This window comes from Myotis nattereri (assembly GCF_964212035.1).
Source record: "Myotis nattereri genome assembly, chromosome: X".
Taxonomy (NCBI): Eukaryota; Metazoa; Chordata; class Mammalia; order Chiroptera; family Vespertilionidae; genus Myotis; species Myotis nattereri.
In genome coordinates this window covers 134,488,406-134,560,494 of record NC_138078.1, presented here as the reverse complement: position 1 = coordinate 134,560,494, position 72,089 = coordinate 134,488,406, and the positions used below count along the sequence as shown (strand labels likewise).

Sequence of the window (72,089 nt, the reverse complement as noted above, 5' to 3'; positions counted from 1 at the left end):
ATGTATCACGTTTATTGATTTGCGGATATTGTACCATCCTTGCATCCCTGTGATATATCCTACTTGGTCATGGTGTATGATCTTTCTGATGTACTGCTGGATCCGATTTGCTAAGATTTTGTTGAGGATTTTGGCGTCTATGTTCATGAGGGATATTGGCCTATAATTCTCTTTCATTTTGTTGCCTTTACCTGGTTTTGGTATTAGGGTGATGCTGGATTCATAGAATGAGCTTGGAAGTGTTCCTTCCTCTTGAATTTTTTGTAGTAGTCTGAGGAGGATAGGTTTTAGTTCTTCCTTGAATGTTTGGTAAAACTTCCCTGTGAAGCCATCTGGTCCTGGGCTTTTGTTTGCTGGAATCTTTTTGAGGACTGCTTCAATTTCTTCCATAGTTATTGGCCTATTGAGATTTTTGGATTCTTCCTGATTGAGTTTTGGAATCTTGTATTTTTCCAGGAATTTGTCCATTTCCTCCAGGTTGTCTAGTTTGTTGGAGTAGAGCTGTCCATAGTATTTTTTAACAATCCTTTGTATTTCTGTGGGGTCTGTTGTTATTTCACCTCTATCATTTCTGATTTTGTTTATTTGGGTCCTCTCTCTTTGCTTCTTGGTGAGTCTGGCTAGAGGTTTGTCAATTTTGTTTATCCTTTCAAAGAACCAACTCTTGGTTTCATTTATTTTCTGTATTGTTTTTTTTTGGTCTCTATGTCATTTATTTCTGCTCTAATCTTTATTATCTCCTTCCTTCTGCTCACTCTGGGGTTTTCTTGTTGCTCTCTTTCTAATTCTTTGAGTTGTAGAGTTAGATGATTTACTACCATTTTTTCATGTTTTTTGAGATAGGCCTGTAGAGCTAGCTATAAACTTCCCTCTCAGGACTGCTTTCATTGTGTCCCATAGGTTTTGGATTGTTGTGTTTTCATTGTCATTAGTTTCCAGGATGGTTTTGATTTCTTCTTTGATCTCATTGTTAACCCAATCAATATTTAATAACATGCTATTCAGCTTCCAAGTGTTTGAGTATTTGGGGTTGTTTTAATTGTAGTTTATTTCTTATATTATGCCATCGTGGTCTGTGAAGATGCTTTTTATGATTTCAATCTTCTTGAATTTGGGGAGACTTTGCTTGTGACCCAATATGTGGTCTATTTTTGCATATGTCCCATGAGCATCAGAGTGGAATGTATATTCCATGGATTTGGGGTGAAGTGTTCTGAAGATGTCTATTAAGTCCATCTGATCTAGTGAGTCACTTAGGAATGCTGTTTCTTTGCTGATTGTTTGTCTAGAGGACTTATCCAGTGATGTCAGGGGTGTATTAAAGTCCCCTACTATGATTGTATTGTTGTCAATCTCTCCTTTGATATCTTCCAGAAGTTTTTTTATGAATTTGGGTGCTCCTGCATTGGGTGCATATATGTTTACCAGAGTTATATATTCTTGTTGTATTGATCCCTTTAGTATTATGAAGTGGCCTTCCTTATCTCTTGTTATGGCCTTCACTTTGAGGTCTATTTTGTCCGATATAAGTATTGCTACCCCGGCTTTCTTTTCCTTTTCATTTGCCTGAAAGATATTTTTCCATGCCTTCACTTTCAGTCTGTGTGAGTCCCTTCTAATGAGGTGGGTCTCTTGTAGACAGCAGATGTATGGGTCATGTTTTTTTTATCCATTCAGCTACTCGATGTCTTTTGGTTGGAGCATTTAGTCCGATTACATTTAAAGTTATTTTTGAAAGGTACTTGTTTGTAGCCATTTCTTTTTGTGTGTGGCTGTTTTCTTTCTGAGCTTTTTATTTCTTCTTTTTACACAAGTCCCTTTAGCATTTCTTGTATTGATGGCTTGGCGATGATGAACTCCCTTAGCCTTTTTTTTTGTCTGTGAAGCTCCTTATTTCCCCTTCAATTTTGAATGATAGCCTTGCTGGATAGAGTATTCTTGGATTCAGTCCTTTGCTTTGCATCACTTTGTAAATTTCCGTCCATTCTTTTCTGGCCTGATGTGTTTCTGTTGAGAAATCATTTGATAATCTAATGGGAGATCCCTTGTATGTAACTTTCCATCTCTCTCTTGCAGCCTGTAAGATTCTCTCTTTGTCCTGAACATTTGCCATGGTAATTATGATGTGTCTTGGTGTGGGACTTTTTGGTTTCACCTTGTTTGGGACTCTCTGGGCTTGTGTGACTTTTTTCTTCTCCTCCTCCGGGAAGTTTTCTGATATTATTTCTTCGAGTAGGTTTTCTAATCTGTGTTCATCTTTCTGTTGTTCTTGCACCCCTAATATTCGTATGTTGTTTCGTTTCATGTTGTCCCAAAGCTCCCTTAGGCTCTCTTCCTGTCTTTTAATTTTTTTCTCAAATTTCAGTTCAGTTTGGGTGTGTTTTGCTTCCTTGTCTTCTAATTCACTAATTCGGCCCTCCACTTCTCCTAGTCTACTATTGATACTTTCAATGGTGTTTTTTATTGCAGCTATATCACTCATCATTTCTTCTTGGGTCTTACTTAAGTTGTTGATTTTTTCATCTGTTTCTTCTAGCTTCTTCCATATGTTATTGATTTTGTCATCTCTTTCTTCTTGCTTCTTGCATAGGTAGTTGACTTTTTCCTCCATCCGGTTTTTGCACTCTAGGACCCTTATTCTGAATTCTTTTTCTGTCATGTTGCATGCCTCTGTATCATTTAGCTGCTTTTCTGGCGAGTCCTCTTTTTCTTTTCTTTGGGGGTTTCTTTGTCTACCCATGTTTGATCTCATTGACATATCTAGACGTTGAGTTGTTCAGTGGCTGCTCCCTGGGTTTCAGTGGCTCCTTGGGTTGTGGTTGCTCCTTGGGCCGTTGCGGTAGCAGCTTCTCCTCAGTTGGCAGCATCTCCTCTGGTGGGTGCTGTTCACAGCTGTAGTGTCTCTTCTGGCTGGTGGGGGGAGGTTTCACGTACAGCTGCTGTTCCTCAGACAGAGGGTGTGGTGCTCAGGAGGCTGCTGTTGTTTGGATCTGCTGCGTTGATTTAAAGGCACAAAATACAACCCAACAAGGCACCACGTACCAGGCACTAAACACAAATATATTCACGATATTAACAACCCCAAATAAAGGTGACCACCCAAATTAAGAGAATTAGGGGATAAGGAAGAAAGAAGAGAAAAAGATAAAATAGAATAAAGAAAAGAAAAGTAGGGACCAAAAAAAGGAGTGCAAAAATGAAATTGGGAAAAAGGACAGGGGAAAATAAAAATGAGAAAAGAAAAGAAAAAAAAAAGAGCAAAAAGAGAGAATGAAGTGGAAGAGGGGAAGAGACTATTTATATGAGGAGAAAACTCCTATAGAACCGCCAGTAAACCCAACAAATTCCAGCAACAGTTCCCTGGAGATGAATGCAAACTAGAAACAACCAATAATATCAAGAGAGGCAAGGGAAAACAGAAGCACAAAAATAACCGGGGGTGATGGGTGGAGGGAGGGGAAAAACCAGCAGAAAAAAAATAAAAATAAAAAGCAAAACTGCCTCAGAACCAGTCCTAAAACACACACACACACACACACACACACACAAACACACACAAAAAAACAAGCAACAACAAAAAAAAAAACAGTATACTCAACAATCAAGCAAACAGCAACAGAACAATAGAAAGATAAAAGAAGAAAAAAGAAACAAATTTTTGGATAGTGAAGAAAGATAAGGGGTATGTGTATAAAGATTTAGAGCAGTGGATTGAAAATAGGATATATAAGTAGGGTGAAGTTTTGACAGGAGGTAAGCAGAAGGAATAGGGAAAATCTAAAGCAGGAATAGGGTAAGAGAAACAGGACAACAAAAGGGGAAAAGTGAGGGAGAGGGTTTTAGCATAGAGGTAAAATTGAGGTCGGGAAAATTGTTGCTAAAGGAACGATGAAAATAGAATGTAGAACACTAATCCCAAAATAAAATAAAGAGAAAATAAAATGGCACTTTAAAAAATGGTAAAATGGTAGCAGTAATAATACTGGTTAAAAATAAGAATGTGGTAATTAAAAGGGTAAAATCAGGTGATGGAAAAAGAAGAAAAAAAATTGGTTTCTTAATTAAAAGGTGAAAAAAGAAAAAAGAAAAAAAAATTGCAGTAGTGAAGGTCCTTCGGTTCTTCTACTCGTCAGTCTGGCTTGCCTTAGTCATGCCAGGTATTCAGGAGAGTGTTGAATTTCCCTGTGATACCCTGTTTCTCTGTGTTGTAAACCACAGTCCTTATTTTAAAGCAGGCCGTATTTGTTTCCCAGACTGCCTTATTTTGTATTTAGCAAAGAGTCAGTTTGTGGCTCAGCCTCTGGGTGGCAGTGTTCTGGGGTTGGCCTCTGAGGCTATAAGGCTTCATTATCGCACTTAAAACTGGTTTGGGGAGGTCAACTATCCAGAGCTGTTTCTTTAATTGTTACCTTGCTCTGTGTTTCATCACTTCTAAAGTCATGTTTTCATCCAGGAATCCTACTTGCCAATTCATTATTATGGATTAGTAATGCATATAAATTTTTTCAGGCATATATATTCTTTATTCAGTTTACATTAAGACTTTATTAAGAACTTTGATCTTTGTGGAAATAGCCCCTTTTAGCAGAAAATCTGTCTAACATTAGAGCCAATTAATTGATAATAATTTGATAACCAGAAGTTAGGAAGTTCATTCAAAGTGGGAAGCTAATTTTCATCCTAATATTTTCTACTTTCCAGTTTCAAATTTTAGTTTAGACAATGTTCATTAGTGCTGTGCTTTTTTGCGTTGTTAATCCTCACCCAAGGATGTTTTTTCCATTGATTTTTTTAGAGATATTAAAAGGGAAGGAGGGCGGGAGAGAGAAACACATCAACTAGTTTCCTCCTGCACCCACTTGGGCTGGGGCGGGGATAGAACCTAGGTAAATGCTCTTTGCCAGAAATAGAGCCCATGACCCTTCAGTGCATGGGTCAATACTCTAACCACTGACACACACTGGCCAGGGCTGTACCATACTGTTATATATATTAGAGAGGAAGGGAGAGGGAGAGAGAGATTGAAACATCAATGAGGAGACAGAATCATTGATTGGCTGCCTCCTGCAGGCCCCAAACTGGGGATTGAGCCCACAACCTGGGTATATACCCTGACAGGGAATGGAAACATGACCTCCACAGACACATACTGGCCAGGGCAGTACCATACTGTTTTGATAACTATCTATATATATAAAAGCCTTGTATGCTAAGTATCCAATCGATCAGTGGACCGTGAAGTCAACTGCTCCTGAGTCAAAATGTGAGGGATTGTTATGATGTGCACTGACCATCAGGGGGCAGATGATCCGACCTGTAGGTTAGCTTGTTGCTGGGGTCCAGCTGATCAGGATTGGATGAGATCGGCCAGCCACACCCTGGAGCCCTCCTGATCCTGTGGTCCCTCCCCAGTTGGCCGGCCACCATTGGCCCTGATTGGGACTGGGCAAGATGGCCACCATTGGCCCATATTGCTAGCCAGGCTGAGGTACCCCATCCATGCATGAATTCATGCACCAGGCCTCTAGTAGTTTTATAATATAACTAGTGCCCCAGTGAACACATTTATGCACATTGAAAGAAAATCAATTAGAAGGTGGCCAGCAGGGCAGGACTGGGCGAGAAAGGTTGGACATGCCCTGGAACCAACCTCCTGCGGTCCCTCCCTCGCTGGCCATAACTGGGGTGGTGTCACGGTTCCATGGACATCTATGGAGTGAGAGGGTTTCCTCCAGCAGGTGGAGTCCCTTGGCCTGGCCTGTGGGGCTCAGACTGAAACCGGCTCTCCAACAACCCTTGAGGGGTCCCAGATTGTGAGAGTGTGGTTCTCCGGTGATGCACCCTGGAATCGGGCTCCCTCCTCTCTGGTTCCAGGGTGCGTCACCAAGAATCACTGCTGCCAAGTCATTGCAGCTCGGCAACTCCTGCATTGGGTGTCTGTCCCCTGGTGGTCAGTGTGTGTCATACCTACCAGCTGGTCAGATGGTTGGATGGTCACTTAGCCTTTTATATATATACTAGAGGCCAGGTGCATGAAATTCGTGCACGGGGGGTGGGTGTTGGGGGTCCCTCAGTCTGGCCTGCACCCTCTCCAATCTGGGACCCCTTGGGGGATGTCCGTCTGCTGGTTTGGACCCAATCCCTCTCGCAATCCGGGACTGCTGGCTCCTAACTACTCACCTGCTTTCCCGCCTGATCCCCCTAACTGCTCTTTCCTGCTGGCCTGATTGCCCCTAACTACCTCTGCCTCGGCCCCACTACCATGGCTTTGTCCGGAAGGACATCTGGAAGGTCGCCCGGAAGATATCCAGTCTAATTAGCATATTATCCTTTTATTAGTAGAGATAGATTGGAAATCAGGAAGTGTAATGACTTCAGCTTTGTTTTTATTTAAGGTTTCTCTGGCTACTTAGGTATTTGTAGTTCATGGGAATTTTAGAATTGATTTTTCTATTTTTCTGAAAATGCTAGTGGAATTTCATTAAAGATTGCATGGAATCTTTATATTGCTTTTGAAAGTATAGACATTTTAACAGACTTTACAGACTTGTTTTGATGAGAAAAGATATTCACTTGTAGGTGGGTGTAAGTAGTCTGCTCAGTGGTATGTGGCAGTTGTGATTCTAGGGAAGGGATAGCAGCATAGTTACCATGCAGCTTCATCAGCTGAGGTCAGCATGGTGAGGATTGCACAGAGCCTCTGCCACCAAGGTTGTTGGTGCCCGCAGGGGCAATGTGGGCTGTTGTGATTTTCTATAGTGAAGGCTGCTATTGTTCTGTTATCTTTTTTCCCCTGTGGGAGAAGTTGTGGCTGAGGAGATCTTTCTTGGCACCTGGTCTAGCTCATGTTTATATTCTTGGTGGCAATCGCACCAGTATCTTATATGTAGGTGCTCATGGAAGGCAGATGGAACCAGGGTCTGGTGCACTAGCATGCATAGAGGGACTGTGACTCCAGAGTTCAGGGTGCCAACAGTTCTAGTGCATAGGGCTCAGGTCCCCTCACTATAGCATTGTTAATGGTATGTGAGACACATGTCCCTCTGGAGTGGTCATAGTTCCCAGGTTCAGCATGTAGGCATTCATGGAGTGACAGTGACTTCATTTGTGATACTGGTGATCATGCTGTGTTGGTGACTCAGGCACCTAAGCCAAGTGCTTATGGAGTGGCGATGGAGGTGGAGTCTGAAGAGTAAGCACATGAGATGTCACCACAATTCAAGGGTACAGAGCATAGACATGTCCATTATGACAGTAGCTCCAGTGTGAAAGCATAGACATTCACAGAGTGGTTGTGGAGCTAGGGTGTCCATACATGTATATGATTAAAAGTCTATTCATCCCTAGCCAGTGTTGCTCAATTGGTTGGGCATTGTCCCATGCACCTAAAGGTCACTGGTTCAATTCCCAGTCAAGTACATATGCCCAAGTTGCAGGCTCCATCCCTGGTAAGGGGCATGCAGGAGGCAACTGATAGATGCTATGTAGTCACATCAATATTTCTCTCCCTCTCCCTCTATCCTTCCTTTCTCTCTTAAAATCAATAGTATTCTTTAAAAAAAGTATATTCAAATTTTCTATCAATTTCCTCAGGTTTGCTACTTTGCAACTTTATAGGAATTTGTCCATTTCACTTACATTATGTATTTTTTTTGTATAAAAGTGTTCTTGGTGTTCATTTATTTAACATATATGTGTATTTACTGTAATTATAAAGGAAAACACTGGAATAAGTGTGGGATGGGGGGGTTATGTGTGTGTACGTGTGTATAATTCCCACTCTATACCACACTTACCAGAGTGTTTTCCTTTATAAGTCCTAAAATGTTTCAGACTACTTTGTGCCTTTGTGTTTTTGCTCTTGCTATTCCATCTACCTGGAATCGCATTGCACCTGGATAAGGTTTCTTCATCTCTGAAGATGTAGTATGCACAACACCACATCTACTAGTAAGAAGCCTCTTTGTACACATTTAGTGATAGTCACCTCTGCTCTCATAGCACAGCTATTTTTGTACACATATATCTTGTATCAAAATAATCTGTTTCATATGACCAACTTTCCCAATTGACTGGGACTTACTTTGGAACAAGAAGTAATTTTTCTTTTAATGCCAAGTTGTTGGAAGAGTGGTTATCACACAGTTTACAATCAGTAACTGCTGAATTGAGCTGAACTTTAGCTGCATCAATGTGAAGGATACACAAGATGCTAGTAAACCCAGAAATCATATAAATAATTTTCCATTTTGAATAATGTCTGCCTGATTATGTTCAAATAATAATAAAACCATCAACAGTAAAAACAAATTTATTTCCTTGAGCTGCTAAAGTGAGCTAAGTGTGGTATCTGTGCTTTATGCATGTTCTTGTTTCATCTGCACAATTGCAAGAAATATCAACATTTTAATCTTTTTTATTTGTGATAAAGGGTATCTTAATGTGAAATTTAAGCAGCATGCATTTTATACTTACTAATATGACTTTCATTTATTTTTTCTCATTTCTATTTAAATTATGGCTTGGGAGACTTTCCAAACATATGTCCTTCCAAATGCCTGCATAAATCTTCTATATTTGCTGTCATCTACAGGTATAATGAGGTAGGTAGATTTTTTGCTCTAATTAGTATAAGAGAAAGTGGGAAAAATTGTTTATACTTACATGTTTTAGACAGGAAATATGTTTTATAAAAATTCTTTTTTTAAAATATATTTTATTGATTTTTTACAGAGAGGAAAGGAGAGGGATAGAGTGTTAGAAACATCGATGAGAGAGAAACATCAATCTGCTGCCTCCTACATGCCTCCTACTGGGGATGTGCCTGCAACCAAGGTACATGCCCTTGACCGGAATCAAACCCAGGACCCTTCAGTCCACAGGCCGATGCTCTATCCACTGAGTCAAACCAGTCAGCGCTATAAAAATTCTTTAGTGCTAATAATTGGTATAAAACAGAGGAGCAAGTAGATAAAGCTTCTTGTGACCACACCCAGAGCCTAGATGGGCCACTTTAAATATTAAGTAGATTGCATCATTAACCCATTCACATAGTAGCCCAGTGTAATGTAAAGTACTGGTAAACTAGGTTAAATGTACATACTTATAGCAGAGCTGCCCTTGACAGACAACATTCAGGTTACTTTAAGAGAGTGTGTCATTGATTTACTGTAGAAAAAACCATACACTCATGAAGAATACAGTATAGTGACAGAGAAAGACTTTCAAGTAAATATTGAATCAAGAAAAAAATAAGAGTTGCTTTAGTTGCTAAAAAGTAAAAGAAAACTGCAGGGGAAGAGCACTTGATTTATATGAATGTGTTAGTCAAGAAAAAATGAAGAGAAAGAGTCTTCCAGACTCCAGTGAACAGCATTTGTGAAGAACATGGGAGAAAAAGAATATGGTACTTTCAGTTTTCTTTATCTCTGTAAATGTAACCAATGTCTTAAGACAAAAATCTAAGGATCTTCCTTGAATTCTCCCAATTTATATTTGCAAGTCATGTTGATACTAGGTACTGTTTTGGGAATAGAAAGATATATAAAAATTGGGCCCTCCTCTCAGGAAATTCAAAATTGAGAGGTACAGATATGTAATTTCAGTATAACTCAGTAAATGCTATCCATAGTCTAGCATTACCTTCTTCTTTCTCATTAAATAGAACACCCATTCATCCAGTTGCCGAGGATTAAAAAAACTTGTGTCATCCTAAATTTAATTCCTCTATTTTCCTCACTTCCACATACAATTCATTAGCAAATTCTGTCCATTCTGTCACCAAAACTCATTCAGGACCCTTTCATTTCTCCAATCCCAATGCCACTATTGTCATTCAGTTGTTGTCACGTGGGGCAATTTTGCCTCTTATAGAAAACACTAGAGGCCTGATGCACAGAGATTCATGCAAGAATAGGCCTTCCTTCCCCTGGCTGCCTGCACCACCTTTGTTCTGGCCAGAGCTGCCTTTCTGCCTTAGCTCCAGCCCAGAGCCACCTTTCTGCCTTCACTTTGGCCCGGAGCCACCTTTCCACCTTCATGCGCTGCCCAGAAGCCCTGAGCAGCCAGGGCAGGGCGGAACTCTGTGTCCTGGCCCAGCCACTGCCATCTTTATTGTGTCAATTTGCATATTCCCTCCTTATTGGCTGTGGGCACTGCCATCTTTGACATGAAGTGACAGTCAATTTGCATATTCCATATTTATTAGATAGGATTTGGCAGTGTCTGGGGACATTTTGGTTTGTCACAACCCAAAATCTGGGAGGATTTATTAGCATCTAGTGTCTTCTAGTAGAGGCTGAGGTTGCTGCTGAACACAGCAATGGACAGTACAGCCTCCCACAGGAAAATAATATCTGGCCGAAATACCCATAGTGCTTAGGTTAGAAACCCTGTTCTAATGCAATACTGGATTATCTATTATTTGTACTACTATGACTGCCTCCTAATCAGTTTCCCCATATACATTCTCCCTCTACTACCCACTTAGGCACCCATCAACTCATCCACCCCATAACAGACAGAATGGTCTTAACACAATTCTGACATGTCAACACCCTGCTTCAATTATCAGTGCTTCCAGTTTACAAACACAAACAGAGTTATTCACCATGCTTAGCTCCATGTTTTGTATATGGCAGTAAAAATGCTCAATAGTGTCAAGATGTTCTCTTTAGTCTGCCAGAGGTCTGAACCATTAGTCAGGCTATTGCCTTCTGCCTCAGGGGTTGCTGATTATGGGATGGGAGGGGAGAAGAGAGGGGGAGGGAGAGAGAGAGAGAGAGAGAGAGAGAGAGAGAGAGAGAGAGAGAGAGAGGTGATTCTAAAAACTAGAGCTTAAAGCTGAATTTAATCAGTAGTCCTGGGGATCCTCAGTTTTCATCTTTATGAATTTACTATTTCATAAACATGACACCTTTAAGAAATACATCATTATAAAACATACTATCTTCTTTGGATGTTAACACTAGTGGCATACCATCCAATCTTAAAAATAGGGTGTTTATCTTTTAATTTTGAATTCTCTGAAAATAATGTACTTCACATTCTCATTTTTCAATTGCTTTTAAATGACTAACTTCCTACCCAATAATGTTGTCTTCCTCTTTTAAAATTTATTTCTTTATATCAATAAACATATTATCACTCAAGTTCAAAATGTATGGATAAGCAAGTTAACTGTGTGTTAGAAAAAAATAGTGATCAGATGCCTTTGAATCTTAAATAAAAAACCTAGCATAAATAGCTTATCAGCACATAATGTAATTTTTTTACACCACTGTATATTTTCTATATTTCTTGGAGTTCTGATTCTGTAAACTAAGGTTTAAAAACTGCAGCACAAAATATAAAAATGAGAAGGGAAATATTATTACACAATTGGTGAAGTCCATATGATAAGTTCATAATCCTGGATGGGAGAAAGAAGAAGGGTGATCTGTTAAATGAATACTGCCAGTGAAGTCACACATCTCTTGTGTAGAAAGTTCTATTCATTTATGACAAATAACTATATTATATAATTTAAGGATAACCATCCCTTATTTTCCATATGAGTGGAATAGCTGAATATTCTTACAAACTTTCATAACAAACAATTACAACCCATTTTGCTCTTTTTAAAAATTAGAAATTAATTATTTTAATTTCTCTCCCTCTAGTCTCTTTCTCACCTATTTTTTTCTATCTCTCCTGTCTTTGTCATTTTATCTCTATCTCCCTCTGTCTTTCTGTTTGTCCATGTCTCACTCACTCACCCTAAATACAACTCAATCCCTCAGATAGATATATAGATGATAGATAGGTAATCAGATATTTTGGGGCTAAAAAGATAACTTTTCCTCCCACCTCCTAAGTTCTTCTAACTGGTCTAATAATTGAATTAACAGATACAAATTATAGAAGAAAATGGAAAAAATAATAGATATGGATGGGTAATATAGATAAGCATGAAAATTCCAAATACAGTGAGGAAAATTGGAGATATATATATATATATATATATATATATATATATATATATAACAAAGGACACACACACATACATAATCATGTGTGTATAATTACACACCTGCATAGTAATTCTTTTTACATTGAAGTAACAACTGTACAGTTTTGCTGTTTTTGCAAATATACATAGGTCTTCAGAGATATAGCTGCAGAAAAGCAGACAGGAGTATCTGTACACTTTTCACACACATCAACAGAAGTGTATATTTCTTTTTCTTTAATCTTTATCCGAGGACATGTTTTAATTCATTTTTAGAGAGAGAAACATCGATGTGAAACAAAAACATTAATTGGTTGATTCCCCTATGCATCCTGACCAGGAAACAAACTCAAAAACTTTTTGGTTTATGGATAGTGCTCCAACCAACTGAGCAATCCAGCCAGAGCAAAAAAGGTGTATATTTCTGCATACATACATAACAAAAATAATGACCATATAGTCCCTCCTCCTTCTCCCTCTAAAAATCAATAAAAACATATCCTTGGTTGAGGATTAATTTAAAAAAAGAAAATACTGTTTTCAATCAGTAGTTGTTTGGATCCATAGATGCAAAACCCAGGGATAGGAAGGGCCAATTATATATAGAGTGTCCTTAAAAATGTATATACACACTATGAATAATTATAAAGGCAATGTTTATTAAAGTACATTTCATTTTCAAAATTGAGTTATTAGTTGTTAAAGTGTATACTGTTTTGGGGGATTTTTTAATAGAAAAAAATCCATGTATAAGTGAACCACCACAGTTCAAACCCATGTTGTTTAAGGGTCAACTGCAATGCTGAAATTAATCTTAAACATGTAACATGTGCCAGAGAATATATATGTGACAGAATATCCAGGAGATACAATTGAAAGAGGAATAGCTGACTCAAACTCTTGTTTCTGGATCCTTGCTTCCCTGTGTGTATGCATGTATGTATGTATATGTGTTTGTATTTTCTTTATGGATAAATATGAAAAATACATGTATGCAGAGAGAGCTATTTTACTGCAATAAACTGGCCTCATGTGGATAAAAACGTAAGTAAAATTCCTGCCAAATGTGTTGTAAAAGCTTTCTTTTTGCATTCAAATGTCTCTGTGCCTTTGTTGAACATTGACTGCATACACATGAGTTTCTTTCTGGGCTATCTCTCCAGTTCCATTGATGCATATTTATTTCCTCATCCCAATACCACACTAGCATAGCTTTATAGTAAATCTACAAACCAGAGAGCATAAGTTTACCAATTTCATTCTTTTTAAGATTGTTTAGCTATTCTTGGTCTTTTACCTGTACACATAAATTTTAAAATCAGTGTATCAGTTTCTTCAAGACATTCTGTTAGTATTGCGATTGAGCTTTCATGGAATCAATAGATCAAGTTGGGTAGAATTGTCATCTTACCAAGTCATCATTATATGGTATGGAAAACAGAATGGAAGTTCCTCAAAAAATTAAAAATAGATCTACTATATGATCCAGCAATTCCACATCTGCGTATATTCAAAGGAAATGAAAACAGGATATCAAAGAGACATGTGCACTCCTATGTTCATTGCAGCATTATTCACAATATCCAAGATATGGAAAAAGCCAAAATGTCCACCTACAATAAAATATTGTTCAGCAGTGAGAAATAAGAAAATCCCACTATTTGTGACAACATAGGTGGACCTAGTGGGCTAAGGGTAATAACTTAGCAAGATAAAAATATACTGTAAGGTGTCACTTACATGTGCAGACTAAAATGGCCAAATTCATAGAAACAGAGAGTGTAATAGTGGTTGCTCAGGGATGGGGGAGTTGGGGAATGTTGGTCAAGGGTACAAATTTTCAGTTGTAAGATGAGTAAGTTCTAGGGATGTAATATACAGCATGTGACTCTAGTTAACAGTACTGCATTATGTACTTGAAGTTACTATGAGAATAAATTTTAAATGTTCTCACCACACACACAAAAATGGTAACTATGTGAGGTGATGGAAGTGTTGACTAAACCTTACTGTGGTAATCATTTTGCAGTATATAAGTGTATCAAATCACTACATTGTACAACTTAAACTTACACAATATTAGCTTTTAATTATATCTCACTTGAGTGGGGAAAGAGAAATATTTGAGATTTTGAAGTAAATAACATTTTGAAAATGAGGGAGAACACGCTAATGTAGACAAAAAAGTTAGTTATCCAAGGATATTTTTCCATTGATTTTTAGAGAGAGTGGAAGAGAGAGGGAAAGACAGACAGAAATATCAATGTGAGAGAAACACATCAATTGGTTGTCTACTGCACTCTCTCTGACCAGGGCCAGGGCAGGGAAGGAGCCTGCAACCAAGGTATATGCCTTTGACCTGAATCAAACCCAGGACCCTTAGATCAGCACGCTGATGCTCTATCCATTGAGCAAAACTGGCTAGAGATAGACCTTGACATTTCCACAAAAAGTTGTTCCTTATACCATTATCTAACAAAACTAAAGTTCTTTTCCTTAATTAGGAATATAGGTCCAAATCTGGTCCCTTGCACTGTGCTCTCCTCAAACCACCTGCTTTATACATTGAAAAAGAAAAGAAGATCCGGGTTCACTGAGAATTGGCAATACATCCTAGATCTGGATTTGTTGCAAGTGTTTCCTTTTGACTTTAAACTATTAGGAAAGAAAAATAAATAATGTGCCTTTTGTCAGCCTTAAATTAATCCAAGCTCAAGTTATGATTCCCATCTTTGTTCTATAGCTTTTGGTGAAATCTTATAAAAATGTCAAGATAATTACTTTTAGTGCTGTTCCCTAAAGCCTGTTTATTTCCCAATATCCATTCTGAAATCATGATTCATGATGTACTGAAGAGGCCTCACAGGTAACCTTTTCTCTGATAGATTTCCCATCACCTACCAAGCAGACATGTCTGTCATCACAATTTCTCTCTGTATTCATATTTATACAAGTTAACTTCTGGCAGCTGATAAAATACTGCTTGTCATTTTACATTTTTCACAAATGGCATTGTATCTAATGTTGAGAAATCGTCCTTTAATGGTTTAATGGTTTGGAGGGTTTTCAAACCATATTTTCCCCAAAGTCAATCAGAAAACTTACCCAAGTTTGGTGTGTGTGTGTGTGTGTGTGTGTGTGTGTGTGTGTGTAAAATTAGGATGTCTATTATTTTGCTCTGCAAATCATTCTTATTCTTCTTAAAGGTTTATAAAATATATTAAACTTCTCTAAGAATCAGTTTTTTATTTCATTGATTGTCTCTACTGGTTTTCTGATATATATTTCATTTTTTTTTTTTTGTTGTTGTTGTTGTTGTTGTTGTTGTTGTTTTGATTGTTACTGTTTTCTTTCATCTGCTCACTTTGGGTTCAATTTGCTCCTCATTTTTATTTTTGAAGGTGGGAGTTCTGGTCCTTAATTTGAAGCCGTGCACTTCTAATATCAGAATTTAGTGCTATAAATTTTGTTCTAACTACTGCTTTAGCAGCATTCTACAAACTGAAAAAAGTTGGGTGTATTTTTCCTGAATATATATATATTTTTTACTCAGCATTTATTTCAGGCCGATTTTACTCCCAGGCCATAAGTTTTTGTTTCTTCAGTTTCTTCTGGGGTATCTTTTTCTCCTGTGCAACTACCTTTTCTGGTTTAGGAACAATCGCTCTTTTTCACTGAGTCATCTCCATGTGGCAGGGAGAGCTCATGTATGAGTCAATCTTCCCATAAGCTCCATAAATTCTGTGTCACATCTCTGGAACTACCGCACAACGACCGGATCACGGATCAGTAGGAGGGTGGGGCAGCAAGCTACAAGTGGGCGGCAGAAAGCTACAGGAGGGGACAGGGCAGCAAGTTATGGGGGGGGCAGGTGGAGGGGGGTAGGGGGAGCTACAGGAGGGCTGGGCAGCGAGCAGGAGGAGAGCTACTGGAGGGCAGCAGTGAGCTACTGGTGAGCTACTGGTGCACATATTTATGCACAGGGCTACTAGTATTTTAGTATTCAGTGATTTCTCTAGCCATATTTCTTTTATGATTTCTTATTTAATTACATTGTGAGGATACAACATGAAAAGAGTGTATATTCTCTCTGTGGACACTTTCTGATGTTTCCATATATTGGCAATTGTGAATAATGGTGTATTGAAATGGGGGTGCATCTATCTCTTCAAGATAGTAATTTAAACTGGATGAAAAAGGTGAAGGGATTAAGAAGTACAGATTGGTAATTACAAAAAAAAAGGCATGTATAGCACAGGAAATATAGTCCACAATCCTATATAATAAAAGCCTAATATGCAAATCAACTGAATGGTGGAATGACCAGTGGAACGACTGGTCACGATGATGTGCACTGACCACCAGAGGGCAGATGCTCAATGCAGGAACTGCTCCCAGCCCGCTGACCCCAGGCCAGCCAAGGAGGGTGCCAGGAGGGGGCCCCCCATTGCCCCACCGGTTGCCCTGCAGAGGGAGGCTACCAGCGGCAGTAATGGTGTCAGGGCTGGCTGGCAAGCAGGTGGCAGTGGGGGCAGGGGCAGGGGTGGTGAGAAGGCAGAAGCAGGCCAGCCAAGGCGGGTGCCAGTGGGGGCCCCCTCATCATTCTGTCAGTTGCCCCACAGATTGGCCCTGATCACTGGCCAGGCTTAGGGACCCTACCTGTGCATGAATTTCATGCACCAGGCCTCTAGTATTGTAATAACTATGTATGCTATCAGGTGGGTACTGGAAATATTGGGGGAACATTTTATAAAGTATAGAGTTGTCTGGCCACTGTGCTGTATGCCTGAAACTAATACAAAATAATATTGAATGTAAACTGTAATGAAAAAATTTAAAGAGATATCAAAATTTCAGCACATATCTCCCAAGAACAATAACATTCTTCAAAATAACCACAATGATATTATCACACACAAAGCACTTAATGTTGGTTTAAATGTATCATACAATTGTCTATATATTGTGAAGTCTAGATGAAGGGTATGCAGGTGTTCATTGTAAACTATCATTTTTTAATGTTTAAATTTTTTTAATTAAGTGCCATGTATGACTTTAAATGTTTAAAATGATTCTAAGTTTATAAAAAAAAGTTAAAGTCCTCTGACTCTCCTATCCTTCCAATCTAATTCCTGCAAGTAACCACTGTTAACAGTTTCAAATGCACTTTTAACACTTTCAAACACACTCAAAAACATAATTTTAGCTTACCAGGAAAGGATCATGCTTTTTATTGTTCTCCCTCTTGATTTTTTCACTTAACATATCATGTAATTATTACTAGGTTAGTAAATATAGATATGCAACACTACTTTCCTACCTTCATAGTAGTGCATTGCATAGCATTATCACCATTAATAAATTCAATATTCTATTGATGGATATTTAGATTCCTGTTGTTGCCAAAAGGACAACACTAATAGATATGTAAGTTTTTGCTATGAAAACCTTGCAAACAGAAATATCCAGTGTTGGGGAGGAGAAGTCCCCCACCCTTCTTTAGTTCTTATAGCTGGAGTAGTAATCCTATATAATAAAATGTTAATATGCAAATAGACCAAATGGCCGAACAACCAAACAACTGTTCACTATGACATGCGCTGACCACCAGGGGGTATGTGAGGAACATGGCAGGTGTTGGCTGTGGCAGGATGGTAGAGAAGGTGAGCCGGGGTGCCAGACCAAGGCAGGGCACTGGTCACTGTCATCAGGGTGAGCCTCTATTGTTTACTGAAAATTCTTTGTTCCTGTGTGCCATGGTCCTGCCCAGCGCTCGCACCTGCTGCTGGCACTGGAGCCGCCGCTTGCACCCACTGTCAGTGCCAGCCTTGCTTGCACCCACAGCCGGCACTGGAGCTGCCAATTGCACCTGCTGCCAGTGCCTGGTGCCAGTCCCAATCACTCAGCACTATCAGTGGGTGTGAGTGGCGGCTGCTGGCCCTGATCTCCCCTGAGGGCTTCTCCACCTCCCCCTGCTCCTGAGGGGTGATCAGGGGCAGCAGCCACCACTCGCACCCCCTGACAGTGCCAGCTCCACTCACACCTGCTGCTGGCACTGGCCCCAATCTCTCCATGCCATCAGTGAGTGCGAGCAGGGCTGGTGCTGTCAGCACGTGGGAACTGCAGCAACAGGAGTGGGGCTGCCAGCAGACAAGGGACTGGAGTTCGTGGCAGGAGGGACCAGGCAGGGGCATGGAGAATAGGCTGAGACCTTCCCCTGTGCCTGCCACAACCTTGTGGCCCACAGTTCCTCTCAAGGTGCAAGAATTTGTGCACTGGGCCCCTAATAAAATAGACACAAGACTAGGTTAAGGAGAAAATCCAACTTAATACATGTACACAGGATGTCATAATCTGATGCTCAGATCATTAAATAAGACTCAGAAAAATGATCTAACCAGGCTTATTTTTATGCTCTGTGGACAAAGAAACAATAAATTTGTGAGAAATTGATAGGACAAAAAAGGGTGAGTACTTATTTGAAAGGAATCTAATCAAGGTTTGGGTTTCATGAGTGACCATTTTAAACAAAATGGTAAATTAGAAGCGGCAACAAAATTTGTTTATCCAGACTTTTCATGTCTGAAGTCTTTAACTCTAACAATAGGGTGTCTTATAGCAGTGGGGAAGGCACGTTTCACATGGGAGATTTATTTCCTGCATCCAAGGAAACGAGGGTCAAAGTGTCCTTTTGGTACTAGCTGCTTGTCAAGTAACTTTGATTGAAAGTAATCAATACCCAATTGTGGGATATTTTGGAGTGGCCTGTCTTGTGCCTGGACACCTGATAAATACAGGGTGAGTAAGCAAAACACAGAATTTATTCTTATATTATTATTTATTAACTAGAGCCCCAGTGCACAAATTCATGCACAGGTGGGGTTCGGGGGGGGGGGAATGGGCGGGGACGGGATGCGATCAGCCCACCCAGCAAGAGGTAGGATGCCCTTGCTGGCCAGAGATCTGGATCCATCCTGCTGACATTCGGTCCAGTTGTCGGGAGCCACCTAGTGACCACTTTTATATGATTTCTTCCTCGTGAAGTGTCTAGGAAGGTGGAGCGGCCATGGTGTCCAAGGCTGACTTCCAGGAGTCAGCAGCACTGTCAGGATCATGTGGGTGGCATCGATCCATCAGAATCACCCATTCTCTGGAGATTGGACCTGCACTACTACTGAGTGAGTGAGTGGCTGTTGCCAGGCTGGTAGGCATCCAGGACCAGGTCAGCTGAACACTGCTCTTGCTGTGGAAGCACACTGACCTTCAGGGGGCAGCCCCTGCATTAAGTATCTGCCCCCTGGTGGTCAGTGCATCACAGCAACCGGGGTCATTCAGTTCATTCTGGTGATTTGGTCATTCCGTCGCTTAGCCTTTTATATATATAAATCTTTGTATCATTTTCCATATGAACAACTGCAAACCTACTTTTGCTATACCCTGTGTATCTTAACATATATATGAATATTTACTTTGTATAAATCCTCTTTGGATAAATTGATGAGTCAAAGGATATGAATATTCTTAAGTTTAGTATTGCCAAATTTCCCTATATGTTTCTTCAATTTATATCTTATCAAGCATGAATGTGATTGCTTGGATTCCTGCATCACCAAGAATTTGTAAGGTAAAAACGATTACTCATTTTAATTTGCTCCTTAGATTTGTTAAGTGTGATTGCTCTAAACATGGTCTTGATCATTTGCTTTTTGTTCTGCTGGACTTCTTATATAATTTTAATATTAATGCAATGCATCTAACTTCATTTTAAATTTCGTTCCTGGTCTGCACTCTATTTTTAATTCAGTTTTTGGTATCTTTACTTGAATAGGAGAATTTTTTTCTAAATTAAATAAATTGTATCCATTGATTTCTTAATAATTTATACTTTTTTTAGTTCTGATTAATAAATACTTCCCTATTATGCAGTCAGAAATTATTTTTCTGTACTTTTTCCTATAGCTTTAAAATTATGTTCTTCATCCTTAGATACTAGACTGCCTGTCATGCATTTTCACAAAAGGTGCTATGTATTCATTCATTTAAACTATTTTTACATCTGGTTAACTGCCTCAGCACTGGTTTGTAATGACAACTTTTTCATATATCAAATGTTCAGTTATTCACTTATGCATCAATCCTTTCCTGGTTTTCCTTTTCATTCCACTAGTCTTTTTGTCTATAACTGATCCAATACATATTAACTTACATAGTATAGTTCCACCAAAATCTGAAAATTTGATAGGCAAGTCAGCCTGCCATATTTGTTTTCTTTATAAGTGTCTTAGCTATTATTGGCATATACATCTTTTCTTCTTTTTTTTAAAATCTTCACCTGAGGATGTTTATTGATTTTAGAGATAGGGAGAGAGGGGAGAGAGAGAGAGAGAGAGAGAGAGAGAGAGAGAGAGAGAGAGAGAGAGAAACCGATTGGTTGCCTCTCATAAACACCCCAACAGGGGACCAAACCCACAAGCGCAACCTAGGTATGTGCCTTGACCAGGAATTGACCCTGCAACTCTTAGGTGTACATGTTCGGGAGAATGCTCCAAATAACTGAGCAACACTGGCCAGAGCAGCTCCTTAATCTTTTTTTTTTAACATTTTTTTAAAATTTATTGCTTAAAGTATTACAAAGGGTATTACATATGTGTCCATTTTATCCTCCCGCCCTAGACAGTCCCCTAGCCTCCCCTATCCCCCAATGTATTATGTCCACTGGTTATGCTTATATGCATGCATACAAGCCCTTCAGTTGATCTCTTACCCCCCTACCTCCTGCCCCCCAACCCTCCCTGGCCTTCCCGCTGCAGTTTGACAATCTGTTTGAGGCAGCTCTGCCTCTGTATCTATTATTGTTCAAAAGTTTATAATGGTCTCTATTATCCATGAATGAGTGAGATCATGTGGTATTTTTCCTTCATTGACTGGCTTATTTCACTTAGCATAATGCTCTCCAGTTCCATCCATGACGTGGCAAATGGTAAGAGTTTCTTCCTTTTTAGAGCAGCATAGTATTCCATCCTGTAGATGTACCACAGTTTTCTAATCCATTCATCTACTGATGGGCACTTAGGCTGTTTCCAGATCTTAGCTATGGTGAACTGTGATGCTATGAACATAGGGGTGCATATATCCTTTCTGATTGGTGTTTCTGGTTTTGTGGGATATATTCCTAGAATTGGGATCACAGGGTCAAATGGGAGTTCCATTTGTAGTTTTTTGAGGAAACTCCATACTGTCTTCCATAGTGGCTGCACCAGTCTGCATTCCCACCAGCAGTGCACAAGTGTTCCTTTTTCTCCACACCCTCTCCAGCACTTGTCCTTTGTTGATTTGTTGATGATAGCCAGTCTGACAGGTGTGAGATGGTACCTCATTGTTGTTTTGATCTGCATCTCTCGGATGATTAGTGACTTTGAGCATGTTTTCATATGTCTCTTGGCTTTCTGAATGTCCTCTTTTGAAAGGTGTCTATTTAGGTCCTTTGCCCATATTTGATTGGATTGTTTATCTTCCTTTTGTTGAGGTGGATGAGTTCCCTATAAATTTTGGAGATTAAACCCTTATCAGATATGACATTGGCAAATATGTTTTCCCACACAGGGGGTTTTCTCATTGTTTTGTTGATGGTTTCTTTTGCTGTGCAGAAGCTTTTTATTTTGATGTAGTCCCATTTGTTCATTTTCTCTTTAGTTTCAAGTGCCCTAGGAGCTGTATCAGTGAAGAAATTGCTTCGGCATATGTCTGAGATTTTGTTGCCTTTGGATTCTTCTAGAATTTTTATGGTTTCCTGTCGTACATTGAAGTCCTTTATCCATTTTGAGTTTATTTTTGTGTATGGTGTAAGTTGGTGGTCTAGTTTCATTTTCTTGCATATATCTGTCCAATTTTCCCAACACCATTTATTGAAGAGACTACCTTGGCTCCATTGTATGTTCTTGCCTCCTTTGTCAAATATTAATTGAGCATATTGGTTCGGACCGATTTCTGGGCTCTCTATTCTATTCCATTGATCCTTATGCCTATTCTTGTGCCAGTACCAGGCAGTTTTGAGAACAGTGGCTTTGTAATACAACTTGATATCTGGTATTGAGATCCCACCTACTTTGTTCTTTTTCAGGATTGCTGTAGCTATTCGGGGTCTTTTTTTATTCCAGATGAATTTTTGGAGAGTTCGTTCTAGATCTGTGAAGTATGCCGTTGGTATTTTAATGGGACGTGCGTTGAATTTATAGATTGCTTTGGGTAGTATGGACATTTTAATGATGTTGATTCTACCAATCCATGAACACGGTATGTTCTTCCATCTGTTTATGTCTTCCTCGATATCTTTTTTCAACGTCCTGTAGTTTTCTGAGTAGAGGTCTTTTACCTCTTTAGTTAAGTTTATTCCTAGGTAGCTTAATTTTTTTGGTGCGATGGTAAACGGGGTTGTTTTTATAATCTGTCTTTCTGAAAGTTCACTATTGGTGTATAGAAATGCCGCAGATTTCTTGGGGTTAATTTTGTATCCTGCTACATTGCCAAATTCATGTATTAAGTCTAGTAGCTTTTTGATGGAGTCTCTATGGTTTTGTATGTATAATATCATGTCGTCTGCAAATAAGGACAGTTTTACTTCCTCTTTTCCAATTTGGATGCCTTTTATTTCTTCTTTTTGCCGAATTGCAATGGCTAACACTTCCAGTACTATGTTGAACAGGAGTGGTGAGAGGGGGCATCCCTGTCTTGTTCCTGTTCTTAGGGGAAATGGTGTTAGTTTTTGTCTATTGAGTATGATGTTGGCTGTGGGCCTGTCATATATGGCTTTTATTATGTTGAGGTATGATCCTTCTACTCCCGCCTTGCTGAGAGTTTTTATCAAAAATGGGTGTTGGATTTTGTCAAATGCTTTTTCTGAATCAATTGATATGACCATGTGGTTTTTTTGGTGTGTTTTGCTTCCTTGTCTTCTAATTCACTAATTCGGTCCTCCGCTTCTCCTAGTCTACTGTTGATACTTTCAATGGAGTTTTTCATTGCAGCTATATCACTCTTCATTTCTTCTTGGGTCTTACTTAAGTTGTTGATTTTTTCATCTGTTTCTTCTAGCTTCTTGCAGAGGTTGTCGATGTTTTCCTCCATCCGGTTTATGCACTCTAGGACCCTTATTCTGAGTTCTTTTTCTGTCATGCTGCATGCCTCTGTATTACTTAGCTGCTTTTCTGGAGAGTCCTCCTTCTCTTTCCTATGGGGGTTTCTTTGTCTGCCCATGTTTGATCTCACTGACATATCTAGACGTTGAGTCATTCAGTGGTTGCTCCCTTGGTGGCAGTGACTCCTTGGTCTGTGGTTGCTCTTCGGGCAGTTGCGGTAGCAGCTGCTCTTCAGTTGGCAGCAGCTCCTCTGGTGGGTGCTGGTCACAGCTGTGGTGGCTCTTCTGGCTGGTGGGACGAGGTTTCACATACAGCTGCTGTTCCTCAGCAGAGGGTGTGGTGCTCAGGAGGTTGCTGTTGTTTGGATCTGCTGCGTTGATTTAAAAGCATAAAATACAACACAACAAGGCACCACGTACCAGGCACTATATACAAATATATTCACGATATTAATAACCCCAAATAAAGGTGACCACCTGAATTAAGACAATTAGGGGATAAGGATGAAGGAAGAGAAAAAGATAAAAGAGAAAAAAGAAAAGAAAAGTAGGGACCAAAAAAAGGAGTGCAAAAATGAAATTGGGAAAAAGGAGGGGGGGAAATAAAAGTGAGAAAAGAAAAGAAAAGAAAAAAAAAGAGCGAAAAGAGAGAATGAAGTGGAAGAGGGGAAGAGACTTTTTTATATGATGAGAATACTCCTATAGAACAACCATTAATCCCAACAAATTCCAGCAACAGCTCCCTGGAGATGAATGCAAACTAGAAACAACCAATAATATAACGATGAAAATAGAATGGAGAACACTAATCCCAAAATAAAATAAAGAGAAAATAAAATGGCACTTCAAAAAAAATGGTAAAATGGTAGCAGTAATAATACTGGTTAAAAATAAGAATGTGGTAATTAAAAGGGTAAAATCAGGTGATGGAAAAAGAAGAAAAAAAAGAAAAAAAAAGAAGAAAAGAAAAAGAAAAAAAAAGAAAAGAAAAAAAAGAAAAGAAAAAAAAGAAAAAAAAAATTGGTTTCTTAGTTAAAAGGTGAAAAAAGAAAAAAAAAGAAAAAAAAATTGCAGTAGTGAAGGTCCTTTGGTTCTTCTATTCTTCAGTGTGGCTCGCCTTAGACCTGCCAGGTATTCAGGAGAGTGTTGGGTTTCCCTGTGATACACTGTTCCTCTGTGTTGTAAACCACAGTCCTTATTTTAAAGCAAGCCGCATTTGTTTCCCAGACTGCCTTATTTTGTGTTTAGCAAAGAGTCAGTTTGTGGGTCAGCCTCTGGGTGGCAGTGTTCTGGGGTTGGCCTCTGAGGCTATACGGCCTCTCTGTCCAGTGGAAGTTCACTGCCCAGAGCTGGCTGCGGAAGAGTTAGTTACCGGCGCTGTGTTGTTGCTGGGATTGAACTCTTCCTCTTTTATTTTATTAAATTTCCTTCCCCTTTTCTTCTTATATTCTTACTTTCATCTCTTCCCTTCCATATTCCCTTTTCTTCCCTTTTTTTATCCTCATGTTTTCTTTTCTTCTATTATTGTATTTTTTCATACCTAATACTCTTTTTTCTTTTGTGGTTGCTCTTGTTGTTGTAGGGGTCTTGTGTTTGCTTTTGTTTTGTTACCTGTTTTGTTTTGTTGTATTTTGTTTTATTCTGCCAGTACCTACTCAACAGCTTGCATGATGAGGTCAGGGTTGAGCCTCATAAGCTGCCAGCCTGAGAGGAGATTCCTCTCATGAATAGGACTATGACATTCAAGACCCAAGTACAATAGAGAGCCCATGGAGCATAGACAAGGATCATTCATAGAGTACCTAGCTCAAGAGATCTAAAAGACTGCCCCACCGGGTCCCACAAAGCGCTTACTACATAAGGCAAACACAGCAATACTGAGAGGCATAACAAAATGCTCTAATACATAGAAACAAATACAAAGGGATGCCAAAAAACAGCAGACAAAGAAATAACCCCCAAATGAAAGAAAAGGAGGAAAGTCCAGAAAGAGAGCTAGCTGAAATGGAGGCAAGCAAGTTATCAGAGATAGAATTTGAAGTAATAGTTATAAAGCTGCTCAAGGATCTTCATGGAAATATCAAGAAACTTAGTGGGAACCACAGCAACATGAAATAAGAAATAGAAATCATAAATAATAATCAGTTGGAAATGAAGAATAACATATATGACATTAAGAATACACTGAGCTTGGAGAAACTAAGATGGCGGCATAGATAAACACCGGGAAATAGTCGCCTCCCACAACAATTGAGAAATATCCCAAAGGACGGAGCAAACACCGCCCAACAGGAAGGCTGGCTGAGTGTAATTTCTACAACTAGAAGAAAAGAAAAGCACGCTGAGAGCCAGAGGAGCTGCAGAGGCTGAGTGCAGAGGTACGGCGGCGGCTCTCGCGCGTGCGTGGAAAGGGGGTGGCACCTGAGGACACGGCTGTCTTTTTGAATCACAAGCTCCCGACTGCTCTGAACTCCGGTTCCGGGAAGTCTCTGGGGACCCAGGTCTCATACGGGGAGAGGCTGGTCTGTCAGGCGGCAGCAGGCGAACTTGAGGGCAGATTTCCCTCAGAGGTGCTTGCAGCCGTTACCGGGACACTGAGACGCGCGACTCCGGGCGCAGAGAATCAGCCATAGCTTCTTTCTCCGCCCTTTTGACTCCCTGAGACCCCGCCCCACCCAGGCTGCTGCAGAGGCTTTTGCATATGAATGTACCTAACTACAGCCCAGCCAAGCAGACCCGGAACTTCCAAGAGAAGGACCAAGGCCCCGCAGTGGCTTGCATTGCTTCACAGCTGAGCCTCTTTGTGGCGGCTCCGGCTGTGTGGCCTCAGGCAGGGGCTGAATTAGCACCTCCTTAGATCCAGGAGCCACTGTACCCAGTGGTCAGAGGGGGACCATTCTCCCACTTCAGACACAGCTGCTTCCCACAGCCAATTGTCCTGGAGGTCAATTCCTCCCAGTGATCCTACAACAACCAAGGCACCAAGAGTGCACCAAGAGTGTCCACCCCAGGTAACTGGGGAGGCTGAGCCACTGGGCCCTACAGGACACCTGGCGCGCAGGGCCACTCTATCAACACAGGGAAGCAGCCAAAATGCGGAGACAAAGAAACAGGTCAAAATTGGCAGAAACGGAGGAGGGCAGACGACTGGATATAGAGTTCAAGGCCACGTTTATAAGGTTTGTCAAGAATTTTATGGAAACCGCCGATAAATTTAATGAATCCTTCAAGGAGTATAGTGAGACCATGGAGGACATGAAAAAGGACCAACTAGAAATTAAGCATACACTGACTGAAATAAAGAATAATTTACAGAGATCCAACAGCAGACAAGAGGATCCCAAGAATCAAGTCAAAGATTTGAAATACAAAGAAACAAAAAATACCCAACCGAAAAAGAAAAAAGAAAAGAGATTCAAAAAATATGAAGATAGTGTAAGGAACCTCTGGGACAACTTCAAGCGTACCAACATCAGAATTATAGGGGTACCAGAAGGAGAGAGAGGGAAAGATATTGAAAACCTTTTTGAAGAAATAATGACAGAAAACTTCCCCCACCTGGTGAAAGAAATGGACTTACAAGTCCAGGAAGCGCAGAGAACCCCAAACAAAAGGAATCCAAAGAGAAACACACCAAGACACATCATAATTAAAATGCCAAGAGCAAAAGATAAAGAGAGAATCTTAAAAGCAGCAAGAGAAAGACAGTCAGTTATCTACAAGGGAGTACCCATCCGACTGTCAGCTGATTTCTCAACAGAAACCATGCAGGCCAGAAGAGAGTGGCAAGAAATATTCAAAGAGATGAATAGCAAGAACCTGCAACCAAGATTACTTTATCCAGCAAAGCTATCATTCAGAATGGAAGGTCAGATAAAGAGCTTCACGGATAAGAAAAAGCTAAAGGAGTTCATCACCACCAAACCAGCATTATATGAAATGCTGAAAGGTATTCTTTAAGAAGAGGAAGAAGAAAAAGGAACTCTTACCATTTGCCACAGCATCGATGAAACTGGAGAGCGGATAAATACCACAAGATCTCACTTATTTGTGGAATATAATGAACAACATAAACTGATGAACAAGGACTGATCCAGAGACGGAGAGGCTTTGATTGGACTGTCGGGCCTTGGAGGGAAGGTAGGGGAGGGTGGGGGCAAGGGAAGGATCAACCAAAGGACTTATATGCAAGCATATAGGCCTAACCAATGGACACGGACAACGGGGGGGTGAGGGGATGAGCGGGGGGGGGGGGGTAGAGGGTACACATATGTAATATCTTAATCAATAAAAAAATATTAAAAAAAAAGAATACACTGAGCTTGACCATCATGGCTCAGAGGTTGAGTGTCAACCTATGTACCAGGAGGTCACTGTTTGATTACTGGTCAGGGCAATTGCCAAGGTTGTGGGCTCAATCCCCAGTAGAGGGCATGCAGGAGGAAGCGATCAATGATTCTTGTCACTACTGATGTTTCTATCTCTTTCCCTCTCTCCATTACTCTCTGAAATCAATAAAAATATATTTCAAAAAATGAATACACTGGAAGTAATCAAAATTAGATTATATGAGGTAGAAGATTGAATCAGTGACTTGGAAGACAAGGTAGAGAAAACATCCAATTAAAGCAGCATAAAGAAAAAACAATTTAATATATTTTATTGATTTTTTTATAGAAACATCGATGAGAGAGAAACATCAATCAGCTGCCTCCTGCACACACCCTACTGGGAATGTGCCCGCAAGCAAGGTACATGCCCTTGACCAGAATCAAACCTGGGACCCTTGAGTCCGCAGGCAGATGCTCTATCCACTGAGCCAAACCGGTTAGGGCAAGAAAAAACAATTTAAAAGCAGGACAGTTTAAGGGAAATTTGGGACGTGAAACATAATGACTTCCACATCATGGGAGTACTAGAAGGAGAAGAAACTGAGCAAGGAGTAAGGAACCTGTTTAAAGAAATAATGATAGAAAACTCCCCTAACCTTGCGAATTAAAAAGTCACACAAGTTCAGGAAGCACAGAGTGTTCCAATAAAGTTAAACCCAAAGAGACCCATTCCAAGGCACATCACAATCAAAATGATAAACATTAAAGACCAAGAAAGAATATTAAAGGCAGCAAGAGAGAGACAGAAAGTTACCTACAAGGGAATACCCATTAGAATGTCAGCTGATTTCTCAATAGAAACACTTTAGGGTGGAAGGGATTGGCATGAAGAATTTAAAGTAATGAAAAACAAGGACCTGAGCCCAAGTCTACTCTATCTAGCAAGGCTGTGATTTAAAATTGAAGGGGGAAATAGTATCCTAGCCAAGAAATGGCTAAAGGAATACATTATCACCAAAACTTTATATGGAAGCAAAAAAGAGGCTAAATAGCTACAACAATCTTGAGATAAAAGAACCAAGTTGAAGGGATCACAATAACAGATATCAAGTTATACTACAAAGCCACTGAATCAAAACAGCCTGATAATGGCATAAAAACAGGTATATAGATGAATGAAATAGAACAGAGAACCCAGAAATCAACCCAAACGATTATGCTCAATGAGTATTTGACATTGGGGCAACGGCATACAATGAACTAAAGACATTCTCTTCAATAAATGGTGTTGGGATATTTGGGCAGGTACAGGCAAAAAAAAAAAAAAACTGGAGGTAGGCCACCAACTTAACCATACACAAAAATAAACTGAAAATGGATAAAAGATATAAATGTAAGTCATGAAACCATAAAAACTCTAGAAGAAAACGCAGGTAGCAAAATATCAGACATGTCATGTAGCAGAATTTTCCCAAATACATAACCAAGGGCAAGATACATAAAGGAAAGATTAAACAAATAAACAAATGGGGCCCCATCAAATTAAAATATTCTACACAGCAAAGGACACTTCTCCAAAGAGGACATACGAATGGCCAAAGATATATGAAAAAAATGCTCAATGTCACTAATCATTGGAGAGATGCAAATTAAAACAACAATGAGGTAACACCTCACATCCTGTCAGAATGACCACCGTGAATAAATTAAACAACAAGTGCTGGTGAGGATGTGGAGAAAAAGGAATCCTTAAACAATGTTGGTAGGAATACAGACTGGTACAACCAGTATGGAAAACAGTGTGGACATTCCTCAAAAAATTAAAAATGGAACAGCCATTTGACCCAGTGACCCCACTTCTAGAAATATATCCTAAGAAGCCTGAACCACCAATCCGAAAGATTTTATGCACTCCTGTGTTCATAGCAGCGTTATTTTTTTAAATTTTGTTTTATTGCTTAAAGTATTACGAAGAGTATTACATATGTCTCCTTTTTTCCCCCTTGACCTTCCCCCAGCCTCCCCCTACCCCCCAGTGTCTTGTGTCCATTGGTTATGCTTATATGCATGCATACAAGTCCTTCAGTTGATCTCTTACAACCACCACCACCATCCCCTCTCAACCCTCCCCAGCCTTCCCAATGTAGTTTGACAGTCTGTTTGATGCTGTTCTGCCTCTGTATCTATTTTTGTTCATCAGTTTATAATGGTCTTTATTATCCATAAATGAGTGTGATCATGTGGTATTTTTCTTTCATTGACTGGCTTATTTCACTTAGCATAATGCTCTCCAGGTCCATCCATGCTGTTACAAATGGTAAGAATTCCTTTTTTTACAGCAGTATAGTATTTCATTCTGTAGATGTTCCACAGTTTTCTAATCCATTCACCTGCTTAGGCATAGCAGCATTGTTCACAATAGCTAAGTTCTGGGAAAAGCCAAAGTGCCCATCAGTAGAAAAGTGGATAAAAAAAAATAGTGGTAAATTTACACAACAGAATACAAGGTAGTGGTCAAAAAGAAGGAAATCTTACCTTTTCAGACAGCATAGATGGATCTGGAGTCTATTATGCTCAGTGAAATGAGGCAGTCAGCGAAAGGCAAATACAATATGATTTCACTTATATGTGGAAACTAATGAACAACATAAAGTGATGAACAAAATAGAAACATAGGCATGAAGACATGGAACAATCTGAGAGCTGTCATAGTTGAGGGAGGAAGTGAAGGGATTAGCCAACAAAATCCATGGACAAAGAGAACCATATGGTGATGGCCAGATGGAAGGGGGAGGGGTACGGATGCTGGGTGGAATGGAGCAAAGGAAGGGAAATAAGGGATCTCTGTATTAGTGTCAACAATAAAACTAAGAAATTTAAGAAGTAAATTGCTATTCACAGTTATATCTTCATAGAAATTAAATAAAGGGCTGTTACTCTCAGACAGGGTGGAGGATGAGCAAGGGACTTCAGCAGGGAGTAAGTAGCTTCTATGTCAGGATGAGGACAGGAGATTCTGTGACCTTCAGAGGAGGCAGCAGTGATGAGCAGGTCAGCAGACCATAATCCAGGGATGGACAGGAGAGCACCCAAGGGAAGGCTGTCGTCATGGGGGAAAATGCTGGGACTACACAGAAATGCTGGCACCAGGAAGAGTCAGATCTCAACAAACCTCAGACAGCTCCCAAATTATGATTGGTTCTCAATGTTACCTTCCTTCCTTAGGCCTGCTCTTACTGCCTGTGCCTCAGAGTCCTACTACTTGTCATCTGAAAGAGTTCATTCATTGTAGTGAGAAATGAATTATGGGGTAGAAGGTGGGCCATGGACTGGGGGGGGGGGGGTGGAAATACTATGGACTCTAGATGAATTTGGCAAGGGATGGAGTCTCTATCCTGCCACTTACTAGTCATGTGATCCTGGGAAAATATCAGGCCCTATGAGCATCAGGTTCTTCACGTGTGAAGTGATTTTATTAATTCCTGTCTTGCAAGACTGCAGGAATGTGTGGATTGTCTGTAAAGCATCTCATACAGTGCCTGGTGGCAATTGGAATGTGATGAATGGCAATTATTTCAAACAAGAGGCTGGCTGCACAGAATTCGTGCATGGCAGGGGGGGGGGGGGTTCCCTCAGCCCAGTCTGCGCCCTCTCTCAATCCGGGACCCCTCCAGTAGGGTCCCTAGGCCTGGCCGGTGACCAGGGCCTATCGGGCTTTCCTTCCCCAGGCTGCTGGCAGCTGGCCCAGCCCCTGCTTCTGCCACTGCTTGCCATCTGTGTGGCGCTGCCCCCCTCCTCCCCACACCACCAATCACCTCCCTCTTCTGGCAACAGGCATGGGGTGCAATCGCTTGGCTGGCCTGGGCCTCCTTCTGCAGGATGATCGTGGGGCGATGTCAGGGACCCCCCAACTAATTGAATCACACCCACCTTGGCTGGCCTGGTGCCAGTGCATGTCACAGTATGATCATCTGGAAGGTCATCAGGATGGTCGTTCTGCTGTTCAGTTGTTCGCTCGATTTGCATATTATGCTTTTATTATTATAGATATCATTTTTATCCCAGATACTTCCACTCTCTCTGTTGGCACTGGGATTACTTGTTATCAAGGTCATGTTAGAGAATATGCAGCTCAGTAGGGCATAGAACACACAATCGGCCAAACAGGATGTTCCACAGATAAAACTCAGCAAATTTTTCCAATTCATGGATGTATGCTCAAATTCATGTGTGTGGAGCCTTCCCAGCTGGACACAACACAAAGCTTCTAGAAAGAGAGTCTAGGAACAACTCTTTCCCTCCGTCCAAGCTGCTCTTTGATCCAAACAAATGTTTTCATTCATTTCACCCCCACCCAAAATCTATCCCTTGATAATGATTGGCCAGATCACACTCAAGATTATTATCATTCAAACCTAATTATGCTGTGGGTTGTGGCTCTCCCAAGCTATCATGTTACTCATGGTCTCGTATCTGTATTTCTGTAGAAATCTGTGCAGATGATGGGTATAACACACCTAGTGCTCTTGCTGTCCAATGACACTGAGACTGCGTGCAGGAAACCACCCTTCTAACCAGGTGGAGATTTCCCTCTGTGCCAGGAGCTGGTCCATGCTTGCTGTTTCAAGGGACCTGGCATATATGGCATACTGTTCTTAATATGTTTGCTCACCTTCTAGGCACTATGTGTTTTAACCAAGGTCTCTGAGAAAGGTTGTTTCCCCAGGTAGGGATTTTCCCCTGAAGTTAGGGCGGGAATAAAACCTCTTAACTAAGTGCCAGGTGGGTAATTAATCACTTTAACTACGAACAATCATGCTTAAGCTACATAATCTTTACTTCCTGGAATGGAGATAAGAAACGCCCTAACCTTTGAAATAGAGATTGATAGGATTGGAATCAACTGGTATAAATACAGATGTAAGAAGACAGAAGGAAGAGAGACAGAAATTGGCACAGAACCTACACAGAACGTTCTCTAGAGACAGAACTTCGCTGGAGAGAACATGGCAAAAGATCCTGGACAGAAACTGGCCTCAGAACCTAGAGACAGAACCTAGTGAGAGAACATGGCAAAAGATCCTGGACTGAACCTGACTACAGACATTGGCAAGAGAACCTGACTAGAACCTGGTGACTGAACCTGGCTGGAGAACCTGGCTGGAGATCCTAAACAGAACTTCGCTGGAGATCCAGACCCGAACTTGGCTGGAGATCCTGGCTAGGCTGCTGATCAACTGAACGCTGTCTCCGTGTCATTCCTTCTTCGCCGACTCTGTCCACACCTTTGGGGACCCCTGGGCCCGCTGGGGTTGGACCCCAGCACCTCTGGTTTATTCATGATTCAAAAGGAACTTGTTAGGACAATTTTCCATTTCAGACTTTTCTCTCACACCCAAGACAGACAATGTGCCACTGCCACCCACAGCTTCCTTACAATCAACCCCCGCAGAGGGAATCACAGATTCCTAAAGCTCCAAATACCCTGGCTTAGGCCATGCACATTTGACTGCTGTCTCCTGGAGGCTAACAGAAGGGGCTCTGTTACTTGTTCTGTAGGATTTAGGGGACACCTCACCACCTTCCTTATGTGACTTGGGCTACTACACTATCATCCTGTGGGTGGGTGTGCCCTGCTTATGTTGGTGTCCCCACTACTAACACAGGGCCTTCCAGAAGACATAGGCTCTGTGAATGTCTGGGGATTAAATGAACCATGGAGGAGAGGTTGTCTTTATTCAGATGAAATCCATCCACTTCCTTGACTGAAGCAAGCAAATACAAGGATCCTTATATAGTTTACTTCAGAGAAAGACAGAGGAGAAGGGATAAGAAGCAAGAATTAACAACCTTTTGCTTTTATTTTTCTATTTCTTGACTCCATCAATTGTACTGCTGTGTTCTTTCACGTTTCCAAGAAAATCCTGCTCTAAAGACATGTTATGTAGTTTGGGATCTAAAACTAGGATGGGAAATATCCCAATTTGTGTAACACAGTAACAAATCTTACTCTTGAATTAGACAAGTACAAATACATATGTGCCCGATGTCATTCACAAACTTAGATGCTAAAGCCTATGAAACATTCTATGAAAAGAAACAACATTGGAAAGTTCCCTTAAAAAATTCCCAAATGAGTCAAGGATACATTTCTCAATCATTATAGGAACTCAAAGATGCTACAGCCCTTATTCCCCCAACTCGCCCTGGGCCTCACTATGTAGAATATTGTCTGCTCTTTCCTCAAACACAGAGTGGAAAATGGGCCTCATTTTATGCCAAGAAAAAAGGAAGAAGAAAAAAAAGCTGATGCATATGGGCCTGAAACTTGCCTGGATGCAACTGTGGCTCAGGCATAGTGGTCCTCATTGCACTCAGGCCCTTCAGGCAGGGATGGGAGGGAACGGGGATCCCTGTCATTACCACTGTCAAGAATCTTGAGGGCTTTCGATATGGTGGTCTCAGCATGGGCCCTGAGACCCCACAGGAACTCATAGCGTGCAGGATCACTATTGGGCACCTGGTGGTACACCAGGTACTGTTTCTGCACCCAAACTTTGGTGAGGAGCTCCCTGGGCTCCCCATAGAGCCAATGCTCCTTCCCATCATGCAGCCCTAAAGTATTCAGTGCTTCCCAGACTTTCTCCTCAGGGACACAATCATCATGCACAGCAATCACTCTCAGAACTGTGACCAGGAGACCAGTATTGGGATATCTGTGCCCATCGCTCACCATCCCATCATAGGTGAGCCCCAAGGTAGTGACCAGCATATAGGTGTGGGTACTGTGGTCCACTTCCTTCACATCAATGCCAAAGATCACCTGCATGTACTCAGTGGCCTTGCTGAAGATCTCAGGGAAGTGATCCTCGTGCTCTTTGATGACACTACTCAGCATTTCTGCCTTTGTGGTTAGCTCCTTTGTACGATACTTCAGAAGCAGGAACTCCACCATTTCCATCGTCATCAAATGCAGTGCTTTCTGGAGCAAGGAATCGGCATCATCTTCAGGGCTCCCCCTCAGTGTTTGGACCCTCCTCATCTTGGCTGCTGGACCTTCCATCTTCAGATTGGCTCCCTGAAAAGGCTGCCATGGCATGGGGGAGGGGAAGGCACCCTGAGGACTCTGGGGAGGATTGATTTCTCAGCAGCAGACACCTCCTCTAGGCTTTCTAAAAGCAGGACTGAGTGGGAGGAAGATAGAGAGGAGGAGAGAGAGAGGGCCAACTCCTCCTCCCCCTCCCCCCTCCCCACCCCCTCCTCCTCCTGCATAGCCCAGAACAGCTGCACCTCCACCAGGTTCTGATTCTCCCTTCAGTCCTGATGGTCTTCCTCAGGCTTGCAGGGCTCACTCATATGATGACCAGGCATGATGACTCATGCTGGGAAAGTGACCGAGTGTGGATAGAAGGTGGACAATGAGGACCCATGTGGCTGGGGGAGAGGGAGAGTGTGAGGGGCCTCAGCAGAGAAAAGCACCCTAGGCAGTTCTGACAAAAGTGACTTATGGGTCTCCCCTTTAGGTGTGCTCATAGGCCTCACAGAGATCACTCCTGATTAGCCTGTCCAGTAAGAACCTGAAGTCAGAAGTGACGACTGCTCAGGGTACAGAAGGCACAGCCCAAGATTATGTAGTTGATGGTGGGGTGTGGTAATATCTGACCTGGGTTGGGGAGCTCCTGGGGACATAATGGTGAGCACCTCACTTTAACTCCTGGCACTGACTGGCTTTCTGCTACTCTGAGACCTGAGAATATGTAGTGTACACCAAGGCCTTCACATCCTGAAACCCAGAGGCCCTGGTAGAGGGTATGAAGGGGCACTTCACCATGCACATGACAAGCACAGCCCTGGAACCCCAATGCTGACAGGAGGGGCAGCAGGACTCTGTGAGGTCCCCTCTGTTGTGGGTGGGAGGTTCCTCCTTGCACATGTAGGATCCTCACCTTTCCCTTGCCAGGGCCTGGCCCCTCACTGCCTTCTGCTGGCCTGAGGTCAAACTCTCAGAACAAGACCACACACACCTGACACTTCAGTGAAGAAACTAAGGGGGCCCCACATGTGGTCCCTCTCCCAGAGGATCAAGAAGGGGTGACTGAAGATTAGGGTCCATCTACCCTGGGTTAAGGCTCTGATCACTTCTCACCATGATGCACTTCAGGGTTTCAGACCACTCTCTCTGCTGACTGAGCGCAATCTACTTAGACTTAGGCCTCACCTCCCTGAGGTACAGGAGTAGGAAGTGAGCTGAGGTAATCCAGGCCCTATTCCGAGTTTCCCCATTGCTGACAGAGGAGGCAGGGTAGGTCTGGGTTCACATGTGCTCTGCTTCCCCTCAGTGCTCACCTTGATTCCTGGCAGGATCTGGGACTCGTCTCTCTGTTGACTAAATGTGGTTCCGGTGGATGATAGGACGTGTGGTCTCACACCAAGGTCCTCACCTTGCTGATACCTCTGAGACAAAAGTGAACAGGAGCTCCATCTGCCTCCACCCCTACCCAGATTCCCACACAACTGACACCAGGGCCTGGCCCATCTGGTCCTGGTGTAGAGTTCCCTTAGTCTGGCCTGAGGATACTTGCCTTTCTTCCTGACCTGGCCTGGATCTGAATCCAGCTGAACCGATTTCACCCTGAATAACTGTCCTCGGTGACAAAAGCTCAGGAGGAGCAGGCATGTGGAAAGGGAGAGCATGTCACACCCAGGTACCCCTGCCTGGGGAATCTGGATGCTGAACACAGGACACTCTCTGATGCTGAGGGCTCTCTTCTTTTCTCAGGGAGCACATAGCTGCAGTTTCCCACAAGAAAGCATTCACACCTTTATGACCCTTCCACAACCTCAGCTCATCTGTGCATGAACTGAAGCCATTCCCTCTGACCAAGGCCCTGTCCTTCCCGAGTGCCCTCAGACAAACGTGAGGAGGAACCACCTCTGTCGACCCATGCCAGGCCTTTCCCAGGGCTGACAGCAGCACAGGCTGGGTTCAGGGCACCCATTGTCTGGAGTGTGGTATCCTCCGACCTCCCCGAGCTACCCAGGTTTACTCAGAGAGTGCCTGGGACCTTTCCCTTCTGCTGAACTGAGAATTATTACTGCAGGCCATGTCCACCATCTCTCAGAGACCTCCAAGGTGGACTTCAAGACACGCCACATTGCCCTAGCTCAGTGGTCGGCAAACTGCGGCTCGCAAGCCACATGCGGCCCTTTGGCCCCTTGAGTGTGGCTCTTCCTAAGCCTTAGGAGTCCCTAATTAAGTTAATAACAATGTACCTATCTATATAGTTTAAGTTTAAAAAATTTGGCTCTCAAAAGAAATTTCAATCGTTGTACTGTTGATATTTGGCTCTTTTGACTAATGAGTTTGCCGACCACTTCCCTAGCTGGTTTTTCTCAGTGGATAGACCATCAGCCTGCTGACTAAAGGGTTCTGGGTTTGATTCCATTCAAGTGCACATGCCTGGGTTGCGGGCTTGATCCCCAGGAGGGAGTGTACAAAAGGCAGCTGATACAATGATTCTCTCATCATTGATGTTTCTATCCCTCTCTCCCTCTCCCTTCCTCTCTACAATAAAAATGTTTGTGTTTTTTTTTTAAAAAAAAAGACACACCACATTGCATATCATGCCCCAGTGACCCAGTTGCACAAGCAGGGCCCAAGCCAGTTGGTCCCTGTTTTTGTTGGGGTGGGAGGAAGCCTTATCCTGCCTCAAGACCCACACTTTAATTTCCAGCATTGCCTGGCACACCTCCCATGTTGCCCTGAATCCAGCACCTTCAGGAAAATGCCCTCCCCTCCCTTTGCCACTCCCAAGGTAGAAGTCTGGAAGCAACCCAAATCCACAGGCCTACCATGAGGCTTGCAGGTGCTGCTGGCAGGAACAGGCACACTGCGGACACTTATGGCCCTGGCCAAGCCTCAGGCATACATATTTCAAGGTGTGCTAGGGGCTTCCTGAGTCCTAACTCGGGTCCTTACCTGGTATCCTGGCAGAGCCCTGCAGCCCTTCTTTGCCTACCTGGAGCCTGACCCCTCAGCCCTCAGGGGGTGGAGTCCGCTTGTCTTCCTGAAGGATCCTCACCGTGACTCCTGGCTGGAGCTGGAACCTTCTCTCTGTCAACATGAGATGCCCAAGTCAGGAAGAGAGCATGTGGTCATGGGCCGGGGGCCTCCCAGGGTTCACAGTAGGGGTAATGTGGGGCATCTCTGTTGTGGGGTCCCGGGTCCCTCAGTCTTCCCTTTGCATGTTCACCTTGACTCCGGGCAAGACCCAGTCCTGCCCTCTGCCACATATGTCATTCCCCTGAATTCCAAGGCCTGACATCAGGTCTGGGCTTCTGCGGTTCCTCTCTGCATGGTCATCCACCATAGGGCCTCCCAACACTGAGCAGGGCAGACTTCTGTGGACTCCCCTCTAGTTAGGGTTCCTGGATTCCCTCAGTCCTCCCTGGGGGTCCTCACCTTAACTCTTCCCTCTGCCCATCTGAGACCCTGCTCCTTACACTGAACCCCAGAGCCTATCACACCCGGATGCAAAAGTCAGGAAAAGCACCTTGACTCTGGGCAGTGCTTCTGCATCCCTTCGTTGGACCTGAGGGAGGCCCTACAGTTCTTATCAAGTTTCCAGTCTCCCTGAGACCTGAATGCTGAAGTCAGGAGACACCCCATGCGGTCACCAGCCCTGTGGCCTTCCAAGGTCAAGAGCAAGGTGCGGTCTTGTGCAGCAAGACTGGGAGTCCTAGGTCCCCATCATGAACCTTGCAGGTCCTGGGTTCTTCCTCTGCCTCCCTGGGGCCGGTTTGTGGTACTAAACTCCACAGTGTCACAGACCCTGATTTGAAGGCATTAAATGCCACTTGAGTCGGGCAGTACTTCTGCTCCTCCCCCACCCGCCCCCTGTGGACTTGATTCACTATGTGGCTTTATTTTTATTTTTTAAATTTTATAATAATTCTTTATTATTGAAAGAACTAGAGGCTCGATGCACAAAATTTATGCAAGAGTAGGCCTTCCTTCCTCTGGCTGCCGGCACCAGCTTCCCTCTGGCACCTGACACCTGGGCTTCCCTCACAGCCCTGGCTGCCTACGGAAGGACGTCCAGAAGGGTGTCCAGTTTAATTAGCATATAATGCTTTTATTATTATAGATTACATATGATCCCCTCCACCCCACCTGTGTCCCCTTCCCTTGCCCTCACCACCCAATCACTGTGTCCATGGGCCATGCATATACGCATACAAGGTTCATGGTTGATTACTTCCCACCCTCCCCACCTTCTGTCTGAGATTCCCCAATCTGTCCCATGCTTGCATGTGTCTGTATCTATGTGGTTGATCAGTTTACTTTGTATCTTCAATTCCACATATGAGTGTGATCATGTGATATTTATCTTCCTCTGACTGGCTTATTTCACTTAGCACAATACTCTCCAGGTCCCTCCATGCTGTCTCAAAGGGTAAGAGACCCTTCCCTTTATACAGCTGCATAGTATTCCATGGCATACATGTACCACTGCTTTTTCATCAGGTCATTGATGGGCACCTGGGCTGTTTCCACATCTTAGCTATCTTAAATTGTGCTGCTATGAACATAGGGGTGCATACATTCTTTCTCATTGGTATTTCCGGTTTCTTAGGGAAATATTCCTAGAAGTGTGATTCCCTACACTTTTCACCAAGTCCTGAGTCTCACTCAGTCCTGGATACAGAAGTCAGGAAACTCGGCACTTGGTCTTTCACCAGGGAACATCCCAAGGCTGATAGCAGGGTAGGGTTTATGGGGTCCCCTGGTTGTGGGGTTCAGGGTGCCCTCCTTCATCCTGTGGCTGTGCTCCTTACAGTGAGCCCCAGCGTATCTCAGACCTGCATGGGAAAGTCAGGACACACCTCACAGGGTCATCTGACATGGGGTCTCCCAGGGCTTGTAGCAGGGGAGGCCCTTTATGGGGTGCCCTGTATTGTGGGGTCCTGGGTCCCGTCTGTTCTCCCTCAGACGACTTGTGGCTCTGCTCCTTACACCAAACCCCAGAGTCTCTCACACCTGATGCAGGAGTCACCCCACCCCTCCCTGTAGTACCCCGCCCACTGGTCTTCCCAAGACTGAGGATTCTGGGGTCCTGGCCCGCCAATCTCCCTCAGGGTCCTCAACTTGACAGCGGCAGGACCTGAGGTCCCCCCACCCCCCCACCGGTGCTGCCTGAAGCCCTGCTCCTTCTAGCAAACCCCCTTGTCTCTCAGACCCTATGCAGAAATCACAAAGCACAATGCATGAGCTCACCCCTCCCCCACACCAGGAGGCCTGCCCCATGGACACTGTTCTGGGGTCCAGGCCCCCAGTCTCCCCCACACTGACTCCTGGCAGGTCCCGGACCCCCTCTGCCGACCTGAGACTCTGCCGTGACACGGAGCCGCCCGAGGGTCTCAGACCAGGAGGACCCGGACGTCAGGCCTGGCCGCTCGTGGTCACCCCGCGCCTTGGGGTTCCCGGGACTGACTGGTCTGGCCCAAAGTCACCTTGTCCCCCCACGGCCTCACCGTGAGGCCTGCAGGCCCTGGGACCCTCCCTCTGTGAACCGGTTCGCTGGACCCCCACAAGGAGGCCTTCCCCGCCCTCATACCCCAAGGGAGGCCTGTGAGCCTCACTCTCCAGGGCTCCCGGCAGGGGCTGAACTAGCTCCCAAGGACCTCCGTCTGGTGCTCACCCTGATCCCAGGCAGAGCCTGGGCCCGGAGGTGCTGACCTGAGGCGGCTCCCCTCAGCGCCTGTACCGTCTAGCGGCCCGAAGCCGGCCTCCCAAAGATGGCGCTCAGCTCCCCCAGGCTTCACAGGTGGAAGTCAATGAGTCAGTGACATCACTTCCGGAAACCAATTGTGGGGTCATCCAGGCCTGCTGACCCGGGCGGAGTTCCGCTCCTTTGTACCCAGCCCCCCCTTCTGGTCCCTACCTGGGCTGGATGGCCTGGGCCCCCACCCTGTGCTGACCTGGGTCTGTGCCCCTCAGGCCAAGTGTTGGCCTAACCAGGTCCCTCTGGGTCCTAGAGTCCGGGAGGTGGGCGGGAATGCGCAGCCGGAAAGCCCTGCCTGAGGTACCGGGATCTCACAGGAGCACCAGCCTTCATTCCGGGGTGGGCCCTCTGCGTGGGCGGCTGGAGCCCTCAGTCCTTATTGGAGGGTCCTCACAGCCCTGGCTTGGACACCATGGTCACATCACGGTTCCCAGAGGGGGCGCTGCAGAGCCGTGGTTCCTGGGGAGCATCAGACCCTAACTGCCTCCCTTGCCCCCACTTCCCATGGTGCCTCTTCCCCAGACCGCCCGGCTCTATGGAAACATTGTGTTCTACATGTTTCCTTTCAGTAAAATCGCTGAGCTACAGCAGGGATTTGGAGCGGGCCTCCAATCTCCCTGTGTCCTCAACTTCACAGCAGCATGGCCTGCCCCACCCCCACTCCGCCTGAAGCCCAGCTCCTTCTACCAACCCCCGCCCCCATGTCTCTCACACCCAATGCTGAAGTCACCCCACCCCGCCCTGTAGAACCCTGCCCACTGGTCCTTCCCGGGACTGAGGATTCTGGGGTCCAGGCCCCCGGTCCCCCTTAGGGTCCCCACACTGACTCCGGGCAGGTCCCGGACCCCCTCTGCCGACCTGAGACGCTGCAGTGACAGGGAGCCGCCCGAGGGTCTCAGACCAGGAGGACCTGGACGTCAGGCCTGGCCGCTCGTGGTCACCCCGCGCCTTGGGGCTCCCGGGACTGACTGGTCTGGCCCAGAGTCACCTTGTCCCCCCACGGCCTCACCATGAGGCCTGAAGGTCCTGGGACCCACCCTCTGTGACCCGGTTCGCTGGACCCCCACACGGAGGCCTTTCCCGCCCCCATACCCCAGGGGAGGCCTGTGGGCCTCACTCCACAGGGCTCCCGGCAGGGGCTGAACTAGCTCCCAGGGACCTCCGTCTGGTCCTCACCCTGATACCAGGGAGAGCCTGGGCCCGGCGGTGGTGACCTGAGGTGGCTCCCCTCAGCGCCTGTACCGTCTACGGACCCGAAGCCAGCCTCCCAAAAATGGCGCTCAGCTCCCCCAGGCTTCACAGGCGGAAGTCAATGAGTCAGTGACATCACTTCCGGAAACCAATTGTGGGGTCATCCAGGCTGCTGACCCGGGCGGAGTTCCGCTCCTTTGTACCCAGCCCCCCCCTCTGGTCCCTACCTGGTCTGGATGGCCTGGGCCCGCACCCTGTGTTGACCTGGGTCTGTGCCCCTCAGGCCAAGTGTAGGCCCCAGGTCCCTCTGGTTCCTAGAGTCCGGGAGGTGGGCGGGAGTGCGCAGCTGGACAGCCCTGCCTGAGGTACCCGGATCTCACAGGAGCACCAGCCTTCGTCCCAGAGTGGGCCCTCTGCGTGGGCGGCTGGCACCCGCAGTCCTTACTTGGAGGGTCCTCACAGCCCTGGCTTGGACACCATGGTCACATCACGGTTCCCAGAGGGGGCGCTGCAGAGCCGTGGTTCCTGGGGAGCATCAGACCCTAACTGCCTCCCTTGCCCCCACTTCCCATGGTGCCTCTTCCCCAGACCGCCCGGCACTATGGCAACATTGTGTTGTACATGTTTCCTTTCAGTAAAATCTCTGAGCTGTAGCAGGGATTTGGAGCGGGCCTCCAATCTCCCTGTGTCCTCAACTTCACAGCAGCATGGCCTGCCCCACCCCCACTCCGCCTGAAGCCCAGCTCCTTCTACCACCCCCCGCCCCCATGTCTCTCACACCCGATGCAGAAGTCACCCCACCCCGCCCTGTAGAACCCTGCCCACTGGTCCTTCCCGGGACTGAGGATTCTGGGGTCCAGGCCCCCGGTCCCCCTTAGGGTCCCCACACTGACTCCAGGCAGGTCCCGGACCCCCTCTGCCGACCTGAGACGCTGCAGTGACAGGGAGCCGCCCGAGGGTCTCAGACCAGGAGGACCCGGAAGTCAGTCCTGACCACTAGTGGTCACCCCACGCCTTGGGGCCCCGGGACTGTCTGCTCTGGGCCCAGAGTCACCTAGTCCCCACCATGGCCTCACCGTGAGGCCTGCAGGTCCTGGGACCCTCCCTCTGTGAACCGCGAGGCCAGACCCCCACACAGAGGCCGTCACCCCAAGACTCCAGGGGAGGCCTGTGGGCCTCACTCACCAGGGCTTCCGGCAGGGGCTGAACTAGCTCCCGGGGACCTCCGTCTGGTCCTCACCCTGATTCCAGGCAGAGCCTGGGCCAGCTGGTGCTGACCTGAGGTGCTCCCCTCAGCGCCTGTCCTGCCGCCCCTCCCCCGTTCTCTGAGGAGGTGGGCGAGGGGGCAGGAAGTAGTTCCCAATAAGACGCCCCACCGAGGACTCTCAGTGCTGACAGGAGGGCCTCAGTGGTCCTGGCGCCTCTGTCGTCTGTCACGGTCATACCTGGACTCTGCAGCACTGGGCTCCTGCCCTCTACTGACTGAAGCTGGCCTCACAAAGATGGCACTCTCCTCTCTCAGACTTCCCTGGTGGAAGTCAGTGAGCAGAACTTCCGGACTGGCTCTCTGGGGTGCTCTGGGCCTGAGAGCAGGGGCAGAGAGCGGATCTAGGGGCCTGGAAGTCCTGTCTCTGTTCCCTCCTCCATCTGACAACACCAGGACTCCCTCCCTCTGCGAACTTCAGTCTGTGTCCCTCAGACCTAGGCTGTAACTCCCCGGATTGCCCAGGCAGGTGGAGGCATATGCTCAGCCGAGAGCCCCACCCAGGGTCCCTAGAGCTGACAGGAGCACCTGGAGATGGATGCTGTAGTGCCCTCTGTTCTGAAGCCAGTGGACCCCAAAGTCCTCACTCAAGAGGGCCTCACACCCCTTGCAGAGATCCCTGCAGCACCACGACCGATGCAGGAGGGAGCGCTGTTGTGCCCAGGCCATAGGGGAGGGGTAAAGAAACCCCCCTTACTATGGGGTGTCTTCACCAGCTCAGATGATCCTGTGGAAACTGTGGGTTCTAAATTTAGCGACTACTGAAGATGCTGAGCAGCAGCAGGGATTTGGGGAGGTGTGGAATTGTGGTTGTCTGTCTACAGTTCCCTTGTCCACTGCAGGTGTTTTCACTTTCATTCCTCATTCTCAGTAATACATTCTACACCGCTATCTAGTTTGTATATATTATTTACATGCATATAACATAAATGTAGATTACATGTGCTTATATACCCACACATGTATGCACCTGTACCTAAATTCGTATAGATATATATATATGCATGCTTATGTCATATGTATTTATATGTGTATCTATATATATAAAAACCTAAGTGACTGAATGACTGGACTAACTAACGACCAGTCGACCGGTTACTATGATGTGCACTGACCACCAGGGGGCAGATGCTCAATGCAGGAGCTGTCCCCTGGTGGTCAGTGTGCTCCCACAATGGGAGCTCTGCTCAGCTAACCAGTGGGCACCAGATGCAGGGCTCATAGCTGGCAAGCACCACTGTGAGCCTTTCCGGATGGGGACTGACTGAGTGCAAGCCCATGGCAGGCACAGCAGGACCGGGATGAGCAGGAGCGGCAGGCAGCGTTGAACTGCCAGTTTCAGCCCGATCCCCACAAGTCATGCTGGGGGACCCCACTGGTGCAAGAATCCGTGCACTGGGCCTATAGTTTCTATATAATAGTAGAGACCTGGTGCACAAATACATGCATGAGGAGAGGAGGAAGGATTGCAGGAGGTTGGCTGGCTTGGGGAGGGACTGCAGGAGGTTGGCCACCAGCCCCAAGGAGGGAGCTGGCCCTCAACCCCCCTGGGAAAGGGGCCACGTTCATCACCACCCACCCCCAGTTCCCCATCCCAGCCAGGACCTGAAGGCCCCAGCGAGGTCAGGAGAGGGGGTGATGGTCACCAGGCCAGGCATGGAAGGAACAGATGCCTGAAGCCAATGCCGCCCTCAGTGCCCCACCACCTCATGGCTCCCCCGCCCTCCTCCTTCCCTCACTGCCACACTGCCACCACAGCAGGTGGGTGGCCCCCGGGGAAGGGAGAGGACAGGAGCAAGACAAACCCTTGTGTTCAGGGCTTGCTTTCAATAGATCACAGTGAGGGAGCTGCTCTGCTACGTACGAAACCCTGACACAGAAGCAGGTCTCTAGGAATGGTTTAGCACCAGGGGCCAATGGGGGCTAGCCAGCCAGGGGGAGGGGCCACGGGAGGTTGATTGTGGAGTGCACTGACCACCAGGGGGCAGCTCCTGCATTGAGCGTCTGTCCCTTGGTGGTCAGTGCATGTCATAGCAACTGATCCACTGGTTGTTCCAGTCATTCAGTAGTAATGGTCGCTTAGGCTTTTATATATATAGATACTATGTAAGGTATTTTATGCAAAGGTGCCTACTCTTAATGTACATGATTCATTATGTTACTCACTATTCTAATTCTAGTCTGTCCTTTATAAACTATTAAGATAGTAATTTTTGAAAAGCCAGCACTAACCCACCAAGATGGTTTCAGGTAATTATTAGCATAGTCTCTGGATAATATACCTCAACTGCCCCAGCTTTCCCAAGGCAGTGGTACTCCCCCAAGGTTACTGGCATTTGTGGTCTGAATGTTCCAGATTTGTGCCAAGATATAGAGCATAAGTTTAAAATCTTTCTTCCTACCTTCCCTGTCATCTGTGTCATACAGTCTACAGCCCCTCCCAACTTCCCTACTCCCCCATACTCCCACCCTAGACATAAGTGCCAACTCATCACAATTTTCAATCTCCCTTAGGGCTTGCTCAAATTTTATTGTTCAGATACTGTGGTTCATATTGTATTTGTTTTAAGACTTAATTTTTTTACACTTTTATGACAGAATCGGCCCTGTGTCTTCACTGAGCAGCAAGGTAATTTCAAACAAGGGCTTCGCCATGCATTATAGGCTGTGCATGCAGGATGCCACAGCTCATACTGGGTGGAAGAGAGGGATAGCAGAGCTCAGACAAGGTGGTGTCTACTCCAAAGGGGTTTGTGTCCTGGATGTCAATGGGAAAACATTCCAGAAATCTGGTATCTAGGTGTTTTTTATTGTAGCTATATCACTTTTGATTTCTTCCTGGTTTTTGCATAGGTTGTTGTTTTTCTTGTCCACCTGGTTTATGAACTGTACAATTACTCTGAATTATTTTTCTGTCATGTTGCATGCTTCTGTTTCACTTATTTCTTTTCTTGTCAATTCCTCCTTTTCTTTCTAATGGGGATTGTTTTGTTGTCTCCCCATTCTAACTACCACTAGAAGGTTCAAATGCTGAGTTGTAGAGGCCTGGGCCATGTGCAGTGGGAGCTTCGCAACACCTGAGTGTCACTGAAGAGCTCCAACACCAAGACGTGTGGCTGCCTTGGGCTGGTGGGAGCCACGCTCGCCCAGGATCAGAGTCACTGGCACTCAGTGTGGTCTCGTGCACACACCTAGAATCAGGGACCCTGCCTGCACCATGCTGAAAAAGAGACCATGCTGGCGTGTGCCCAAAATCAGAGTTCCATAGCATGTGCCAAGAGTCTCCCTGTGCCCATGCCGAGAATCAAGTATCAGAATCTCTGTTTCGTGGTGCACCCTCACACCGAGAATTAGGGTCCCTGTGTGCACATGCACTGAGAATTGGAGTCACTAGATCTTAGTATATGTTCACTGGGAATCAGGGATCCCACGTGTGTGCAATGAGAAACAGAGTCAAGTCACTGGTGTTCAGTGCTGCCTCTCTCGTGGAGAATCAGGGTCCCCGGTCTGCTTCGGGGACCGGGTTGCACAGCCACCCTGTGTCAGCGGGACATCCACTCCTGCACTCCGGGAAACAGACTTCCATGTGAGCTTGCCCAAAATCAGTCAGGTGGAAAAGCCACCCTGTGTGGCTGTGGGGTCTGGTCACTCGATTGCATGCTGCGGGAGACAACCTCCCAGTGTCTGTGTACCCAAGCTCAAGCTCAGGTAGCGCAGCTGCCCTGTGTGGGCAGGAGGCCTGCTTGACTGGAGCGGATCTAGCAGTTCCTATGCCACTGCAGCAGGCCTGCGCGGAGGGGAATGGGCTCTGTGGCTCAGAAATCTGCGGCTGGGATGTCTGGATTCTTGGTGTCTGTGGGTCTTCAGCTGTGGTCACAGGTCTTTGTCCCTAGTGGCTGTAGGGTCCCGATTTGTGGTGGTGAGGCTAGAATCCTAATCTCAAGCAGTTTTGTTTTTCAAGATGGTGTGGTCTCTGTGCCCACATTGGCCACCCCCAGAATGTCCTGTCATTATTTCTTCAAATAGATTTTCTAATCCTTGCTTCTCTTCTTGTCCTTCTGGCACCCCTTTTATATATATGTTACTTCATTTCATGTTGTCCCAAAACCCCCTTAGACTCTCCTCATGCTTTCTAATTGTTTTCTCCAATTGCTGTTCAGATTGGATGTGTTTTTCTGCCCTGTCTTCTAACTTGCTAATTCAGTCCTCACCTTCTTCTATTCTACTATGGAAACCTTCCATTGTGTTTTTTATTGTAGCTATATCATTCTTCATTTTCTCTTGATTCTTACATAGGTTGTTGATTTTCTCATGCAGCTGGTTTACAAACTGTATGATCCTTACTCTGAATTATTTTTCTGACATTGCATGCTGCTATTTCATTTAATTCCTTTTCTGGCAATTCCTCCTTTTCTTTCCTTTGGGGGTTGTTTCTTTTTCTCCCCATTTTTGCTTTCACCAAGGGGTCCATGTGCCGAGTCGTGTGGGGCCTGTGTCTGAATTGGTGGGCTTGGCAGGAGGGTCGCTCACTCCAAGACTCACCAGAGGGCCGAGGTGTTGGGTAGCTGGGTAGGGCCTGTGGCTGAAGTGGCAGGATTGGCAGGAGGGGGGCACACTCTGTGGCTCACAAGAGCCTGTGGCCAGGGAGTCTGGAGTGCCAGTGTCTGTGGGTCTGCAGGTGAGGTAACTGGTCTTTGGCTGTAGTGGCTGTAGTGTCCTGTGTAGTGTCTGAAGCCAGTCTGGGTGGTGGGAAGGCTGGGCTCCTAGTCACAAAAGCTCTCCCCTTCAAGATGTGTCATTTCTGTGCCAGAGCCAGCCGCCCCAGTAGTGCTTGCAGGGGTAGCAGTGTCCCCCCTGTCTATTATAGCCTGGTCTGCCAGCCCCCGAGACTCCGGCAGGATCTAACTGTCCCTAACACACACACACACACACACACACACACACACACACACACACCACGTCCACACACTCCCCTTTTGCTCACTCATTCACTCAGTCACATTTTCTTCCCTCCCTACCATCCTGCCAGCTGCCATCTTGACTCTCCCATCTATACTACTTTCAACAATAAAGATAAAAACTTTTAAAAAGTGTAGGGCCTCAGGTCCACAGAACAGCGTAGAGATGCTTCCCTGAGCCAAGTGGTATTTCAGGGCTTCACATCTGGGCCCATGAAACTATGGGTTTTATTATAATGAACAGGACCTCGGGTATGCAGAGGGAGGACCCAGGGCCTGCCAGAGTCAAGATGAGGACCTGGAGGGAGGACTGAGTGGATCCAGGAACCCCCTACTAGAGGCCCCACAAAAGCTCACTCTTGGTTTTAGCCCTGGTAGGCGCCATGAATGCTTTCATAAATAATGGTCACTGACTTTCACCCCGGAAGTCTGAGAGAGGTGAGGGCCACATCAGAGAGGCTGGCTACAGGCCTATAGAGGGAAGAGACCCAGTCTTGCATATAATCAAGTTATTGCCCTAAAAGAGGACTGGGGGCTCCCACAGAATCCAGATTTGCCTCTGCTGTCAGCACCCTGAGTCCTGGAGGCTGGGTTGTCTGGCTGAGTACCATTTCCCAGAAACCACCAGCCCCCACCACTTCAGAGAACTCTGGAGCCAAGGACAAGGTCAGAAAGGAGAAAGTTGAGGTTTGTAGTCATGGCCCAGTCTTTACCTGGAAACAAGGTGAGTATGAGAGGAAGGGTTAAACACTCCAAGGAATTTTTCAGTCCCCTGCTGGTAGCCTGGCTATCCCCTGGCTTGGTTGCCTGATGTAATATCCACAGACTTCACTTGAGGTCTATGAGAGGCCTTGATCTGTGAGGACCTGGGTCTGAGAAAAATGTGAGGTCAAGGGAGGGAAGTGTCTCACGATCTTCCAGGTGACAATGTGCTGACCTTTTGTGAAACCTGAATGTGCACCGACTTCTCAGAAATGGAAGGATGAAACAAAGTCCAGATGTCCCCTGTTCTCAGCCCTGAAAGAAGCATGTTGGCTTTAAGTGGAATTCTCTTTTCTATCATGGAGAGGAAAGTGGGGAGTCATCAAAGAGGAGAGGTTTTGGTGGGAGAGATCAAGAGTTCCAAGAGGAGGGCCTGGAAGAAGGGCAGGTCCTGGCAAGAGTAAAAGTGAATAATCTACAGGGGTACTTGGCCAATCCAACCAGGATAGAGAGCCCTGTCTCTGCTGCTAGACTTTTGTGATGTTGACAGGGGTAGGGATGATTTGGGGCATGGATATGAAACTGTCTCACTTTGTTCTGTAGTCTGTTAGGAAGGTGAGGACCTTGGTCTGAGAGGACAACATCAGGTCATTTGAGGAAGTACACCTGTTCAACTGAGAGCAGAGTCCTACGTCCTGCCAAGAGTCAAGGTGAGGTCCCTAAAGGTGGAAGGAGTATAGCCCAATCTCAAGAACAAAGTGGGTGCCCCCCCCCAAAAAAAAAAAATCTTGTCTTTGCCTATTGTCAGCCCTGGAAACCATGTGCAGGGCTTTCAGGCTGGGCCTCTTTCCATTTTCACCTCCATGGACCCAGGAATGGCAGGGCCTTGATCTACTGATCTTGACTCAAGCTAGGTGAGGCAGGAAGCCAGGCTCCAGAAGGGGCCATTGTGAGGACTGAGGGAACCCTTCATACCAAGCCATGTAGAACCCATAGATTATGGCCACACATTGTTGTCCCTTGACGGCAATGATAAGCCCCTATACAGGTGCTTCGAAATATGGGGACCTCTCACTTCTCTTAAGTTTCAGGGATGTGTGTTCTTGTTGTAAGAGCGTGATCTCAGGAAAGCAGGGGGTGGGGTGGGAGAAGCAGGCCTTCAGTGGGTACAGAAGGATCATTCCCCCATGAAGAGACTTCATACCACCCCACCCTACAGGACCACTGTCAGACCCAGTATCTCCAAATGTGCTAGCTGCACCCTGAGGAGTCTTCTTACTTTCACCTTCAGGATCTTAGGGGAAAAGTTGCCCAGGAGGAGAGACCCCTGTGAGACCTAAGAACACCCTTATAGAATAGCCCTAAAATTCTCCATTTTCAGAGCCACTGAGGGTGTGTTTCTCAGCTAAGGATACTCACATTCCCCCTCTTCTTTTTTCATCCTCATAGGAGGCGTGAGGATACTTTCCCCAATTGATTTTTAGAGAGTGTAAGGGAGGGGGTAGAGAGAGAGAGAACGAGAGAAAAACATTGATGTGTTAACGACACATTGGTTGGTTGCTTACCACAAGCATCCAGGCCTGGAGCAGAGATTGTAACTGCAACTGAGATATGTGCTCTTGACCAGGAATTAAATGCTCTGGTGGGCAGGCTAATCCTCTAACCACTGAACCATGCCAGCAAGGGCCTCAGGTTCCCTCTCTTTATCCAACTGGTTGTTCCCCATGGCCCATCTCCTGCCCACAGTCTGGTTGACGTCCAACAAGAGTCATCATGCCTCTTGGTTAGAAAGGGATCTCTGTAATCTCAAGGAAGACCATCAGGACTCAAGGGAGGATCAAAGCCTGTTTGAAGTGCAGCTGTTTGGGAATGAGGACTTGGTTGTGTCTGTCTCCTTATCTTTGTCCCTCTCTGCCTTGTTCCCACGCAGCCTAGAGAAGGTGTGTGCTGCTGAGACACCAAGTCCTCCCCAGAGCCCTCTGGGTTCCTGACTCTGCCTCTGCCATGGCGGCCCCTGTGTGTAGCCAGTCTGAAGATGAGGGCTTCAGCAGCCAAGATGAACAGGAGACAAGCAGCAGAGAGGACTCTGGAGATGCTGAGTCGTCACTCCATGATGCCCTATATTTGAAGATGACTGAACTGGTGGAGTTTCTACTCCTGAAATATCGTGCAAAGCAGCCAACTACTAAGGCAGAAATGCTGAGTAGAGTCATAAGAAAGTATCAGGACCACTTCCCTGAGATCTTCAGCCTAGCCTCTGAATGCATGCAGCTCCTCTTTGGCATTGATGTGAAGGAAGTGGACCCCAGCAACCTCACCTATGTCCTGGTCACCACTTTGGGGCTCACATATGATGGGATGGTGTCCAATGGGCAATCCATGCCCAACACTGGCCTCCTGGTCATGCTCCTGAGATTGATCCTTGCAGAGGGTGACTGTGCCCCTGAGGAGAATGTCTGGGAAGCACTGAATGTCATGGGTGTGTGTGATGGGAAGGAGCATTGGATCTATGGGGAGCCCAGGGAGCTCCTCACCAAAGTTTGGGTGCAGGAAAAGTACCTGGAGTACCGACAGGTGCCCAACAGTGATCCTGCACGCTATGAGTTCCTGTGGGGCCCTAGGGCCCACGCTGAGACCACCAAGTTGAAAGTCCTCAAGTTTTTTCTCAGGGATTATAGAAAGGATCCCAGGTCTGTCCCATCCCTGTTTCAAGAGGCTCTGAGTGATGAGGAAGAGGGAGCCTGAACCAAGTTTCCCCCAGGCATGTTTCAGGCCCACATCTGACATGATGTGAGGCCAATTCTTCACTGTGTTTGAGAAGGGGGTAGTCAACATTCTAGGTAGTGAGGCCCAGGGAAAGTTGGAGGAATAGGGGCTGTAGTATCTTTGGGTTTAGAAATGTATCCTTGATTTGTGTCGAAATTTTCAAATGTTGTTCCTTTCCATAGACGTTTCATAAGCTTCAGTATCTAAGTTTGTGACTGACGTTGACCATACATTTATTTGTACTATCTAGTTCAAAAGAAAGAGTTTTGCTGTTGTGTAACACAAATTGGGACACTTTCCATCCTACTCTGTGATCCCAAACTAGATAATATGGCATTGGAAAAAGATTTCCTTGGAAATGTGAAAGACCTCATCGGTACAAACAATGGGTTCAAGAAACAAAAATCAAAGCAAAAGGTTGTTAATTCTTACTTCTGATCCCTTTTTTGTCTGTCTTTCTATGAAACAAACTGTATAAGGATCCTTGGATTTGCTTGGTTCATTCAAGAAAGTGGAGGGATTTAATCTGAATAAAGATGGTTCAGTGGTTCATTTAACCCCCAGACTGAGCCTATGTCCTCTGGAAGGCCCTGTGTTAGTAGTGGGGACACCAACATAAGCAGGGCACACCCACACACAGGATGATAGTTTAGGAGCCACAGTCATGTGAGGAAAGTGGTGAGGTGTCCCCTAAGTTCTATAGAACAAGTAATAGAAGGGGAGAGGCAGTGGGGCTCCAGGGGACAGCACTCAAGTGTAAATGGCTTGAGCCAGAACAGTTTGGGGCTTTGGGAAGCTGTGTTTCCCTTGTGGGGGTTGATTGTAAAGAAGCTGGGTGGTGGCAGTGGCTAGACTCTGCAGATGGTGTATCTTGGATGTAAACGTCTGAAATGGAGAATTGCTCTGAATTTCCTTCTGGATCATGTATAAATCAGAGAGAAAAATCCACCCCAGTCAGGAAGGGAAGGTTGTCTGTCCTGTGCTTCTGTCTCATTTCAGAAGAACACAGTGAAGAGATAGGTGTTTTATCCCCATTAACCACAAGGATTTCCTGAGCAATAAGGGCCTTGCTCCTTAAAACAATGCCCCTAAGTTACTGGACATGCACTCTTTTTTTCTGGCCTGGGAAAGCCAGGGCTGACTCCATTGAATTGACAATTTATTACAGTTACCCTCTGTTTACCTCGGTCAACTATAAGCAAGTGCTGGATATTAGTGAGATGACATGAAGGAAAATAGGTGGTTTTAATGGAAGGGTAGCTGCAAAGAGGAAAGAAGTTGGTATTGGACTGGAATTCTGGGGGCTTTGTGTTGATTGCACCCTGTTTTTGAGAGTCCACACCCACAAAGAATAGTCTATCCTTTAGGAGGAAATTTCACCAAGCAGCCATTTTGGCTCATTTACTGTTTAGTTTCTAATTGGGCTCTGAGATCTTTGATTGATGTGGGAAGAGCTCAGGAGATTTATCTCAGTGCGGCGGCGGATGCAATGGCGTGAGCGCACTCCGCCTATACAAGCTTCCTTGGCACACCGGGAAGTGGCAACGCCCGCCTGAGTAAGCCCCCTAGAGCCCCCTACATAGTACCCTAACTTTCCTACCATTGGTTGCCCTAAGGATGCTGTAAACTTCTGATTGGTCCAGAAAGTTATATATGTCTCTGTACTAAACAATAAAGTTTAGACTGCGTCTTGAACCTGTCTCCGGAGTCGGGCATGCTTCGATAGGACTCCGTCGGCCTCACCCCCGCGGGACCCCCTGCCTCAGATTGACCAGAGAAACACATTTTCAAAGGAGAGATTGGTAGTGTCTGGAGTCAAACCTATACTAGAAATAACTACTAGCTACTGTAAATCCAATATACACCAGTTTCCTTGTTCATGTACACTCAGAAATGTGGAAGGCAGCAGAGACTCACAGGTGGATATTGTGATATTGAACAGGAAGAAAGGAGAAAATCCACAGCCTCATGAGATTTCAGGGGGTATTGCTATGGAAAGTGCAGAAAGGTCCTCCGGAATTAAGAGGGTGAGCTTTCTCTGCTGAGATGTGTAGAATGATTTGAAAATTACATGTGATGGGGGATTTGAAGCATCTTTCACATAGTAGTGGGGGGCACTGGGAAAAGGTGGAGAATTTCAAGGGAAATGTGACTTTCTGAGAAAGTCCTCCCAGAAATGAAGGGGATTTTGTCACCACAGATTACAGCAACTACATTTTGGAGCTTCTACCATGCAACTGTTGACTGGGAGATGTCAAGTGCTCATCCTCACCTTGTTTTCCTCTTCCCTGAATGAATGGGGACCCTGCATTGCCAGTAATCTTGTACTTAGCAAGGGCTGTGTGATGACCCTTTGCCACTGAATGTTGAGCAGCAGCATTGTTTATCACAGCAATTTCTACAGAAGGCTGCACAAGGTCTGTGGATTCATTCTCAGGCCATGAGAATGCAGACACAGAGCAGTGTGCTAGTTCACCCAGAGACTTAAGCCACGCACATGTTCCCTTGAGAAGTGAGATGCCAGATTGTGTGCCTTTAAGGCCCTGGGCAGGGATGGGGATGTTCAAAGGAGGAGCCAGCCCAGTGGAAGCTGGCTGCAGGAATTCCTTCATGCCTACTGCACCCCTAGGCTCCTGAGCTGCTCCAATCTACCCCTCAGTGCTGTGATGGATGGTGATAAGGAGGCAGGCAGCCAACTGGCTCTGTTGGCATGGTGGTGTCCTCCTTCTGGGTCCCTGCCCATTGCCCCCATCACCACTGCTGTCCACTCTCTCTCCACCCTGGCCCCAGTCTGCACATCTTGGGGCTTTGCTCTTCCTGTGTCCCCAGTAATGATGTTCATGTGCAGTTATCTTCGCATGACAGCCCCAGAAGAGTATCCTCTTTCAGCCAGTATGATTCAGGCAGAGCTGGCAGGATGTGAGATATCTTCCTGGTGAGTTTCCTAGTGATGGGTAAATAATAATCATTGTCATGTGACCATGTGACTAATCACTGTGACTGCAAGTTATCTTCTATATATATAAAAGGCTAATATGCTAATTGTCCATCTAACCAGTGGCTATGACGCACACTGACCACCAGGGGACAGACACTCAGTGCAGGAGCTTCTGTGATGCTCACTGGCCATTTACAGAGAAATGGCACTGCAGACCTGCCGCCCACAAAGCAACACTTGGCTTCCCCCAAGTGGACACAGTCTCTGCCACCACCCCAGAGCAACACCCCACCAAATTGCAGCCAACGCTGCTGAGACCCCATGGTGAAAAATGTGGCCCACAGCCCAGCCCAGCCCAGAAACGGTGGCTGTGGGCACTGAGTAATGATGTCACGTAGCAACACCCAGCTTTCTCTCCCTAGTGATAACTAACCTTCTTGCAGTTTCTTCAGCCCAGGGACACAACTTGCTTTATAGCCAGGTGCAAACATTTCACACTTTAACCAACTGTCCGTGAAGCATTTTCCTGTACCTCATCTCATTTGATCCTCACAGAAGTCCTGGAGTAGGTAGATCGGAGACTCGGTGGAATCCTATTTTCTTTTCATTAGCCAGAAAAGGGAGATTTAGAAAGCTTAGAAATTGACCCAACTGAAAAGAAGTAAGAAATGGCAGACCTTGAAAATGACTTCAGGTTTTTGTCACTGTGCAGACTATAGTTAAATACTGCTGCAGTTAAATATTTTACCCATTGTTCTCCCTGCGTGAACTACAATAATAATCTGCTTCATGTTGGTATTTACTGCTGTGTTGCTGGCAGTTATCTGAAAGAGAAGTTGGGGTGCTTCACTGGGCTGGGAAAAGTTTAGCTAAATTAGAAAACAGGTCTAATTAAGCAAGTTTATCAATATATACATATATATATATATATATATATATATATATATATATATGTATATATATATAAAGCTCTCACTGGGGCCAATTGCGCACATGGATTTCCATTTGTCATTGTCAATTGTGAATTTGGTTGACACTTCTATTATAGAGAAAGGGTGAATAGCAATATTAAAATATTTCTTCTAATTAATTTCCTTTCAATGTGCATGAATTCGTGCACCAGGCCACCAGTTTTCAAATAATTCCCATGGTTATGCTCAAATGCTTGATTAAACTGATGGTCTTATTCAGGTGATTATTAGGGGTTGGTGTCTGAGGATGAGGCTAAGGGTAGAGAGGGTGGCAAGGGTGCCTTGTCAGTCACCCACAAAACCAGTTTGGACCTTGTGTTCCAAACAGGCAATTTGAGCAGAGGAAGGTAGAAGATGGCAGGGGTGGTCAACAGGATGTCCCCTACCAGGCCCCAGATACCTGAGAGCCAAGTGAGAATTTGGAAAGGACCTGAACAGAGGAGGGCTTTAGGGTCCAGGGATGCAGGCTTGGAAGATGCTCAGCAATCCCAGGAGAGTTGGAACGAGGAACACCCACCAGATTCCATCTGAGTTGCCCTGGACTGGCCTGTGGAAGAAATCAGGGCAGATGTAGCAGGAGATGAGCTGGAACTCTCGGGACATCATGAAATGAGTGTCTTTGGGACAAGTGCCAGGACCAGAACCCTGTGGGGCACTGCAGGATGAAAGTAGGAACACCAAATGCCCATTCCTGGAGGGAACTGATTGGTGTGAGATAGTGCTCCCACAAGGAGGCTATGGACCACAGGGCAGGGACAGCTTGAACATACTGAGAATTTCCCAGGTTCTTCAGGGAGGACTTTTCAGGGTACAGAAACCTGTAATGTAGCCTCTGCAGACACACATCACCCAGTTGTCTGGCCAGTCCTGATGATGTTGGGGCAGAGTACACAAGAGCTTTACTGCCTATCAGCAGGAATGTTCTGACATTTTTTAGATGTCCTGAGCCTGCCCCATGAGTGGCTGGTGTGATGGGTCTCAGCCATGGTCCTGCTCCCATAAGAAATCACCATTCCCCTGCCAGGACTATAGCCTGCTCTGAACTCCAGCCTCCTGAGCAAGGTGCTGACTTTCTGCTTGGCTCTCACCTAACCTCCTCTCCAGGAACTATGTGTGGCAGCTGTCCTGGGGAGAGTAATTGGTCCCAGGTCTTAGCCTGTCTTTGGTCCCTTTGCTGGGATTTGGCATTGTTCTGCCATTTGGTCTATTTTCATATTAGGGTTTTATATATATATATATATATATATATATATATATATATATATATATATATATATATACTAGAGGCCCAGTGCACAAAAATTTGTGCAGTCGGGGGGGAGGGGAGTCCTTCAGCCTGGCCTGTGCCCTCTTGCAGTCTGGGACCCCTCAGGGGATGACCACCTGCTGGCTTAGGCCCACTCCCCAGGGAATTGGGCCTAAGATGGCAATCAGCCATCCCTCTGGCAGCCCAGCAGCCCTTGGGGGATGTCCACTTGCCAGCAGGGAGCAGGGCTAAACTGCAGTCGGACATCCTTAGCGCTGCTGAGGAGGCAGGAGAGGCTCCCACTACCACCGCTGTACTGGCAGCCATCAGCCTGGCTTGTGGCTGAGCAGAGCTCCTCCCATGTGAGAGCGCCCTGACCACCAGAGGGCAGCTCCCACATTGAGCGTCTGCCCCCTGGTGGTCAGTGTGTGTCATAGTGATCAGTCATTCCCAGTCTTTCTGCTGTTAGGGTCAGTTTGCATATTACCCTTTTACTATATAGGATAGAGGCCTGGTGCATGGGTGGGGGCTGGCTGGTTTGCCCTGAAGGGTGTCCCGGATCAGGGTGGGTGTCCCACTTGGGTGCCTGGCCAGCCTGGATGAGGGGATGATGGCTGTTTGCAGCTGGTCACACCCCCTTCAGGGTGGGGGTCCCCACTGGGGTGCCTGGCCAGTTTGGGTGAGGGGCTGAGGGCCGTTTTCAGGCTGGCGGGCGACTGAAGCTCCCAGGCTCTTTTTTTAATTTTTTTTTTATTCTGGGTTTTATTTACCTTCTATAGCTGTCACTGGAGCTGAGAGCCAGCTCCAGCTCTGAGGCCGTTGCCAGCTCTGAGGCCGTGGCTGGCTGAAAGCAGGTATCTCGGTTTGTTTAGATTCTATAATTGAAACTCTGTTGCCATCACTGGCGCTCTAAGCTCTGAGCCCACTGGCGGCTAAAAGCAGGTACCTGGGGTTTATTTAGCTTCTATAATTGCAACATTGTTCCATCCGGAGATCAGAGCTGGGCTGCAGGAGGCGGGGAACTTTAGCTTCCTCCATCGCCGGGGCAACCAAGCCTCATGTTCGCTTCAGCTGCGTGGCTGCTGGACGCCATCTTGGTTGGCAGTTAATTTGCATATCTCACTGATTAGCCAATGGGAAGGGTAGCGAAGTTACAGTTAATTACCATGTTTGTCTATTATTAGATAGGATAGAGATGGGTGTTGAATTTTGTTGAATGTTTTTTCTGCATCTATTGATGTGAGCCTGTGATTTTTGTCTTTCAATTTGTTTTTGTGATGTATCACATTTATTGATTTACGAATATTATACCAGCCTTGCGTCCACAGAATAAATCCCACTTGGTTATGGTGTATGATCTTTTTAATATATTGCTGGATGTGATTTGCTAATATTTTGTTGAGGATTTTAGTATCTATGTTCATCAGAGATATTGGCCTGAAATTCTCTTTCTTTGTAGGGCCTTTATCTGGTTTTGGAATTAAGATAATGCGGGCCTCATAAAAAGAGTTTGGAACTGTCCCTTCCCCTTGGATTTTCTGAAATAGTTTGAGGAGTATAGGTGTTAGTTCTTTGAATATTTGGTAAAACTCTCCTGTGAATCAATCTGGTCCTGGGCTTTTGTTACCTTGGAGTTTTTTTTTTTATTATTATTACTGCTTCTATTTCATCAGTTGTTATTGGTCTATTCAGGTTTTCTGATTCCTCCTGATTTAGTTTTGGGAGATTGTATTTTTCTAGGAATTTGTCCATTTCATCCACATTGTCCAACTTGTTGGCATATAGTAGTTCATAGTATTTTCTTACAATCCTTTGTATATCTGTGGTGTCAGTGGTTACTCCTCTATTTTGTTTCTATTTTTATTTATTTGGGTCCTCTCTCTTTATTTCTTGATGAGTCTGGCTAAAGGTTTATCAATTTTGTTTATCCTTTCAAAGAACCAGCTCCTGGTTTCATTGAGATATATATATATATATATATACATATATATATATATATATATATATATATATATATATATATATATCAATACATATATATATATACACACTAGGGGCCCGGTGCATGAAATTCATGCACTGGGTGTGTGGGGGGGGAGTGTCCCTCAGCCCAGCCTGCCCCCTCTCACATACTGGGAGCCCTCAGGCGTTGACCCCCATCACACTCCGATCGCCTGATCGGCCCCTTGCCCAGGCCTGACGCCTCCGCCAGAGGTGTCAGGCTTGGACAGGGGACCCCCATCTCCCCCCATTCACTGGCTCTGGCCCCTGCCCAGGCCTGAGGCCTCTGGCCCAGGAATCATGCCTGGGCAGGGGACCCCCATCTCCCTCTGATCGCTTGCTCCACCCCCCGCCCAAGCCTGACGCCTCTGACCCAGGCTTCAGGCCTGGGCAAGGGGACCATCATATCCCCCCAATCCCCGGCTCCACCCCCTGCCCAGGCCTGATGCCTCAGCCAGAGGAGTTGACCCTCATCACCCTCCGATCACCAATCACTGGATCGGCCCCTTGACCAGGCCTGAGGCCTCCGGCAGAGGTGTCAGGCCTGGGCAGGGGACCCCCAGCTCCCCGCGGTTGCAGGCTCCGCCCCTGCCCAGGCCTGACACCTCTGGCCTAGGCGTCCGGCCCAGGCAGCGGGGACCTGCAGTGGCAGCGGGGGGCGCCGCGATCGTGGGCTTCGCTTTAGGCCCAGGCAAGGGACCCCTAGCTCCTGGTACTGCCAGCTTTGACCGTGCCCAGCTCCCATCGCTGGCTCAACCCCTTGCTATCACTGGCCAGGGCCGCAAAGGCGCCTGATTCTTCGATCATTGCTGGGGGGCAGGGCAAAGGCGGCCCCAGGGCTGCATTTGCCCTGCCCCCCAGCTCTTAGCTCCCCCCTGGGTTTCCGATCACTGTCAGTGGCAGGGGGCTTCTTCCTGCTTTCCCTTTTGCCTCCCTGCATTGTGCCTACATATGCAAATTAGCCGCCATCTTGTTGGCAGTTAACTGCCAATCTTAGTTGGCAGTTAACTGCCAATCTTAGTTGGCAGTTAATTTGCATATAGCCCTGATTAGCCAATGAAAAAGGTATCGCCGTACGCCAATTACCATTTTTCTCTTTTATTAGTGTAGATATGTTATTTATTTCGGATCTAATTTTTATTATTTCTTTCCTTCTACTTACCCTGGACTTTTCTTGTTGTTCTCTTTCTAGTTCTTTAAGTTGTAGGGTTCAATAATTTATTGCTGATTTTTCTTGTTTTTTGAGGTATGCCTGTAGTGCTATGAATTTCCCTCTCAGTACTGCTTTTCTGTGTCCCAGAGATTTTGGGTTGTTGTGTGTTCATTTTCTTTTGTTTCCAGGAATTGTTTTATTTCTTTATTTGGTCTCGTTGGTAACCCATTCATTGCTTAACACATGGTATGTGGGAAACGTATTTATACGTTTTACGTTGACTGGTAGTACAGCGCGGGAACGTATTAATAGGTTTTTTATAGACTAGCGGTAGAATGCGGGTAACTTATAAATACGTAAACTAAAGTTATCATAATTTCACTGAACGTTGCCATTTGCACAAAAAATTAGCAAAAATGGCCTGTGCCACCTGTTAGCGTGCGATAAAAACTACCCGCAAACAATCTGTTAATAACATGATATTCAGCCTCAATATGCTTGAATGTTTTGGGGTATTTTTACTGTAGTTGATTTCTAATTTCATTCCACTGTGATCTGAGAAGATGCCTGATATGATTTCAATCTTCTTTAACTTGTAAAGAATTGCTTTATGTCTATCAAGGGGTCTGTCTTTGTGAATGATCCATGTGCACTTGACAAGAATGTATAGTTTGCTGCGTTGGGGTGAAATGTTCAATAAATGTCAATTAAATCCATCTGATCCAGTGTGTCTTTTAGAGTCATTGATTTCTTGTTAAGTTTTTTTCTGGAACATCTAACCAGCGAAATCAGTGAGGTGTTAAAGTCCCATACTATGACTGTATTGTTGTCGATCTCTCAGTTAAAGTCCTCTAGAAGTATTTTTCGTTTGTTTGTTTTTTTGGGTTTTTTTGTTTGTTTGTTTTTGGTGCTCCTATATTGGGTGCATGTATGTTCACCAACGTTATATCCTCTTATTGGATCAATCTCTTTATTATTATATAGTGACCTTTGTTGTGTCTTGTGATGGCCTTCATTTTAAAGTCTATTTTGTTGGATATGAGTATTGCTACTCCAACTTTTTTGTTTCTTTTCTATTTGCATGGAAAAAAAATTTCCATCCCTTCACTCTCATCCTGTGTATGTATTTTGTTCTGAGGTGGGTCTCTTGTAGACAGAATATAATTGGGTCAGGTTTTAAATCCATTCAGCTACCCTATGACTTTTGACTGGAGCATTTAATCCATTTACATTAAGGGTTATTATTGACTAGAGGCCCGGTGCACAAAAATTTGTGCACTCGAGGGGGGGGATCCCTCAGCTCGGCCTGTGCCCATTTGCAGTCCAGGACCCCTTGGGGGATGTCCACCTGTCGACTTAGGCCCACTCCCCAGGGGATCAGGCCTAAGCTTGCAGTCAGACATCCTTCTGGCAGCCAGAGAGCCCTCGGGGGATGTCCGACTAAAGGCTTAGGCCCCCAAGGGATCGGATCTAAACTGTTAGTTGGACATTCTTAGTGCTGCCACGGAGGTGGGAGAGGCTCCTGCCACCACCTCTGCGCTGTCCAGCCATGAGCCAGCTTCTGGCTGAGTGGCACTCCCCATATGGAAGTGCACTGACCACCAGGGGGCAGCTCCTGCATTAAGCATCTGCGCCCTGATGGCCAGTGCGCATCATAGAAACCAATTATTCTGCCATTCAGTTAATTTGCATATTAGCCTTTTATTATTATTATATAGGATGTCCCTATTTCTTCCCTTTTGCCCCTTCTACCCAGCTCTTGCCCCCTTCTCTCTGGCCATCACCATACTGTTGTCTGTGTCCATGGGTTGTGCATATATTTTCTTTGGCTAATCCCTTCTTTAAATTCACTTCTTTAAATTGTTATTTTCAGATAAGTGCTTATAACTGCACTATTATATATTTTCTATCATATCATTTAGAATTAAGTAATTTTTAATTGAACCCTTGTAAATTTTAGAACAATTCAATAAATTTGCTAGAAGCAATTAGGAGATTTTTCATGTAATGCAGATATATTTCAATTAATATTTTATTAATTTTTAATTTTTTAATATTTTAATTTGAAATAACCTCATACATGTAAAAAAAAAACTATAAAATACTACAGCATATTATATGTACCCTTCACCCAATTTCTTAGGTGTTAATAATTTAAACATAACCATTATACAACTAACAAAATTTGGAATATATTTTTCTTATAATCTCTTTAATGTTACTTAATCCATTTACTTTGTTTTTGTTAATCTTCACCCAAGGATATTTTTCTACTGAATTTTAGAGAGAGTGAAGGGAAAGGGAGAGACACATTGATTGGTTGCCTCCTGCACATGCTCTGATAGGGACTGGGGAACAAGCCAGCAACTGAGGTACATGCCCTTGACTGGAAACAAACCTGGGACCCTTCAGTCCATGGGCTAATCCTCTATCCACTGAGAAAAACAGGCTGCAGCTTAATTCTTTACTTTTAATCTATATGTGTCTTTATATTTAAAGTGGGTTTTGTTTTTGATTCACCCTCATAATCTGTCCTTTAATTGGTGCATGTTTGCCACTGACTTTCAGAGTGCTTACTAATAGAGTTACTGCCAAATCAGGTGGCTTCTGGGGCCAGCCTGCAGCCCGGGATCAGATCCAATCACGGATGGCAGGCAGGCGGATTCTGGGGTCACACACGGGGGCCTGGATGGTGGCTTGCGCTGGCAGCTCACGCTGTCCCGCCCTGCCTGCAGTTTGCAAATTAGCCGCCATCTTTGTTGGCGGTTAATTTGCATATCGCCCTGATTAGCCAATGGGAGGCATAGTGAAGGTATGGTCAATTACCATGTTTGTCTATTATTAGATAGGATAAGTACTTATTTATTGCCATTTTAATTCTGTATGCCTAGGTTTCTCTCTCTGTTTCTTCTTCTCATGACAACAATCCCTTTAGCATTTCTTATACTGCTGGCTTGGTGGTGATGTACTATTTTAGCCCATTTTTTTTGTCTGGAAAATTCTTTATTTGACCATCTGTTTTTAATGATAGCCTTGCTGGCTATAGTAATCTTTGTCTCAGATCTTTGCTTTCCATTTCCTGAGTACTTCATTGCCATTCCCTTCTGGCCTGTAGAATTTCTGATGAGAAATCAGGTGTCAGCTTTATGGAAACTCCTTTATAGGTAACAGTTTTCTTTTCTCTCATGCCTCTGTACTTCCTACCAGTCTCTATGCAGTCTCCACTTTCAGTCCTCAGGTATCAGGGTTCTCTCCTGTGAGTCTTCCATTGATCATTCAGGATATTTTTCTGTATTTTAATTGTAATGTCAGTTTGTTCCTGAGAGCACGTCCATGTAACATCCATGTACTCTGCCACCATTTTTAATCTCTCTTACGTGAGTTCTTTAAAGTCTTTGTGGCCTTTGCTAGCTCATGACTCTGCTGATTACTTATTTAAATGGATTTTCCCATTTTATGGGATGGAAATTGGAGAGAAGGCTCTGGAAACCAGAGTCTGGCATTTTTTGGAGAAAAGGTGTTCATTTTGATATATTTTAGGCACTCTAGAGTCCCAAGGTTTCTGGAGGGACATTAGTTCATGCTCTCTGATTCAAGAGCCACTGGATTTCTACTGTGGTGAGGAATCTAGAGAACCCGGCTCATCTTGTCCTCTGAAATGAAATATTCACACGACTGACTTCAGTGGAGTTGAAAGAAGGTATTATGGAACTGACGTCCCTTGGCTAAGACTGCTCAGTTTCAGAATTTCAATCCTGGGTCCCATGCCTGCCAGTCAGACAGTGTTTATTAGGCCCCATGCTCAGTACCTTTTGAGAAAGTAGAGCAAAGTTGGAGGAATCACAGTAACTGATATCAAACTATAGTATAAAGCTATTATAATCAAAATAGCCAGGTACTGGTATAAGAGCAGACATATGGATCAATGGAACAAAATAGAGCCCAGGGATCAATCCATGCCTATATTGTGAATTTATATTTGACAAAGGAGGCAAGAGTCTGCAATGGGGTAAAGACAGTCTCTTCAATAAGTGGTGTTGGGAGAGGGAGAATACGGCAGCTGAATAGGCAGACCTCTCCTGCACCTCCATCCAGGGCAAGAATGGAAATACAACTAAATTGGTGAGCATTCACCAGAATTACCAACTGAGGTCCAGCTGAGGATGTGACATATTTCAAGGAAGGACAAAAAACACCTGGAGACTGGTAGGAAGGTCCAGAGACCAGGAATGTGTGGATTGTCTGTAAAGCATCTCATACAGTGCCTGGTGGCAATTGGAATGTGATGAATGGCAATTATTTCAAACAAGAGGCTGGTTGCACAGAATTCATGCATGGCAGAGGGGGGGGGGGTTCCCTCAGCCCAGTCTGCGCCCTCTCTCAATCCGGGACCCCTCCAGTAGGGTCCCTAGGCCTGGCCGGTGACCAGGGCCTATCGGGCTTTCCTTCCCCAGGCTGCTGGCAGCTGGCCCAGCCCCTGCTTCTGCCACTGCTTGCCATCTGTGTGGCGCTGCCCCCCTCCTCCCCACACCACCAATCACCTCCCTCTTCTGGCAACAGGCATGGGGTGCAATCGCTTGGCTGGCCTGGGCCTCCTTCTGCAGGATGATCGTGGGGCGATGTCAGGGACCCCCCAACTAATTGAATCACACCCACCTTGGCTGGCCTGGTGCCAGTGCATGTCACAGTATGATCATCTGGAAGGTCATCAGGATGGTCGTTCTGCTGTTCAGTTGTTCGCTCGATTTGCATATTACGCTTTTATTATTATAGATATCATTTTTATCCCAGATACTTCCACTCTCTCTGTTGGCACTGGGATTACTTGTTATCAAGGTCATGTTAGAGAATATGCAGCTCAGTAGGGCATAGAACACACAATCGGCCAAACAGGATGTTCCACAGATAAAACTCAGCAAATTTTTCCAATTCATGGATGTATGCTCAAATTCATGTGTGTGGAGCCTTCCCAGCTGGACACAACACAAAGCTTCTAGAAAGAGAGTCTAGGAACAACTCTTTCCCTCCGTCCAAGCTGCTCTTTGATCCAAACAAATGTTTTCATTCATTTCACCCCCACCCAAAATCTATCCCTTGATAATGATTGGCCAGATCACACTCAAGATTATTATCATTCAAACCTAATTATGCTGTGGGTTGTGGCTCTCCCAAGCTATCATGTTACTCATGGTCTCGTATCTGTATTTCTGTAGAAATCTGTGCAGATGATGGGTATAACACACCTAGTGCTCTTGCTGTCCAATGACACTGAGACTGCGTGCAGGAAACCACCCTTCTAACCAGGTGGAGATTTCCCTCTGTGCCAGGAGCTGGTCCATGCTTGCTGTTTCAAGGGACCTGGCATATATGGCATACTGTTCTTAATATGTTTGCTCACCTTCTAGGCACTATGTGTTTTAACCAAGGTCTCTGAGAAAGGTTGTTTCCCCAGGTAGGGATTTTCCCCTGAAGTTAGGGCGGGAATAAAACCTCTTAACTAAGTGCCAGGTGGGTAATTAATCACTTTAACTACGAACAATCATGCTTAAGCTACATAATCTTTACTTCCTGGAATGGAGATAAGAAACGCCCTAACCTTTGAAATAGAGATTGATAGGATTGGAATCAACTGGTATAAATACAGATGTAAGAAGACAGAAGGAAGAGAGACAGAAATTGGCACAGAACCTACACAGAACGTTCTCTAGAGACAGAAGAACTTCGCTGGAGAGAACATGGCAAAAGATCCTGGACAGAAACTGGCCTCAGAACCTAGAGACAGAACCTAGTGAGAGAACATGGCAAAAGATCCTGGACTGAACCTGACTACAGACATTGGCAAGAGAACCTGACTAGAACCTGGTGACTGAACCTGGCTGGAGAACCTAGCGAGGGAACATGGCTACAGAACCTGGCTGGAGAACCTGGAGAACCTGGCTGGAGAACCTAGCAAGAGACCATGGACACAGAACCTGGCTGGAGATCCTAAACAGAACTTCACTGGAGATCCAGACCCGAACTTGGCTGGAGATCCTGGCTAGGCTGCTGATCAACTGAACGCTGTCTCCGTGTCATTCCTTCTTCGCCGACTCTGTCCACACCTTTGGGGACCCCTGGGCCCGCTGGGGTTGGACCCCAGCACCTCTGGTTTATTCATGATTCAAAAGGAACTTGTTAGGACAATTTTCCATTTCAGACTTTTCTCTCACACCCAAGACAGACAATGTGCCACTGCCACCCACAGCTTCCTTACAATCAACCCCCGCAGAGGGAATCACAGATTCCTAAAGCTCCAAATACCCTGGCTTAGGCCATGCACATTTGACTGCTGTCTCCTGGAGGCTAACAGAAGGGGCTCTGTTACTTGTTCTGTAGGATTTAGGGGACACCTCACCACCTTCCTTATGTGACTTGGGCTACTACACTATCATCCTGTGGGTGGGTGTGCCCTGCTTATGTTGGTGTCCCCACTACTAACACAGGGCCTTCCAGAAGACATAGGCTCTGTGAATGTCTGGGGATTAAATGAACCATGGAGGAGAGGTTGTCTTTATTCAGATGAAATCCATCCACTTCCTTGACTGAAGCAAGCAAATACAAGGATCCTTATATAGTTTACTTCAGAGAAAGACAGAGGAGAAGGGATAAGAAGCAAGAATTAACAACCTTTTGCTTTTATTTTTCTATTTCTTGACTCCATCAATTGTACTGCTGTGTTCTTTCACGTTTCCAAGAAAATCCTGCTCTAAAGACATGTTATGTAGTTTGGGATCTAAAACTAGGATGGGAAATATCCCAATTTGTGTAACACAGTAACAAATCTTACTCTTGAATTAGACAAGTACAAATACATATGTGCCCGATGTCATTCACAAACTTAGATGCTAAAGCCTATGAAACATTCTATGAAAAGAAACAACATTGGAAAGTTCCCTTAAAAAATTCCCAAATGAGTCAAGGATACATTTCTCAATCATTATAGGAACTCAAAGATGCTACAGCCCTTATTCCCCCAACTCGCCCTGGGCCTCACTATGTAGAATATTGTCTGCTCTTTCCTCAAACACAGAGTGGAAAATGGGCCTCATTTTATGCCAAGAAAAAAGGAAGAAGAAAAAAAAGCTGATGCATATGGGCCTGAAACTTGCCTGGATGCAACTGTGGCTCAGGCATAGTGGTCCTCATTGCACTCAGGCCCTTCAGGCAGGGATGGGAGGGAACGGGGATCCCTGTCATTACCACTGTCAAGAATCTTGAGGGCTTTCGATATGGTGGTCTCAGCATGGGCCCTGAGACCCCACAGGAACTCATAGCGTGCAGGATCACTATTGGGCACCTGGTGGTACACCAGGTACTGTTTCTGCACCCAAACTTTGGTGAGGAGCTCCCTGGGCTCCCCATAGAGCCAATGCTCCTTCCCATCATGCAGCCCTAAAGTATTCAGTGCTTCCCAGACTTTCTCCTCAGGGACACAATCATCATGCACAGCAATCACTCTCAGAACTGTGACCAGGAGACCAGTATTGGGATATCTGTGCCCATCGCTCACCATCCCATCATAGGTGAGCCCCAAGGTAGTGACCAGCATATAGGTGTGGGTACTGTGGTCCACTTCCTTCACATCAATGCCAAAGATCACCTGCATGTACTCAGTGGCCTTGCTGAAGATCTCAGGGAAGTGATCCTCGTGCTCTTTGATGACACTACTCAGCATTTCTGCCTTTGTGGTTAGCTCCTTTGTACGATACTTCAGAAGCAGGAACTCCACCATTTCCATCGTCATCAAATGCAGTGCTTTCTGGAGCAAGGAATCGGCATCATCTTCAGGGCTCCCCCTCAGTGTTTGGACCCTCCTCATCTTGGCTGCTGGACCTTCCATCTTCAGATTGGCTCCCTGAAAAGGCTGCCATGGCATGGGGGAGGGGAAGGCACCCTGAGGACTCTGGGGAGGATTGATTTCTCAGCAGCAGACACCTCCTCTAGGCTTTCTAAAAGCAGGACTGAGTGGGAGGAAGATAGAGAGGAGGAGAGAGAGAGGGCCAACTCCTCCTCCCCCTCCCCCCTCCCCACCCCCTCCTCCTCCTGCATAGCCCAGAACAGCTGCACCTCCACCAGGTTCTGATTCTCCCTTCAGTCCTGATGGTCTTCCTCAGGCTTGCAGGGCTCACTCATATGATGACCAGGCATGATGACTCATGCTGGGAAAGTGACCGAGTGTGGATAGAAGGTGGACAATGAGGACCCATGTGGCTGGGGGAGAGGGAGAGTGTGAGGGGCCTCAGCAGAGAAAAGCACCCTAGGCAGTTCTGACAAAAGTGACTTATGGGTCTCCCCTTTAGGTGTGCTCATAGGCCTCACAGAGATCACTCCTGATTAGCCTGTCCAGTAAGAACCTGAAGTCAGAAGTGACGACTGCTCAGGGTACAGAAGGCACAGCCCAAGATTATGTAGTTGATGGTGGGGTGTGGTAATATCTGACCTGGGTTGGGGAGCTCCTGGGGACATAATGGTGAGCACCTCACTTTAACTCCTGGCACTGACTGGCTTTCTGCTACTCTGAGACCTGAGAATATGTAGTGTACACCAAGGCCTTCACATCCTGAAACCCAGAGGCCCTGGTAGAGGGTATGAAGGGGCACTTCACCATGCACATGACAAGCACAGCCCTGGAACCCCAATGCTGACAGGAGGGGCAGCAGGACTCTGTGAGGTCCCCTCTGTTGTGGGTGGGAGGTTCCTCCTTGCACATGTAGGATCCTCACCTTTCCCTTGCCAGGGCCTGGCCCCTCACTGCCTTCTGCTGGCCTGAGGTCAAACTCTCAGAACAAGACCACACACACCTGACACTTCAGTGAAGAAACTAAGGGGGCCCCACATGTGGTCCCTCTCCCAGAGGATCAAGAAGGGGTGACTGAAGATTAGGGTCCATCTACCCTGGGTTAAGGCTCTGATCACTTCTCACCATGATGCACTTCAGGGTTTCAGACCACTCTCTCTGCTGACTGAGCGCAATCTACTTAGACTTAGGCCTCACCTCCCTGAGGTACAGGAGTAGGAAGTGAGCTGAGGTAATCCAGGCCCTATTCCGAGTTTCCCCATTGCTGACAGAGGAGGCAGGGTAGGTCTGGGTTCACATGTGCTCTGCTTCCCCTCAGTGCTCACCTTGATTCCTGGCAGGATCTGGGACTCGTCTCTCTGTTGACTAAATGTGGTTCCGGTGGATGATAGGACGTGTGGTCTCACACCAAGGTCCTCACCTTGCTGATACCTCTGAGACAAAAGTGAACAGGAGCTCCATCTGCCTCCACCCCTACCCAGATTCCCACACAACTGACACCAGGGCCTGGCCCATCTGGTCCTGGTGTAGAGTTCCCTTAGTCTGGCCTGAGGATACTTGCCTTTCTTCCTGACCTGGCCTGGATCTGAATCCAGCTGAACCGATTTCACCCTGAATAACTGTCCTCGGTGACAAAAGCTCAGGAGGAGCAGGCATGTGGAAAGGGAGAGCATGTCACACCCAGGTACCCCTGCCTGGGGAATCTGGATGCTGAACACAGGACACTCTCTGATGCTGAGGGCTCTCTTCTTTTCTCAGGGAGCACATAGCTGCAGTTTCCCACAAGAAAGCATTCACACCTTTATGACCCTTCCACAACCTCAGCTCATCTGTGCATGAACTGAAGCCATTCCCTCTGACCAAGGCCCTGTCCTTCCCGAGTGCCCTCAGACAAACGTGAGGAGGAACCACCTCTGTCGACCCATGCCAGGCCTTTCCCAGGGCTGACAGCAGCACAGGCTGGGTTCAGGGCACCCATTGTCTGGAGTGTGGTATCCTCCGACCTCCCCGAGCTACCCAGGTTTACTCAGAGAGTGCCTGGGACCTTTCCCTTCTGCTGAACTGAGAATTATTACTGCAGGCCATGTCCACCATCTCTCAGAGACCTCCAAGGTGGACTTCAAGACACGCCACATTGCCCTAGCTCAGTGGTCGGCAAACTGCGGCTCGCAAGCCACATGCGGCCCTTTGGCCCCTTGAGTGTGGCTCTTCCTAAGCCTTAGGAGTCCCTAATTAAGTTAATAACAATGTACCTATCTATATAGTTTAAGTTTAAAAAATTTGGCTCTCAAAAAAATTTCAATCGTTGTACTGTTGATATTTGGCTCTTTTGACTAATGAGTTTGCCGACCACTTCCCTAGCTGGTTTTTCTCAGTGGATAGACCATCAGCCTGCTGACTAAAGGGTTCTGGGTTTGATTCCATTCAAGTGCACATGCCTGGGTCGCGGGCTTGATCCCCAGGAGGGAGTGTACAAAAGGTAGCTGATACAATGATTCTCTCATCATTGATGTTTCTATCCCTCTCTCCCTCTCCCTTCCTCTCTAAAATAAAAATATTTTAAAAAAAAAAAGACACACCACATTGCATATCATGCCCCAGTGACCCAGTTGCACAAGCAGGGCCCAAGCCAGTTGGTCCCTGTTTTTGTTGGGATGGGAGGAAGCCTTATCCTGCCTCAAGACCCACACTTTAATTTCCAGCATTGCCTGGCACACCTCCCATGTTGCCCTGAATCCAGCACCTTCAGGAAAATGCCCTCCCCTCCCTTTGCCACTCCCAAGGTAGAAGTCTGGAAGCAACCCAAATCCACAGGCCTACCATGAGGCTTGCAGGTGCTGCTGGCAGGAACAGGCACACTGCGGACACTTATGGCCCTGGCCAAGCCTCAGGCATACATATTTCAAGGTGTGCTAGGGGCTTCCTGAGTCCTAACTCGGATCCTTACCTGGTATCCTGGCAGAGCCCTGCAGCCCTTCTTTGCCTACCTGGAGCCTGACCCCTCAGCCCTCAGGGGGTGGAGTCCGCTTGTCTTCCTGAAGGATCCTCACCGTGACTCCTGGCTGGAGCTGGAACCTTCTCTCTGTCAACATGAGATGCCCAAGTCAGGAAGAGAGCATGTGGTCATGGGCCGGGGGCCTCCCAGGGTTCACAGTAGGGGTAATGTGGGGCATCTCTGTTGTGGGGTCCCGGGTCCCTCAGTCTTCCCTTTGCATGTTCACCTTGACTCCGGGCAAGACCCAGTCCTGCCCTCTGCCACATATGTCATTCCCCTGAATTCCAAGGCCTGACATCAGGTCTGGGCTTCTGCGGTTCCTCTCTGCATGGTCATCCACCATAGGGCCTCCCAACACTGAGCAGGGCAGACTTCTGTGGACTCCCCTCTAGTTAGGGTTCCTGGATTCCCTCAGTCCTCCCTGGGGGTCCTCACCTTCACTCTTCCCTCTGCCCATCTGAGACCCTGCTCCTTACACTGAACCCCAGAGCCTATCACACCCGGATGCAAAAGTCAGGAAAAGCACCTTGACTCTGGGCAGTGCTTCTGCATCCCTTCGTTGGACCTGAGGGAGGCCCTACAGTTCTTATCAAGTTTCCAGTCTCCCTGAGACCTGAATGCTGAAGTCAGGAGACACCCCATGCGGTCACCAGCCCTGTGGCCTTCCAAGGTCAAGAGCAAGGTGCGGTCTTGTGCAGCCTCTACACTGGGAGTCCTAGGTCCCCATCATGAACCTTGCAGGTCCTGGGTTCTTCCTCTGCCTCCCTGGGGCCGGTTTGTGGTACTAAACTCCACAGTGTCACAGACCCTGATTTGAAGGCATTAAATGCCACTTGAGTCGGGCAGTACTTCTGCTCCCCCCCCACCCGCCCCCTGTGGACTTGATTCACTATGTGGCTTTATTTTTATTTTTTAAATTTTATAATAATTCTTTATTATTGAAAGAACTAGAGGCTCGATGCACAAAATTTATGCAAGAGTAGGCCTTCCTTCCTCTGGCTGCCGGCACCAGCTTCCCTCTGGCACCTGACACCTGGGCTTCCCTCACAGCCCTGGCTGCCTACGGAAGGACGTCCAGAAGGGTGTCCAGTTTAATTAGCATATAATGCTTTTATTATTATAGATTACATATGATCCCCTCCACCCCACCTGTGTCCCCTTCCCTTGCCCTCACCACCCAATCACTGTGTCCATGGGCCATGCATATACGCATACAAGGTTCATGGTTGATTACTTCCCACCCTCCCCACCTTCTGTCTGAGATTCCCCAATCTGTCCCATGCTTGCATGTGTCTGTATCTATGTGGTTGATCAGTTTACTTTGTATCTTCAATTCCACATATGAGTGTGATCATGTGATATTTATCTTCCTCTGACTGGCTTATTTCACTTAGCACAATACTCTCCAGGTCCCTCCATGCTGTCTCAAAGGGTAAGAGACCCTTCCCTTTATACAGCTGCATAGTATTCCATGGCATACATGTACCACTGCTTTTTCATCAGGTCATTGATGGGCACCTGGGCTGTTTCCACATCTTAGCTATCTTAAATTGTGCTGCTATGAACATAGGGGTGCATACATTCTTTCTCATTGGTATTTCCGGTTTCTTAGGGAAATATTCCTAGAAGTGTGATTCCCTACACTTTTCACCAAGTCCTGAGTCTCACTCAGTCCTGGATACAGAAGTCAGGAAACTCGGCACTTGGTCTTTCACCAGGGAACATCCCAAGGCTGATAGCAGGGTAGGGCTTATGGGGTCCCCTGGTTGTGGGGTTCAGGGTGCCCTCCTTCATCCTGTGGCTGTGCTCCTTACAGTGAGCCCCAGCG

The 72,089-nt window shown here is 45.6% G+C and overlaps 1 protein-coding gene and 2 pseudogenes across 3 annotated transcripts; 1 reads left to right on the top strand and 2 right to left on the bottom strand.

Moving 5' to 3' along the window:
• Window positions 1–33,803: 33,803 nt before the first annotated feature.
• Window positions 33,804–38,759, bottom strand: LOC308511005 (melanoma-associated antigen 10-like; annotated as a pseudogene). Its single transcript has 2 exons — window positions 38,729–38,759; window positions 33,804–34,597 (listed from the first exon to the last, which is right to left on the bottom strand). The product of its transcript is annotated as a melanoma-associated antigen 10-like (transcript).
• Window positions 38,760–50,346: 11,587 nt separating this feature from the next.
• On the top strand, window positions 50,347–51,216 carry LOC308511207 (melanoma-associated antigen 10-like). The gene has a single exon (XM_081081217.1). It carries the CDS (start codon window positions 50,359–50,361, stop codon window positions 51,097–51,099), a length of 741 nt encoding a protein of 246 aa, XP_080937343.1. The 5' UTR covers window positions 50,347–50,358; the 3' UTR covers window positions 51,100–51,216.
• Window positions 51,217–66,594: 15,378 nt separating this feature from the next.
• Window positions 66,595–67,616, bottom strand: LOC308511004 (melanoma-associated antigen 10-like; annotated as a pseudogene). The gene is made up of 2 exons: window positions 67,598–67,616; window positions 66,595–67,388 (listed from the first exon to the last, which is right to left on the bottom strand). The product of its transcript is annotated as a melanoma-associated antigen 10-like (transcript).
• Between the last annotated feature and the right edge of the window lie 4,473 nt (window positions 67,617–72,089).

Coding starts and splice junctions, on each gene's coding strand:
- LOC308511207 (XM_081081217.1), top strand. CDS start 50,359: ATGGCGGCCCCTGTGTGTAGCCAGTCTGAAGATGAGGGCTTCAGCAGC.